At 44.8% G+C, this 72,089-nt stretch overlaps 1 protein-coding gene across 2 annotated transcripts; it reads left to right on the top strand.

Annotated features, from left to right (window-relative positions):
- The first annotated feature begins 23,086 nt into the window (after positions 1-23,086).
- ARHGEF37 (Rho guanine nucleotide exchange factor 37) lies at positions 23,087-60,369 on the top strand. Of its 2 annotated transcripts, XM_066614164.1 has the most exons (13): positions 23,087-23,429; positions 38,059-38,269; positions 39,718-39,844; positions 41,787-41,934; positions 43,784-43,983; positions 44,619-44,749; positions 46,340-46,444; positions 51,801-51,911; positions 52,980-53,309; positions 55,150-55,278; positions 55,512-55,707; positions 56,970-57,149; positions 58,086-60,369. In XM_066614164.1, the coding sequence occupies exons 2-13, from the start codon at positions 38,066-38,068 to the stop codon at positions 58,313-58,315; spliced, it is 2,091 nt and encodes a 696-aa protein (XP_066470261.1). In that variant the 5' UTR covers positions 23,087-23,429; positions 38,059-38,065; the 3' UTR covers positions 58,316-60,369. The 2 variants fall into 2 exon arrangements, with proteins under 2 accessions (XP_066470261.1, XP_066470262.1); XM_066614165.1 differs by lacking the exon at positions 23,087-23,429 and having other exon boundaries at positions 38,203-38,269; positions 39,758-39,844.
- Positions 60,370-72,089: the final 11,720 nt, after the last annotated feature.

The following is a 72,089-nucleotide window of genomic DNA, read 5'->3' as shown; positions in this document are numbered from 1 at the left end:
TTCACACAAGGACAGAGCCCCTGCTAATAGCCTCCATGTGGCACAGTCTGAAGCAGATCTGTAGGGAACTGTAGCTTTCCCATGACCTTGGCTGGCGCATTAGTACAGGAGACAGAAGGTTGTTTATTAGATTACTTTTAGAACTGCCTGTCATGAGTGAGGCTGCAGATGAAGAGAAGCCTTTGTGCTGTTAGAAATCAAATTGCTGCATGCTGAAGATCAGGAACAGGATCAGATGATGCTGAGTTGCAAAGGATGAAGGAAGGCCTTGCCCACTAGATGAGGCCTTCCTTCAACTTTTGCAGTTCAGAGCCTTCTGATGTTGTCACTGCACTTCAATAGGCTATCAGAACCAATCAATCCCATTGTTTAGTCTCACTAACAATGTCTTTAAAAAGCAAAGAATCCTTCATCCCCTGTTCATTATAAGTAGTATGTGTTCTATTCAGCAAATGAAATAGAAACATTTGACACCAAAACTTTTAAGATTGTGTTTCCCAAACTCCCAGGCAGTGGCGCCACTAGGGTTTGTGTCACCCGGTACAGGAGGCCAGCACATCACCCCATGATGCGCTTCCTCCCATGCAGTGGGTGGGGCAATGCCTTGGGTGGTGGGTGTGGCGATGTACCACGACCTGGCCCCCACTGGTTTTTTGGGCTATAGCTTTTGATAGAATAGAGATATTTCACCATGGTTTGTTTCAGAGCATTCTGCATGAAATTATGTATCAATTAATATATAACATAATATTATTCAAAAATACCAAGATTTAAAATTTTTTAACTGGTAGTATTGTCTCTTTCTCACACACACACACACACACACACACACACTGTGCACATTACTCAGTGTAGCCTGCACTCCCTAGTGATGCCACTGCTCCCAAGGCCATTTTATTTGGGGGGGGGGGGTGGATTGGCACTGAAAAACATGCACAGTTTGCGGATAAACAGGAATTATCTTACAAGGTAGCCCAGTTAATATTGTGTCCAGGTACCTCTGTTTTCCTGAGTGCTTTCCGGGCCAGAATGATGTTTCTCAGGTTCCTCCAGGCTTGTCAATGAAGTGCAGGTTGCACCAGAGAATTCCAGTATGGTCGTCTTCTTCTCTTTCTGAAAATAATGTTACTCAGGTATGGTGTTAGACATCAACTAGGTCAGGCCCTGGCCATCCGAGAGCCCACCAGGCCGGACTGTTTCCTAAACTGTCAATATTGGTGGCAGTGATAGCATCTGGTAGCATCTGATTTGCCATCAGGAGATGAATGAGGATTGCAAAGGAGACTCAGTACAGATATTGGCGTGATCCAGCAGGGTTTTAGGATTGTGCCCTAAAGGTTTTTAAGCCCAAGAACAGAGGAAGCTGTTTGTCTGCTGCATGGTTCTGCCATGAAGACCTAATGTACTCTCCAATGTTCACCCATGTACTCTCCAATAAGTACAGGGACCAGGATTCCTTGAGCAAATGTAAATTATTAGGTTAGGGACTGTATCTTCTAGCAAGCCACATTCAGGGAATTTATTTTGCTTTGTCTGCTGACTTTACTCCAAGCCCACCTGTCAACTTCCCTGGGTTTAACATAGCTATGCAAATAGGATGATCCTGTGGACTGTGTTTTTAGTAGCATCCTCGGTCCATCTGCTGGGTGTTAATGGTTACTGCATGCATTTGATCAAACAATTTCTTTCTGCTCCCCCCCCCCCCCCACTCAGTCTTTTTCAATTAACCTTTCTCTACCCACCATTTTTTCTCCTTGTGTAATTCCTTTTCTTTGGACTTTTAAAAAACCAATTACATGTTGACCTTTTCTCTGTCTGGTGTATGTTCACTGGTAATTAAATGGGCATTCACATCTCTTCACCCTGTAGTTGCTACTCTGGGTTTAGTTTTTAATAAGAACCCCTGAAGTTTGTTGTGAGAGGCAGTTTTCCCAGATGCTCCCCTCTGCTTGGTCTCTTTAGCCTGGAATGGTGGCAGCAGATGCAAACTACAAAGATTCTTCCCCATTTAGCTGCTGATCCAATAATGGGAAACCAGGGGGAAAGCACATACATGCTAATCACTCTGCGCTATTCCCCTGGGTCAGCCTGCTGTCTCCCAGGAGTCTCTTCCCTGGCACATTTATTATTATTATTATTATTATTATTATTATTATTATTATTATTATTATTATTAATGTATACCCCGCCTTTTTGCCCAACGGGCACACAAGGCAGCTTACAACACTTTAAAAAATACAACATTAAAAACAATCATTAACAACAATTTACAATAATTAAAAAATCTAAAAACAAACAAACCCCGTGGATTTTCATATAAAAGCAACAACGCCAGCCAGCCTGTCAACAATTAAAAGCTTTTTGAAATAAAAAGGTCTTCAGTCCACGCTGAAACGTTAGCAACGAGGGAGCAGTTCTCAGTTCTAAGGGGAGGGTATTCCACAGTTCAGGGGCCACCACCGAGAAGGCCCTCTTCCTGGCCGCCGCCCCTCTCACATCTCTTAGTGGCGTCACAGTCAAAAGGGCCCCCCAGATGATCTAAGAGCACGGGCAGGATTGTAGGGAAGGAGGCCGTCCCTCAAATACCCCGGACCCGAGCCGTAAAGGGCTTTAAAAGTCAAAACTAGCACCTTGAATTGGGCCCGGAACAGAACCAGCAGCCAGTGTAGCCGCCGGAGCAACGGCTCGACAGAGTCAAACCGACGTGCCCCAGCAACCACACGAGCAGCCGCGTTCTGTACTAGTTGTAATTTCCAGACCATCTTCAAAGGCAGCCCCACGTAGAGCGCATTGCAATAATCTAATCTAGATGTCACTAGGGCATGGGTTACTGTGGCCAGGTCCGCGCAGCTCAGGTACGGTCGCAGCTGGCAAATCAGCCGAAGCTGAGCAAAGGCTCCCCTGGCCACCGCCGCCACCTGGGACTCCATATACGTATATATTGTACACAATGTTTTGCATGTGTTTTTCATGACTCATATGGACTTGAGTCACGCATGTCAAAAACTTGGGCACTGACTCAGGACTTGGGGTTTTTACCCTAAAAATGAAAAGACCCAAACAGATTCAAGTCAAGGCTTGCTTTTGGGTGTGCCTGTAACTCTGTTTTGCATGTGTGCTTGCTTTTTTTGTTGCTCCCGCAGCTTGACTTGCTTTTCAAAATACTCGGACTCGAGTCAAAATGACTCAAAAAATGGCTCTGGACAAGTTGTGATAACCACCATTATGAGCAACTCGAGTCAGGGGGGTGGAGACTCAGGACTTGAGACTTGGTGCTGTGGCTGGGGCATATCCTTGGAGATAAGTGTGCATCAATGTAATGTACATTGATAAAAGAAGCAGAAAAGTTCAATAAAATGACTACAGTTTTGTTTGTGATGTATAGGAGAAATTCAGGGTCAGTCTGAGAATACTGAGGGCCAAATCCTATCCAATTTTCCAACCCTGGTGTAGCTGTGCTAATGGGGTGTATGCTGCATCCTGTGGTGGGAGGGTAGTTATGGAGGCCTCCTCAATGTAAGGGAACGTTTGTTCCCTTACCTCCGGGCTGCATTGCAGTTGCACTGGTGCTGGAAAGTGGATTGAACCCTGAGTCATTCTCAATGAAAAAAGCTGCATCTAGTGAAAGAAGACTCAGCAAAATGGAGATAGAACATCAAAGAAAGAAATTGGCCTGTAGATGTATCCAGTTGATGAAGCAGCACAGGTATGCTTCTGATCTCTTTGGCTAAGAAGTTCTGCAAACCATTGTCTTTAATGTGCAAAGACCTAGCTTGAAAGGTAGGCTGCATAGCATACAATCTGTCTGAAGAGAAATCAACTACATTCAGCTCCTTCAAGAGGGCCAAGACAGATGGCTCTATCTGTCTACTTGATTATTGCCAAGCAGCAAGATGGCGAGGTTCATGAGCTCATCAATATGGAACTGGACAGAAAATTCAGATGGTTTTCAGTGATGTTCAAAAACTCCAGGTGGCCTCAGAGCATGAAAATATGTTTTTAATGCCTTATAAGACATAGGGAGGCCCAGGGAGGCCCTCCAGGAGCATGCCTTTATACTGATGAGTTGGTCTAAGTTGTGGGAGAATACAGGAAAATCATTGGTTAATGTATTAACAGAACACTTTTGTAAACTGCAGTATTGCTGGTACTTGACACCTACAAGGTTAAAACAGACCTACAAATTATATATTGCAATTGTGGGATATGTGGCTCTGTCTTTTGGAATTGCCCTGTTTTAGTAGCACTATGAAAAGCTACAATGGAGGTAATCACTGGCATTTTAGGTTATAATCTAATTTTTGATGTCAAGACTATGTTATTGGGATATTCAAAGGGTTTTGTGTAACCAGATAACTAGGAAATGACTTTGGTGTTACTAACAGTAGCATGAATAGTTACAGTTGCTTTTTAGAAGGAATAGGATTTACCATCTGTAAAAGATTGGTTGAAAAAAATGTGGGATGTCATCCAAATGATCAAACTTACCTGTTACAAGTTGTCAGATAAAGATGGTTCAGCAGACAAATTCAAGGAGAAATTGGTCCTATTTGTGAATTGTTGGAATAATAATTATCAGGACAATATTCTTATTTCAGTTATTTACAATATACTTTTTCAGTTATTATCTCTGGAGAGACAAGGAGTCTGTTTTGTTTTGTGTTTTATGTTGCTGTGGTTGTTGTTAAGGGTTTGCCTGAGTCATGATTTCCATTTTCCATTTGTCTCGTGTATTTGGTCTTGCATAATCATAATCATAATCATAATCATAATCATAATAATAAATAAATAAATTTTATTTTTTAAAAATCTGCACATGTATTTTGAAATGTTGAACTTCCTCTAAGATTTTGTTAGAATAGATGTTGATTCCAAGTTGATCCCTGAAGGCGGATCAAGCCTGGGAAGTGGGTCAGGGAACAGCTAAGAGAGTAGCAACATATTGGCAGCTGGAATGTAAGTTATACTGAACCATCTTACTCAGTGCGATCAGCACTGGTTGGCAATGGCTATCAAAGGTTTCAGACCAGAAGTTTTTCCTCTACCCTTTTTTGAGATGCTGGGAATTGAACCTGGGATTTTTTTAGCCCAATCTTTTGCAGGTCTACTCAGAAGTAAGTCCCATTATAGTCAATGGGACTTACTGGCAGGAAAGTGTGAATACAATTGCAGCCTTTGATTGTAAAGCAGGTGCTTGCCCACTGACCTATGCTCATCTCAAAGTTTTGATTTTTGAAATGAGCCAGACTAGTAGACAGAGGCATTACTTTGTTGCTGACCGCCAGGTTTTGTGGTCATCTAAATCAGGGGTGCCCAAACCCCAGCCCGGGGGCCATCTGCAGCCCTCGGGCACTCCCAGTCAGGCCCTCAGGGAGCCCCCAGTCTCCAATAAGGCTCTGGCCCTCTGGAAACTTGCTGGAGCCCATGCTGGCCCAATGCAACTGCTCTCAGTGTGATGGTGACTGTTCAACCTCTCACGTGAGCTGTGGGATGAGGGCTCCCTACACTACTTGCTGTTTCACATCTGCGATGCAGCAGCAGCAGTGAAGGAAAGGCCAGCCTTGCTTTGTGCAAGGCCTTTTAGAGGCCTTGAGCTACTGCAAGACCTTCATTCATTCAAATAAGTTCCATCTCTAATATATTCATTTATGTAAATTTATTCAAATTTTAAATGTAAAGTAATTCCTTTTTTCCCAGCCCCCGACACAGTGTCGGAGAGATGATGTGGCCCTCCTGCCAAAAAGTTTGGACACCCCTGATCTAAATTATGTGAGGTTTAGCCACATATTGTGTGTGTGTGTTTAAAATGTCAGTACTGAACTGTCTCCTGAGTTGCCATAAGTACAGTATGATATACAGTACTAGTAGTCCAGCTAAGTTGGGACCTAAGTGTCTACGTGCTTTTATATAAGTAGTGGTGTAATGCAGTAGTGATGCGTGTGAGCAAGTGCCAGAAAGCGCAACTTAACTGGCAATATTGACAGGCAGTCCACTATTGAGTGGCAGGTGGGGGTCCCACTGTTTCCAGAGGGTATTGCTTGGTGAAGGTAGGTGGCAACCAAAGGGAGACCATAGCAGCTCTGGGCTTCACAATGCAATTGCCCTGCCTGAAGAATAGCTATTAGTGGCTAGTAGGCCCAACCTTCGTTACTGGGCACTGCTGGCATGGGCACTGTGCACCCCTAACCCACTCCATACCTTTACTGCCATCAAGTGATGCCCTCCAGGAATTGCAGGGCCCATCTCCTCCCCTTGTCTCATTCACCACTAAGTGGCTGTGATCAAATAGGGCTTTTGACTATCTTTTTCTGTAGCTCCCGCCACTGGTGCAACAGATAGTGGTGGACTATCCCTGGTGGACTTGAGCCGGGGTGCCCAAACTCTGGCCCTGGGGCCACTTGCGGCCCTCAAGGACTCCCAATCCGACCCACAGGGAGCCCCCAGGCTCCAATGAGCCTCTGGCCCTCCGGAGACTTGCTGGAGCCTGTGCTGGTCTGATGCAACTGCTCTCAGCGTGAGGGTAACTGTTTGACCTTTCACGTGAGCTGTGGAACGAGGGCTTCCTCCACTACTTGCTGTTTCATGTCTGTGATGCAGCAGTGGTAGGGAAGGGAAGGCCGGACTTGCTTTGTACAAGGCCTTTTATAGGCCTTGAGCTATTGCAAGACCTTCATTCACTCATATAAGTGCCATCTCTAATATATTCATTTATGTAAATTTATTCAAATTTGAAATGTAAATTAATTCTATTTTTCCCGGCCCCTGACACAGTGTCAGAGAGATGATGATGATGATAATAATAATACAGGTATTTCTATACCGCCTTTCTTGGTCCTCAGATTTCTCCTTGGTCTAGAGTGTATCAATTCCCCAGCTTCAGCTCCACTTCTGCTCAATGTTAAGGGCCTCCCTCACAGCATTACTGTACCACTGCAAGAAGGATTGTAAGGCCATTTCTTTTCTAAGCATGCAGTATAAATTATTAGCCTCTCCAGAGAGTTAACAATTGCTTTTATTGGTAATAGTACCAAGTGCATTAATTCACAGTTCATCTTTCACATTCCAAGAACAGTTTCAATTTGAAATGTGTCTTTTTCTGCTTTGTTAAGTATCAGGAAACAAAACCATCAAAAATTTCATTTTGTCAGCATACGGATACAAAAAGTGATTTACGGTAATAACGAGAGAAGTGGTACAGCCAATCAGAAGCTTTGCTTACAGCCAGAGGGGGCCCATCCTAATCCAAGAGTAAGACTTAGCATTGCTATAGCATTCTGAGTGTGCAAAGCACTTCATATGTATAGTCTTCATACTGTCCTTATAACACACCTGTAAGGTACGGAAGTATTTTTATCCCCTGTTGCAGCTGCGGCTGAGAGGAAGTGGCCTGCCTGCATCCACCTAGTGAGAATTCATGACAGAAGGGAGATTTGAACTAGGGAAGTTCTGATTCACCGCCTTGTTGCTGCATTACAGGCCTAAAAGGAGATGCTATTGTTATAACTGGTTCAGGGTACCTTCTCCCCTCCCCCAGAGAAGGCTTTTGGGGCAGGGGACTGCTGTGAGGGGGAAGAGACTCCCTGACATGAATGTCCTTCCTCAGATAGTGCTTAGGTTATCCCCCTGTATAACCAAGGAAGGAAAACCAAGTCTTATGAAATGAGTCGGACATGGATGGATTTTTGATGCAGAATCATGACCTCTCATGCTTTTTCTCATCCAGTCTTTAGGAGAGGGTGAGCACACCTGTTGCTTTTGATATGCCCAGGCAACCTTTATATCAGAAAGGAGGCCAAGAAGAAGATCTTTAGATGTAGAATAAGGGGCAAATGTAGGAGGGGCCGTGTGGGTCACAACGGCTGCTGTTTGGGAGCATCCTGAACAGTGTCACTTTGGTTCAAAATGCATTCATTAAAAAAATCTTTGTTCATTACTAGAATGAGAAGTTTCAAGAAAAAAATTACCTCATGTTTACTTCTGCTTTGAAAGTAAATATAATTGGGAATAAAAGGTCTTTAGGATGATCTGTTTCTAAAAATCAAAGATGAACCAGCTTGGAACCAACTTCAACATTTTCCCAGATTGAGCCAGGGAGATAATTTAGGAAACACAGAGATGCTATTTTTGATAGTTTGTATATAAAAGCTATTATGTTACCAAAATTCCAGCTTTGGTTACAAAGAAGATTTTTTTTTTCTTGTGATAGAAATAATATGCATCCTCTTTATTATTATTTTATATGCTTTATCTTTTTCTTTTTTGGGGTGCAATCTTGAGCGCCCCTTCAGCAGACACAAGTCTCTTGCGTCAGCCAAACAGTGTCGTGAAAGTGCCATAGAGCACTTTCATGCCACTTTTCAGGGAGATAGGTTGGTGCACTGATGTTTGCCGGGCTCCCCATGCCAACATGAGCCCCAGGCCCAGTAAGTTTGCAACAGCCAAGCTTGGCTGGTGCAGGTGTCGGGAAGGGGGCATGGGGAGGACAGGGAGGAGGTGGAAGGGAGGCATTTCGTGGCAGGGGGAGGGTGGAAGGTGGGTGTTCCCGGGGTGGGTGGGCAGGCAGGGAGTTGGAGGCGGAACAAGGATCCGGCACTTATGCCGGATCCTAACTCCGTTCCTGGCTTTCCCGGGACAGTCCTGGGCTGCTCAGATTTGCATCACCTCATCAGGTGGCACAGATCCGAGTAGACCCATTGGGGCTGCTGCGGCTCTCCCCAGAGTAAGGGGAAAGGTTTCCCCTTGCCTCAGACCAAGCCTCAGAAAGCCCGAAACTTGCACTGAATACAGTGCAGGTTCACCAGCCTGTCTGTTCTAGTGCAAGTTAGGATTGTGCTGTTGGTCTCCTATTTTTAGAGACCAATTATGTTACCACCTTTTTTGTTTCCTTTCTGGATTTACTAGGCTTATAAATACTGGCTTTCCTAGGCTTATGGCCCAATCCTGTATGTTGACAGTGCCAGCGGAGCATGCACTCCGCCACTGCTAGCCATCACAAAAGTGCCATAAATCACTTTGTGATGGGGGACCTAGAGGCAATGTCTGCAGGAAGGCCTGAGCTTTCCTACCAGTGCTAGCAGACAGAGCTGTGCCTGCCAGAGCAGGTAGATGTGGTGCAGGGGGCAGATCAGGGCAGGGGGAGAGAACGAGTGTAACAGATCAGGGGGAGGGTGGTATTGAAGGCAGGGGTGGGCAGATCATGCCCAGGAGGGCAATGTACCTGTATCAGCAGCACTTGATACAGGTACAGCAGAGATGCATGCTCTTGGTCAACAAGTCAACATATCTCAAATTGCATCAGCACAGGTGATAATGTTGCTCATACAGCCAGTACTCCAACAGGCTTAGCAACCTTTTTTTTCTTCCTTCTCAACCTTCCATTCCAGACTTTTCAAACAATGAGTGGACTGAAAGTAACTCCAAGAGGCTGGGGCACATTTGATGTATAACACTGAGTGGTTAGAAAGTGAATGTACCATCTGGGTTATCAGGATTGCCTAGAAGATATTGGAAAGAAGAAGCACAGTGTGGGTAAGCACCTGTACTCATGTTTTCAGAGCTTCAGCTATAAATAAAATTCACCTGAATTGTGACACGTCCCAGTGAGAAAGGATGCATGGAAACATGACATAGGCTCTGGCATATCTTTTGTAGCAGCACTAATTCAGATTGGGGGGGGGGGGAGAATAATGCCAGGATCTCAGTTTCAAAAAACAGAACGTGGTGTTGATCGTCTTTTGAAAAGCTTGACTAGATCATAAGCTGAAGCTTGTTCAATCATGTTCTAGCATTTGTGAAACAGTCCTTTCAACAACAGCAGTGTATTTTGTTCAGAAGTAATGGACTTCTGACAAACAAAGGAGGAGTAACAAAGTAACAAAGGAGGAGGAGAGGGGAACCTATCTTTGTTGCGCTGGGGCAGTGTTGATGCTCACTGATTTTTTTTTATGGGTAGAGAAAGAGATGTTTCAGTGCTGGAGTGTTTCAGTCTTCCCCCAAATCCTGACATAAAAACAAGGAATAAACAGTGCCTGAAACAGTGCCCAAGGGGGAAGAGTTGCCTTTCTAGTGTTCACAACTCTTTTGTTTTTAATATGCTACATGTGTATTCACAGCTTTAGGTTGCACAGCTGTGGGGGGAGCAATTCCCCTCTAAAGGATTTTAAATTGAGAACAGTGGCAGGCAGAATACTAATTTATGTCACTTGTTTCTGCTGATGTCACAATCATTGTCAAACAGGTGCCCCACACACTGCCCCAACTGCATTCCACATAGCACAAACTATCACAAGGTGTGCATTAACTGAGGGTGGGAGTGGGGAGAAAATCATATTTAACTAGGGCTAAGAACTTGCAGTTTGAATGCTGGGAAAATGTGATACTCCTGCAACCTTCAAGAAAGATTTAATTTTAGACGTGTATGTATACAATAAACATCAGTTTCTCTCACAACAAATGCGTAAGAACAGCGCATTTATGGCACTATAAACTGGTCAGAAATGGTCATAGTTTTATGTTTGTTTTGTGCTGCCTCTCAATCCTGTTCATGCATTACCTATATTTATGAGCTCCCTGCAATATAAACACTAGAAAGATGGGCTTTCCCTCAGGTAGCCTCACCATTTTGAGAGCATTGTTTTCACCATTTATTGGAAGGCATATGGGGTCATATTTTCTGTTGTTTTCATTTGTTTTGAAATCAACCGCTATAGCCACTGCTGTACGAACGCAGCCCTTGAGGAGGCAGAAGGGCAACAGAAAGGGCATTTGAGACCTGACTGAGTGCTATGGCTTGATTGTGCACAGTCTTAAATCCAAGAAAGAACAAAATATCATTGCATAGATATGTAGAAAATCAGTATGAGCTCAGCATTGATCTATAGAATGAATTGATGGCATACAATGGTTTCTATTGGTGAATGTAAGCTGGTCTTAATTTTTAAGCTGCCTGGGTGGGAGAAGACTTGAGAACCATATTTAAGCCAATCTAAGCATTTCAGAAGAAAAACAGAGAAGAGCAAAAGTCATGGGCTGCCTGTGCTAGCGCTGGGTGGATGCAATGATTGGCTCTGCTGACATAACACTGATGATGCACAGACATTGTGCCAACAGTATGCCAATGTCAGGATGCTCCTCTGCCATCATAGTCTGCCAGAGTTTCCATGGAGGCTGTCGGCACCACTTGGAAGGCTGTGCCAGTGTTACTGGACGTTCTGTGCCAGCATTACTGAGGGGGTTGCACTGGCATGATATTGCCTAGATATGATGGATGTCATGCTGGTGTCCGTGTGATACCCAAATTGGACCAGGCCATTAGTACCTTAATGAGATACCAACTTTCTCACAAAGGAATATGGACATGGACTATGAATCAGAGGCGAGACTTGTGATAAAGCATAGGCTGCATTACCAATTCACTGAGCTTTATGCATGTCTCATGGAATAATGGTCCATGCAACCATACTAGAAGAATCAGTGATAGGAAAAAAGAAGTGTGTAGGTGCAGCATAGCAGAGAGATAGATAAAGGAATGAATGTAAATCAATTTGTGGAAGGCAGCAGCAACACAAAACATCTGGCAGGACGTTGGTATATGTAAGTGTTTACGTCCCCCAAATAGTTTTGCCTGCATCTGCCACCCTCTCTTGTGCCTACAGAATGTCAGAATGATTTATGCGAGATATTATCTCTCCCTATTTACTTACAGGCTAGTGTTCTGTAAATAAGCCAAGCATCTGGGGTTTGCTCCCATGTTTACAGTAAATTTGTTTTGTCCAACATATCCAAAGAACTTGTGCAACACAAATTAACAGGCCTGAAATAGCACACACTATGTAAAGCCTGGATTCCACCTTCCCAACAGACACCCACTATGGAATCTGAACCTTCTGATCCTCTGAGTAATGATGGCAGTGTTGTGCTGGTAGCAATTAAAGAGTCATTCTTTCCAGCAATGGTGAGAGGCATGTAGTCACATAGGTGTGGTTGTCAGGCTTTATGAGGGTGACACAGACACCCAATAGTGTACATGGTTTACTTTCGTTCATTAGTTTCTCAGATTCACTTCAGCAATCTTCTCCTTCATGTAAAGTTTTGCAGTGCATTCAAAGGAAGAAAATATCTTTGGTGCATAAAATAAGACATTAGTAACACTGGAGGATACAGAGGGTGGAGTACATGGGATGTCACGGCGGACTCTGTGAAGCCCAAATCCTCATAGGAAGATAATTTATGAAATAGACAAGAACCAAATACATTTTTAGATGCCTGCTGGTGGAGTGATATGTGGATCATTGTACATATCTACCATTCTGCTTTCTAGAAACAAACAAAAAAATCATTATTATTAATATAATTATAATTAATAATATTTATTTCAACAAAGAGTAGTTAACAAAGTGGCTTACATAGCAAAATAAAATGAATAAAAGATGCTCTGTCCCCAAAGGGTTCACAATCTAAAGAAAAGATGCAGAAGTGACACCAGCCACAGCTACTGGAAAAGATTCTATGCTGGGGTGTATCTGTGGGGGGTATCTGTATCACATACCAAGATCCAGGTCTACAGAGCTTGTGTCCTGAGTACACTTCTGTACTGCAGCGAGTCATGGACTCTCCGCTCACAACAGGAGAGGAAACTGAACGCTTTCCACATGCGCTGCCTCCGACGCATCCTCGGCATCACCTGGCAGGACAAAGTTCCAAACAACACAGTCCTGGAACGTGCTGGAATCCCTAGCATGTATGCACTGCTGAAACAGAGACGCCTGCGTTGGCTTGGTCATGTCGTGAGAATGGATGATGGCCGGATCCCAAAGGATCTCCTCTATGGAGAACTCGTGCAAGGAAAGCGCCCTACAGGTAGCCCACAGCTGCGATACAAGGACATCTGCAAGAGGGATCTGAAGGCCTTAGGGATGGACCTCAACAAGTGGGAAACCCTGGCCTCTGAGCGGCCTGCTTGGAGGCAGGCTGTGCAGCATGGCCTTTCCCAGTTTGAAGAGACACTTGGCCAACAGTCTAAGAGGCAAAGAAGGAAGGCCCATAGCCAGGGAGACAGACCAGGGACAGACTGCACTTGCTCCCAGTGTGGAAGGGATTGTCACTCCCAAATTGACCTTTTCAGCCACACTAGACGCTGTTCCAGAACCACCTTTCAGAGCGCGATACCATAGACTTTCGAGACTGAAGGTTGCCAATACAATGCTTACAGTTTAGCAAAGGGGGACTGCATTTTCGGAGCCCCTAGTGGAGGAGAGTTACAGACTTAAAACTGGTTTCCCCATCAACATTGTGAATATGTACTCTCTCTTGCAATATTTATATTGTAATGTACTGGATAAGTTCAGGATAGAATTGAGGGCCCAATTTTATTCCACTTTCCAGCACCAGTGCAGCCACAATACAGCCCAAGGTAAGGGAACAAACATTCCCTTCCCTTGAGGAGGTCTCCATGACTGCCCCTCACCACCACTGGATGCTGCATACTCCCATTGGCACAGCTGCATCAGTGCTGGAAAATTGGATAGGATTGGGCCCTGAGTGTATATTTTTTGTTGAGCTCTATTTAAAACAAATTGGGAAACATGCACATCAGATCCCATCCCTCTCCTTTCAGCCCATGCTGCCTCCTTAATCTGCCCATGCTGCCTCCTGCCAGCTATAGAACTGTTGTAGGTTCAAGGAGACCCATAGGCCATTAGAAACCTGCCCAGAGGTAAGGGAACAAGAAGGCCTCGTGATCTCTCCCACCACCATTAGATGCAGTGCGCACATCCATGGCGCAGCTGCATCAGTGCCAATGGCGCAATAGGATTGGGGCATTAAAGTAGTATGAAGCCAGTATACATTTCCAATGTAGGTATGTCCAAATTTTCCTGTGGCATATCAAATACTAAAATTGGTTGTTGTGGCACAGACTTTGATAAGGAAGACATGAAACATATATCATGATACATATATACATATGCACATGTACTGAGGTAGCGAGGAGAGCAAACCAAGTGAACATGATGAGGCTTCCAGAAATACAAGGAACACAACCTGCTAGCTGGGATGCACTCCATAATCTAAACATAATGAACAGCAAATTAAAATTTCTGCTCTTGCATCTGACAGCATTGCTGAAATCTTTTGGAAGGACTCCATCACGTTGACAGCAAAAAGATGCCAGAAGCCCTCTAGCAAGGCCCTTTTGCTCTTATCTGCACTCCACTTTTCACGCCTGAGTCATCAGACACAAAAATATCAAATCATAAATAAAGCCATTAACTGGCTGAGAAAACACCTATGAAAAAAATTGTTACCCCCTCCCCCCTTCCTGCATCATAAGAACATAAGAACAGCCCCACTGGATCAGGCCATAGGCCCATCTAGTCCAACTTCCTGTATCTCACAGCGGCCCACCAAATGCCCCGGGGAGCACACCAGATAACAAGAGACCTGCATTCTGGTGCCCTCCCTCGCATCTGACATAGCCCATTTCTAAAATCAGGAGGTTGCACATACACATCATGGCTTGCAACCCGTAATGGATTTTTCCTCCAGAAACTTGTCCAATCCCCTTTTAAAGGCATCCAGGCCAGATGCCGTCACCACATCCTGTGGCAAGGAGTTCCACAGACCAACCACATGCTGAGTAAAGAAATCTTTTCTTTTGTCTGTCCTAACTCTCCCAACACTCAATTTGAGTGGATGTCCCATGGTTCTGGTGTTATGTGAGAGTGTAATGACTTGGCCAACAGTCTAAGAGGCAAAGAAGGAAGGCCCACAGCCAGGGAGACAGACCAGGGACAGACTGCACTTGCTCCCGGTGTGGAAGGGATTGTCACTCCCGGACTGGCCTTTTCAGCCACACTAGACGCTGTGCCAGAACCACCTTTCAGAGCGCGATACCATAGTCTTTCGAGACTGAAGGTTGCCAATACTGGGGTGAAGAGAGACCCATGTTAAATATAACAGCACAATCTTATACTCACCTTTTGCTGGTATAGTCCGTGATTTAGAAATGAAATCATGTGGATGCTTCATAAAATGTGAGTGAGAAACTAGCAATTTCAGAGAACAGGAATAGTGTGGAAGCACTCCTGGAACTGGATCTGGAGCCTGCTTACGGTGTTGATAACGCTTATGCACTGAGCATGAGTATCTACTACTTCTAGTTAGCCATCTGTAGTGGGGTGGCAATAGAAGCAATTAACATGTAGAATATGGGGCAGCCCAATCCTAACTTGCGCAGGAACAGGCCGACCAGCGGACCTGTGCTGTATTCTTCAGCGCAAGGCAGCCAGAGGCAAGGGGAAACTTTTCCTCTTACCCTGGGGAGAGCCACTGCAATTCCAATGGGGCTACTCGGATCTGCACCACCTCAGGCCCCCTGTCATGGGCTGCCTGGGAACAGGGTTAGGATCCGGCATAACTGCCAGATCCTGGCACTGCTTCCCACTCCCCACTTGCCCCAGGAACATTCGCCAACCGCCTTCTACCTGCCCCAAATTGCCTCTCTCCCACCTCCTCTCCACCCTCCCCATGCCCCCTACACCCTGCACCGGCCAAGCTTGGCCGATGCAAACTCACCATCCCCAGAGCTTGCATCAGCACAGGAAGGCCAGCACACCTCTGTTCACTGGCCTTTTCCCCCCCAAAGTGGTGCAAGAGTTCTTAACAGCACTTTTGTGACACTCCCAGGCCAATGCAAGGCACTTGCATCAGCCCAGGACACAGTTTGGATTGCGCCCTAAGTCTCACATATAATAAGAACACTTCACAAACCAGTGGCACAAAGATGGAAGCCTCTACTTTTTTTTTATTATTACTGCATCAAATTGTCCTGTCTACACTTTTCTTTTTGCCTTGTGTATAATTTCAGATAATGTCAAAATATGAAAGTACTTGTTAAGAAGGAAGTCATTTAACAAAAAAGCAGACACCTGCATCCTTTGCACTAAGAGAGGAAGAAAGATGGATAAATAGCATTTCATTGTTTAGCATCATTTAAAAATGTGATTGACAGGATGCAGAGAGCTCAGCGGAAGTTCTCCTAAAGGCTAGAATTCTTGTTTCAAAAATGTACAGTGAGAGAAAAGCCAAGTTTTCAAAACAAAGAGGAAGAAGTGGGGAAAAGTTTGATTTATGTCTGGAACAGCCATAGTTTTACTCACTATTAAACTCGGTTTGGTTCTAATTTAAGAATACAAGAAAATTCCTGCTGAATCAAGCCAAAGACCATCTAGTTCAGCGTTCTGTTTCCCACAATGGCCCACCAGCTTCCTCCAGAAAGCTCACAGGGGAAAAAGGCACACCTGTCCTGCCTTAGCTTTCTGGCAACTGGCACTCAAAGGCTTACTGCCTCTGAATCTGTAGTGCATAGTTCATCACAACTAGTAACTATTGATAGATCGGTCCTCCATTAGTTTGTCCAAACCCCTTTTAAAGCAATCCAATCTAGTGGCCACCCCCACATCTAATGGCAATGAATTCCACAGAATAATAATGGATTGTGTGAAGAACCACTTCCTTTTGCCTGTCGTAGATCTCCCTCCAATTAGTTTCACTGCATGACCCTGGTGAGAGAGGGAGAAACACTTCTCTCTGTCCATTCTTTCTATATTTATGATTTTATAAGTCAGGCAGTCCAGTCCTACCTAACTCCCCTACACTGATGCTGCCATGTCAACAGGGCACATGCTTTATCCTGTGGGGGACAGTCCTCGAGATAAGGGAATGTTCATTCCCTTACCATGGGGTAAGCCTCTGTTTCCCTGCTTGGACCTGCAACAGCTCTTTTGCTGGTGCAACTCCAAGTGGACCCAGGGAGGTGGATTGAGACCAGGAAGGGGGTAGGATATTGGCAGAGCTGCTACTGCCAGTAACTTTCCCTTCCTACCCTCAGCACACCCCCAGCCCTGCCCTGTTCCTTCCACTCCCTACCCACTCTCCCATCCCAACTTACTGGTGCTGGGGTATTGTAATGGGCTGCTGTTGCTCAGCCACTGTTACTCACCTGGCAGTAGCCAGTTGTACATAACAGCAAGTCACTATTGATTGATTTCAATTGTTTAATGCCGCCTTTCTTGTAGACTTGAACCACATACAATTAAGGCGGTTTACATACAATTTGTGGCACCAGAAAGGTCTCTGCCACCAAAATGCAAGTTCTAGGCCCTTTAACACGTCTCTCCATAACCATCTTTCTTTTTCACGCAAGAAAGCCTCATAGGCTCACCTCATAAAGAAGGTGTCCAGCACTCTGATCATTTGGGTTGCCCTCTTTTGCACTTTTTCCAGCTCTGCAATATCTTTCTTGAGATGTGGTTACCAGTATTCCAAATGTGACTGGACTATAGATTTGCATAGGGGCAATAAAATATTTTCTTATTCTTGATCCCTTTCCTGATGCCGCCCATACACTGGGCCAGCATTTTTATTGCACTATCCACCATGATCCCAACATCTCTTTACTGGTTCATCACTGAGAGTTCAGATACCATCAGTGTATATGTGAAGTAGGGAATTTTTTACCCCAGGGTGTTATCCCTTTACACTGAACTGTTAAGAATGGGTTCTTCGTACAGTCTTCCTACTTACTAGTCTATGGAACAGGCTGGTCTTTATGAATGGAATAGCCCTTCCTTCCTCCATTCCTTGGCCCTGCACCTGTCAAAAGGGCTGTTTGTAGGCTATATTCAGGTTGACAGAAGATTCAAGCCCCTCTCTACTGCAGATGTCAGTTGCTGTCCTCCTAACCTTGGGCTCCTCACAGCACCAAAGTGTTGGGGGCTCTTCCTGGGAGTATATTTATGCATTGTGCATAAGAGGAGGTGTGTGGAATGGCTTCCATGATGCCCTCAAGGCACACCTGCCAACACCATATATTGATTGATGCCTTCCTTGCTTGGAGACCATGTGGATTCATCAATGCACAGTTGTGATAGTGGAATTGCCAAGGTCCATGGGAGCTGCTGTCAGTTTTGCTATATTTTAGTATTATTGTATTTTCTATCAAGCTGCATAGGATTGGCCACCATGTTTTTTCTCACCCATCTAGAAGTGGGACTTCCTAAGATGATTTTGGAAAAATGTGGAGGAAGAAACATGACAGAGGAAAATAGTGAATTGGGAAAGGAAGCTAATGGAATGCAAAGAAGTTGCTTTATGTTGGAAGCAACAGTTCATACCAATCACTGATGACATGAAGATATGGATTCCTATCATCCTAATTAGCTGAATTTAAACAGTCCCGTTGACCCATGAAAGGTTTGAGGGAAGAAGGTTAACAGCAGCCATTTGTGCCCTGGGAGAGTTTTCAGAAGGATTTTTCCATTCTTTTAGAAAGTTCAAATGGCAGAGGAGAGAGTGAGGGACTCAGAATCTATTTGACTAGATCAAATTGCATCAGTGATGATGAAATTAGAGGGAAAGTTGCTTAAAGCTCTGAAAGATAATGTTCTGCTGAGGGCAGGTCTGATCCCTGAAGAGACCTTTATGCTCTACTTAATGGGCAGGCATCAGAACAGCCAAGTCTATTACAGGCTTCCAGCCCATAAATATACCTCTTGGAACTAAGATGCTGACATTTAATATGCTCTACTTTCCACAGATCCCCTGCACTAATATTCATTTACTTTTTTTACTTTTCTCTCTTGCTTTCATCCTGCTGATGGCCCACACCATCACAGTAGTTATGAAGAAACAGACTTGTCTCCATCACAGAAACAGACTTGTCTCACTTTCTCACTACAGGTGTGCCCCACTATTTACCAGGGTTCCATTCTGGAACACCTCATGATTACGTGAAACCGCAGATACCAGGGAACGCTTCCCACCCTTCCTCCAGGGGGTCGTCTGAGCCCAGCAGAGGCTATGCGCATCTGTCCATGGCATCTGCCAGGCTCACACTGAGCCTTAGAGCAAAAAAAAAAAAAAGTCAGCTCCTGTTTTAAAACAAAAAACAAAAAACTGGAAGTGACTTTTTAATGCCTTATAAGGCATGAGCTGTAAAAAGTCATTTCTGGTTTCTCTGTGAAACCAGAAGTGATATTTTTAATGCCTTATAAGGCATTGGGACAACCAGGAAAACCCTCTGGGGCCTCTGCTGGGCTCAGAGGACCCTTCAGAGATGAGGGAAGTGGAGACCCCCCCTCGACTCAGAGTGGGCACGCACAGGAGGCACATGTGGGGGGAGGGTCCCTGAGGACCTGATCTGCAGATAACGGAATCCATGGATACGGGATCTGCAGCTACAGGGCCCCCGCCCTGTATAGGATAGAAAGTGGTGATGATTATAGTGATCAGGGCCAGCCCATTCATTAAGCCAAGTGAAGTGGTTGCTTTGGGATATGGATTGGTGGGGAGCACCCATCTTTGTCCGTCTAGGGCGCAATCCTAACCCCTTATGTCAGTGCTTTCCTTTGAGAAGCACTCTGTGCTTCTCTTACTTTGAGAAGGCCTTACTTTGAGGATGCAGCACATGTCCCATCAACACCACTAAGCTGATTGCGCCCTACATGCCTCCACTACTCCTTCTCATTCCACTCCCTGGATTGAAAAGGAAAGAGGGGAACAGAGAAGAGAAGATGTGGAGGGGAGAAGAGTGCAGAGTCATAACATTGGAGGCAGGAGAAGCAGATGTTGCACATTGTTGGGAAAGGCAGTGGCATTTGGCAAGCTGCCTCAGGAGGTCTTTGGCCAGCCCTGATAGTGATGATTAAAGAGGCAAGGAGTAACTCCAGCTGAACTGCAGGAAAAATTGACAGTGAAAGATTAGGCTGCAGAGTCACCTTCAAAGGTATGGTAGCTGGACAGATGCACTCAGGGCCCAGCACCTAGCAAATGGCCTCCACTTCCATCTCATCTCATCCTGGGATGGTAGATGGCTGCCATCACCCAAGGAGGAACACCTCCCTCTCAGAAGAAAGGAGAGCCTCCCAGTCTTTGGAGGGAGTCCTTAAAAGCTGGACAGGAGTGAAGGCTGGGGCTCTAGGAAAATGGGGCAACCCACTCCTTCCCACACTGCTGAAAGGGCAGCCTGCATGATAACTGGGCTCTCCCATATCTTGCAAATATGATCAAGATTTACATATTTTCTCTTCTGTAATTTGCCACTAATGAGTTCCTATTTGAGAACAAAGTGTTTATTTCTGCTTAATGACATCACGTCCTGCTTAATGATGTCACTCCAGCCCACCAGCAGGCTCTATGGATGCTATTTGGTCCATTGTATGGAATGAATTCAACACGCCAGGCCTAAAGGACTGTGTCCACTGATTTTTGACAGCATTCCTTCCCAATATTTGTTGGATAAAAACAGATACACTTGAAACTTGAATAGAAATTCAAGGATTAAATTCTTGAGTTCTCCAGATCACCTATGTCCTCTTATCTCAACACCCTTTATTTGGTCAATTTTTAATTAATACGATATTCCTTCCCCTTTGGTTCCAATATTATAAGAAAGAGTAAGGTTTTGCTGATTCAGGGCCCAATCCTATCCAACTTTCTAGCACCGGTGCAGCTGCAATGCAGCCCCAAGGCAAGGGAACAAATGTTCCCATGTCTTGAGGAGGTCTCTGTGAGTGCCTATCCACCACAGGATGCAGTGCATGCCTCATTGGCACAGTTGCACCAACACTGCAAAGTTGGATAGGGTTGGGCCCTCAGTTTTCTAAATTGTTCATCAGACAGAAGTGCCTGTGATCCACTGGTTGGTCTCACCCTTCTGGGAATTTCTGGCATAGATTACAGAGATGTTCAGCAGAGGCAGAAGTGGGCCCAAAGCAAAATATTAGATAAGACCAGCCCCAAGCGCCAAGGAGAACAAATCCCCTAAAACAGACACTGACAATATCACCTGCAACATGTCAGAAGATCCTCCTTCTCCGCCAGTTCCTCCCTGAGCCTTGTATTCTGCCAACAGTGTTCCGGAATATCTTCCCCTGGGCCTGTTTTGGGATTACTTTGCACAGCACTGCTGATGAACCTCTCTCTCAGTCTTCAGTACTCCAGTCTCACTGCTTCAGTGTGCACCTGGCATGAGAGCTTTTAGAAAAAGCCAATCTATTAAACTATTAATAGAAAACAATTTTATTATTAATAGAAAACTGTTAATAGAAATCTACATTCAAAGTCACTTGTAAAAATTATAAGATGAACAGAAATAACAATACAATTAAAAGCCAACAGTCTAAAACATGAAACTATAGGTCCAAACTTGTTATACACGGATTTTTTTCTACATGGATGGCCACTGCAAATGGGAAGGAATGTGCTGATCCCTGGAGAAGGGGAAAAATGCATTCCTTTAAAACCACAGTTTAAAAAGCTGCTTTTCTTATTGTTGTAGAGAGACAGTCATGCAAGTGATCATTCCATTCTTCAGCTGAGCCAGGCAAAGGCAGGGAATCCTTTGCATTTCTAATTGCTGACTGCCTCTCTACAACAGTAAGAAAAGCAGCTTTTTAAACCACAGTTGTAAAGGGACACACTTTTTAACCTTTTAAATCTGCTTTTATAAACACATTTTATGGTATCAGCAGGGAATCCCAGAATCAAACCCCTGCGTATGTCAAGGTACAACCATTAGGAGCAATGGAGGGGCAAGAAACCTGGAAGTGGGTCTTTAAATAAATCTATTTTTCCACTTTTTTTATCCACAGGTTTTTTAATCCACTAGGGGTTCTGGAATGGAACCCCAGTAGATAACAACCTGTATAAACATAACTGAATTGGACAGAAGCCCCTACAAATAAAGGGCAATGCCAAGCTACCAAATCATACCACTTAAAAAGTGGTGTGCCCTAGAAGTGCTACCAGAGAGGGGGGAAAAATCATGTGCATCAGATAGGAGAAAACAGAATGAAGAACTGAAAACAGAATGAGGAATATATTGTCAGGCTAATTCAGCACAAAGTAAATGTGCTGAGACAGGTGTGAAACAAAACTATCTACTATGACAGGGGTATCAAACATAAGGCCCATTGGCCAGATGCAGCCCCTGGAAACAATTTATTGGCCCCTGTTATACTTGGGCTCCCCAGCTTGATAATTGGACTCTCTCATATCTTGAAATTATGAACAATGCTTGCATATTTTCTCTTCTGTCATTTGCAACTAATGAGTTTCTATGTGAGAACAAAGCATTTATTCTGGCCATTGTCTGCTTAATTATGTCACTTCCTTCTTAAGCCTTTTCTGCCCAACATGGCATATATGCAACAGGGACCAAATTCTGCACACCTGTGGGCTGGGCAGAAATAGGTTCATGATGCCACTTCTGGTCCCATAAATGCTAACTTTGGTCCTCTCTATGAAATGAGTTTCTGTACAGTGATATAGCTGAAATGCTCTGCAGTACACAGAGGCCATTGGTGATGGAACTGTAGAATGTGCAGCTTTGCTAGTCCTACTTAATCACCCTGTATCACCTTGAGCATACCTAGAAGAACAGCCAGGCACACTCCCATAAAGAAAGCTACTGAGAGAACTAGGCCATGATAAAGCTGTGTTGTCAAGTCTGAGAAGCTTGGCTGGCTGCTGTTGTGTGTGTTTTTTTTGGAGTCATTCCTCCCTGAGTGTGATGATCAAGATGTGAAAATTTAATAAACATGAATTAAACATTCGACCTACCTCATCTACCGGTACAATTTGTGCGCCTTCCCAATCAAATCTGTTTTGATTTGGGGCTGTTACGGTGCAAAAATGTGTAATTACTGAATGCTCAGGAATCAGTCCCAGGGGAGAACTTATGTGCCCACCTGTCAGGCCTGGCAATCTGAGGACAGGCCATTTGTTTGCTCATGGCTGTCATAATGCCAGAGACCATGCTTGTTAATAAAAACAAATGAAGCTGCCCAGGGATGTTGTCACTGGATCATGCGGAGCAGTTGCCGTTTAGTGTAAACAGGCATTGAAAATGCCCTGGACTTAAATGTGGCAAACGTGTCACATTTGGTCAGCTGAGCCATGATTTCTGGCCTGTGCTATCTGCCCCTCCCCTCGTATTTTCCCACTTTGTGAAGGTGTTTTGTTTTTTCCTGCAGCTTGCCTCCCTGTCAGCCCTGGTTACTGGGTTCCCCAGGCAGTTTGCATTCTGCTTTCATCCAGCACTCTCCACAGCTGGCCTGCTGCCACGGCATTTGTTGCTTTGGCTGTGTTTTGCGGCACAGGGAGTGCTGAGCGCAGGCACACTCATCTCCTTTGGACGCTGCTGCAATAAACAGCCCCGCGGAGAGAACGGCAGTGGCAGAGCAGAGCTGGGCCTGACTCACAAACACACACACGCAGCTGAGTGGGCCGGTCCTTTCTGCCCACACAGGTTGTGTCAATGAAACTGGAACAGCATGGGTTTATCATTAACTCCCTTAAAGGCCGCAGCAGCAGCAGCAGCAGCAGCAGCGACAACCTGAACAGCCTTGAAGTCTCTGGCTAATTAGCAGGTAAGAATTAATAGGCAAGGAATAGAAGAATTTGAGAGCAACTGCTCTGCTGACAGTGGAGTTCTTCTTCAACAGGGGCCAAGCCCTTGGAAATGTGTGTGGTTAGCAAAATCTACGGAGCAGCCATTAATCAGGGACTGCTGTCTTGCTTCTTGCATGGATGAGTGGAAAGGTTACATAACCACATTCCAGATTGTGCAGATTCCACAGACTTGGGGGTGGGGGAGAAGGAGCAGGTGCCTCTCGCAGAAGGAGACTCCCTTGTTGTTGGCAACCTTCAGTCTCGAAAGACTATGGTATCGCACTCTGAATAGACTCCCTATTACAAAGGAAATCTATCATGCCCATGATTCTCATAAAGTTTGCCAGCTTTAACTTTCTGGCAAGCTCTTGCGCATTTAGCAGCTTCACAACATACAGGCATTCAGCAGATACAGTTGAGTCATGGAGCTGCAGTGATAGGGACAGTGTCACCTGTTGAATTTCTGCCTATCACTTCACTATTAACAACAGAGGAGCCATGCCAAGAAAAAAGTGGCAACTCGAGTTCTGAGACGGGACTCCATCAGGAGGTACTGATGGTAACTATGCATTGTCTAGGCTCCTTCCTGGTTTCTGTGAGGTGTTTTACATTTACAGGCGTTTTACTGTTCTGACAAGCAGGTATTCTTGTTCTTTTGGGATTTTAACACTTCAGAATGTAGGTAGGAGAACATATGTTTGTATGATCCCCTCCCCACATTAAAACTCCTGTAAGAAAGAATACAACAATCCTACCTGACATGCTAGGTTTCTGCAGGCAGGGTGTGTGTGTGTGCGTGTGTGTGTTTTGTTTTTGTGATGTAGGAGAGAGTACTCCATCATGACATCTGCCATGGTGAAGTGGTACCATGGGAAGTCTCCACTATGTGCTTTTGCTGAACATGTAGCTAGGTCTTGGATGTTCTTTCCTTGAACTTAAAGAAATTAGGGCCCAATCCTATCCAAATTTTCAGTGCCTATGCAGCCATACTAATGGGCATGCACTGCATTCTGCAGGGAGGGTAGTCACAGAAGCATTTTCAGGATAAGGGAATGTTTGTTCCCTTACCTTGGAGCTGCATTGCGACTGCATTGGCTCAGGAAAGTTGGATAGGATTGGATCTTCCTTCCTTTTTTTCTGCTATATGTTGACTGAATTTGCTAGAGGCCTAATAATAGCAAGTTGGCTCACAGGTATACAGATGACAAGTGACTTGTCCAAATTTACAGTGCACTTCAGTAAGACAGGTACTACCTTGCCTTATGTATCTTGATTGACCAGCACCTCTCTGTCGCAAGATCAAGGGTATGGTCTGTCCTATCAGATTTTCCCTATCCTGCTGACTACGCCAATATGTCCTATCCTAATTTTCCAACTCCCTTCACCTGCTTTTTGGCTAATTAACACATCCTTATCTCTAGAAACAACAGCTGTGGTGTGTGAAGGAATGAACACAGAACTCCTTATCTATAGCAATTAACCAAATTTATTGCTACATTTATTAGGGAATTTATTATTTATTAGGGAATTTATTTATTAGGGAATAAACACTTATTCCCTGCAAGTCCTCTTGTCCAGAGGCTTTCCCTCCCCAAAACTCCACTTAACTTAGTGGGTAAAGGTCCAAAGCCTCCAGTCCAAGTCCAATCAAGTCTCCAAAGCACAGTCCAGTCTTCTGCAGTTCAATCCTTCCCGAAGCAGGTCCACTGCAGCAGAGTCCCTTCCTCTGTAGCAGAGTCCTCCAGCAGAGTCCTGGTAGTCCCCTTCTCTTGTGGGTCCTGGTCCGTCCGCGTCCTGTAGGTCGGGGTCAGGGTGTCTCTTGGTCAGGTCCCTCTGGTCAGGCCTTTGCTCCTTCTGAAGCTACCTTTTATCCTGCAGCCCCTTGTTAAGTCCAAATTAGGCTCGGGTGAGCCATCTCTTCAGTCCATGTCCATTCAAAGTCCCATCAAGGTCACATGAATCTCAGGTGTCCATCCAGGTCTCCATTGGCCTTGATTGATTACAGCTGTGGAGCCAGCCCTGCCCTTCCCAGAGCTGTCAGCCAGCTGTCAAAACATGGAATCACTGTCACCACCACTTCATCCACCTGATGATCTTCTGATCTTCCATTACACAGTCCTGCCACAATTATTCACTTCAAGTCTTGCTCTTGGGCTGCCACCAAAGAATTGACAAGTTAATTTGAATCAATATGTGAAATTTAGTGCTGGTTGTACATCTCTTGCCCTTGTTGCCCCTGTAAGATTGCTAGGTCACAATGCCCAGTGAGAGTCAAAGCCACAAGTGGAAGAATTTCTAATTGTTCCCAGAATGCAACAATGGTGCAGATGCTCTGTCAGCCTAGACTCTAGATCTGTGAAATTTCTTAGCCATTATACTATGCAGTTGTTGGCATCCTTCAGTCTCGGAAGACTATGGTGTCACGCTCTGAATGATGGTTCTGGAACAGAGTGTCCTCTCCAGTGCGCGAAGCCTGGGTAAAGTAAGTATGGAGGATAGGCTGTTACCCATGCAGCAAATCCCCCCTCTCCACATCGCTGAAATGGTCCAATGGAAAGGCAGAGGCCAATACGATTGGTTCCAGCGGCGTCGTAGGAGTTGCCAGAACGTGACTGTGTTCAGCCATGAACTGCCTCAGGGACTCCGGCTCCGGATTTTGCCTCAAGGTTGACTCCTGAAGCCTTTTCCATAACTGGATGTAGCCACAAGGCAGTGGAAGTTTGGGATCAGAGTTTTCCTTCTCTCAGATGAGCTGCCTTCCCAGGCTGACGAGTTCCATCTACCCAGTGGCTGTTTAGTCGCCTCTTACGACAAGTACAGCCAAACTGAGAACCTATTCTTATCCCCAGCCCCCAGGGGATATATACCAGGGGTATACCCCCAGGGGTATACTATGCAGGTATAACCTAATTATCCACAAATTTTTCACCTGCAGTTTTATCTCAATGCAATGAGGACCCTTTAAATTAAAGAAAAAAAAGTCATTTAACAGTAGCCTTATTAATGTGGGAGAGAGCAGCCAGCAGATAATCCATCAATCATTCTCTCTCCAGGCACTTAGAACAGCTTCACTCCGATACAAGTGACCACTTCCTTCCCCCTGAGCACATGAAAGAATGTAAGTGATTTTCACCTCCTATTTGCATTCTTTCCCCATGCTGTGCTCCCAGTGAAAGGAGGAGCCACAGCCTCAGAGTGAAGCTTTTCTAAGCATCTGGAGAAAGACTAATTGTCTGCCTGATGCCTCCATCCTGCATTATAAAGGTCAGTAAGGCTGTTTTTAAATTGTGTAGCAAAGGGTCATTGTTTTTTAAATGGATTTCCTTTAACATGATTTTTGGTATCCACATGGGTTCTAGGAATGGAACCCTCATGGATACCAAGACTCAACCTGTACCTCCTCTCTCCGACCTTCCACCTTCTGTGGTAGGATATTCACCTACAAACATCACCCCAGATTTCTCCAAAATAGGAAGGCTTCAGAGTAGCCACAGTCCTCCTAGGAGATCATCAAAATGATTTCTATCAGGCATGCAACATATGAATAAACTTCAGTTCAGTCATTTACAGCACAGCACAGTGTGTTTACTCAGAGGTAAGTCTTATTGTGTCAGGTGGGTCTCACTCCCAAGAAACTGTGTACAGTATAGGATCATAGACTTTGTTTGCCCTAATTCCACAACGTTGCTGAAAATTGCTGCAACAGATGTTTCCATTTCACATTCCCATCCAGCCTAGACAGTCTGCTCTGCCCAAATGTTTTCCTTCACTTTCTTACTGTTTTACAGTGTCACGATGTTTATTGGCATGTTTTTAGTGAGTCACCTTGGATATAATTTGGAAATAATTTTTCATAATGGAAAGGCAAGGTACAAATATCTATCATGAGTGCTAGCAGCAAGCCCATGGCCAGATTCAGTTGGGACAGGCCCACTCAATACCACAGAATATCAGGTAGCTGTAGTGGCATCTGCCATATTCTAATGCAATGCCCTGCTGGTGCATCACTGGATATGGTGACAGGGATGGGAGCATTGTACTATGAGTATAGGTAAACAAGGGTGGCAGATGCCATTTCAGTTGCCAGAAGGAGCTTCAGACTATGTCTGCCACTACGGTAAGCCCCCATGAGGGTTTAGAGAAGGCTTTCCTTGATGGTGTGTGGTAGTGACTTGGAGCAGTTCTCAGTGGGCACCCTCTTTCTTGCTGGGGGCTTGGGGTTGATTGTGGGCCTTGGATGGCCTTGGACCCTTGGCCAGTGTCCCAGTTGGCTGACCCCTGATGCCAGCTGTGTCTCTAATATAATACAATAATGTGCATACATTCAGTGGCGGGCCTGGGGCGAGGGGCAAAAGCCCAGGCACTGCGCCCATGGGCTTTGTGGAACAGCAATGCTGCACCCACTGTGCTGCCGCCACCTCCACCTGCCCTCTAGAGCCGTTCCGGGGGCAAGTGAATCCCTGTGCAGCATTTGGGACCGCTTGAAAAACCTTCTTAAGCTTCCAACATGGACTTAAGCTGTACTGGAAGTACTGTTTAAGACTATGTCGGAAGCCTCAGAAAGTGATACTGAACGCTGCGCAAGGCTCCATGCAGCTTGGTATGTATCCAGGCGGGGGGGGTAGTGTGATGCGCAGGTGGGGCAGCACTGCGGACTTGCACCCCAGGACGTCACGGGTCCAGGGCCATAACTGCATACATTACTAAGTATGATTCCTGTGGCCTTTATAGATTCAGTCCTTGACAGGTGCTTCAAAATCAACAGCATTTCATATGGTAGATGAGAGCCAGTGCCAAGTTAGCAGTTTACCTTTAAGACTTTCTTTCAAGCATTTTGCCCTGATGATGCAACTCCGGGGGAAGCATTTTGCCTGTGTTTCTCCTGCTTTTATTCTGAAATGAGCATTGAAGAGAACCCCCAATAGAAAGTATGAGCTGGCTTCCTTTCTATCAGAAATCAGCATTCTGCCTGCAGGAGGGGAACACGACAATAGAGGCTCTCTTTGTTCTGAAAAATGAGGTTGAAATAGTAAGCATTATTATTCTCAGATTTGGGACACTGTAATTAATCCCCCTGCCTCAACTGAGTACCTTAGGGCACTATCCTAACCCCTTATGTCTGTGTTTTCCAGCACTGACATAAGGGCCATGCAGCTCTGAGGTAAGGGAACAAACATTCCCTTACTTTGAGGAGGCCTCCGTGAGTGACACCCAACTGCAGGATGCAGCACACGTCCCATTGGCACTGCTATGCCAGTGCTGGAAAGCAGTTACATAAGGGGTTAGGATTGTGCCGTTATTTGATCACAATAACCATGATGACAAAGGCATAAACAAGTATAAGGGGCAGTCACACTTGAAATATGCTGTGCAGTTCTGGTCTCAACAGGGCAGGGCCAGTCCAAAACCTCCTGACACCTCAGCTGGCATGCCAAATGCTGCCCCTGATGCAATGATGCATGTCTGTTCCTCCCACTCTCCAATGCTCTAGCTCAGCATTCTCCTCCCTTCTGCATTTCCCCTTCCTCTCCTTTTCCAGTTTAGGGAGTGGAAAGAGGAGGAGGAACAGAGGAGGCAGGTAAGCATACAGAAATGGGTGGACCCTCTTATCCAACTACTGCATGAAGTGACTGCTTCCATTGGCTTCATGGATGGGCCAGCCCTGCATATATTGGAGCTGGAAAAGATGCAGTAAAGGACACCCAAAGCAATCAGGAGCCTGGAGCACATTCCCAGTGAGGAAAGGCTAGCACATTTCAGGCTTTTTGACTGAGTGAAAGCGTGACTAACAGGGTGTGGGGAAGAGATGCGATAAGGTTTTATAAAATAATGCATGGTATGAGGAGTGGAGAGAGAGAACCTCTCCCTTAATACTAGAAGCCAGAGTCATCCCATGTAATTGCTTGGCAGGAGATTTGATACAGACAAAACAAAGAAGTATTCCTTCATGTTTCTTTTCTGGAATCCACTGCCACAAGATGTGATGTGATGGCGAGAATGAGTCTCAATGTCTTTTAAAGGGGATTAGACGTACTCATGGAGAGCACGTCTATCACAGGTTACTAGTCATTATGGTTATTTGCTACCTTCTGGTTCAATTCACTATGCCTCTGAATACTATTTGCTGGGGAACAACAGAAAGTGAGGGCTATTTATCTACCTGTTCTGCTTTTGAATTCTCCAGAGGCATGTCATGGGCCACTGTAGGAAGCAGGATCATGGACCTTGATAAAGATCATGGACGTGATCACTGGATCATGGGCATGGATTCTGTAGAGCTTTTTTTGTGTTCTGGAATCAAGCAGAGAAGCAGCAGCAGTATCATCATTTAGATGTTTCCTGATTACTGGACTAGTTTTAGACACATACACTTACTAGTTCCCGAGCCTCATTGTGTTCCCCAACAATGCAAATGTGTCATCCCTCCAACTATAGCTACCAGTCTGGATCAACCAGAAGGGAAAGTGGTTCAAATCTGGGGAAGAAATCAAGGGACTGACATAAAGCAACAACAGTGTGCAAGTCCAGGATGATTGTATGGAAAATAAAAAGGGGACTATGCTTTGCCATCTGTCTTCATTACAAAGGGACTGTGTTTGTGGAGTCAAAGGCCAACTTTTGCTGTTGGCAGAGGGAGACAAAGTACAACTGGCACATTATGTTGCTCTTGTGTTACTACAGTGATGAGAGTTGTATTTAGAGTTTTTTACCCCCAGCTATGTTCCTGTGTCCATACAGGCATCTGCCACTTAACAACCTTCCACTTAACATGGCTGGCAACCTTCAGTCTCGGAAGACTATGGTATAAGCCTACAGCACCTGGTATTCCCAGGCGGTCTCCCATCCAAGTACTAACCAGTCCTGACCCTGTTAAGCTTCAGAGATCAGACAAGATCAGGCATGTGCAGGGTAACACACACACTTAACAACGGATCGCATATATGACGGTGGTCAAAGCACAACAAAGAGGCTTTGATGAGGCAGTCAGTAATGAGGCAGTCAGGACTCCCATAGTTTGTAGCAGGGTGTCTGCTTACACAACAAAGAGGCCCTTAATGCAAAGAAGAGGCAATCTATCTCCAGTAGCCTGTACAACCAGCTAGTTTCTGGCAGGGAGTGTCTGTTTACAAAACAAAGGCACTAGATTGGGCTGAATGTTCACTTAACAATCTAATCGCATAGCAACAGGGATAGAAGAACGTTAAGTGGCGCACATCTGTAATAATTGAATGACAGGCAGACATTCAGCAGGTAAAGTTCATCTTCACAATCACTTCACCCCTTGAACTTTTCTCTATAATGCTACTGTTAAAGGCACAGCAACTCGTCAGAAGAAAAAGCAGCAATTCTTGGTATGTGCCAAATAGGGTGACCATGATTTAAAAGGTAGAGTTCCTGTTCCTTTAAGAATCCTATTGCAAGTATTGTTGTTTGGCCTCATTGAAACATTGTGAGGGAAGAAATGGCCTCTGTGCAACTTTTGTCTCCCTCAGAGTCCTTAAAGTTCTCCTTTTTGGAGCTTGGTCACCCTCTGGAATGGGACTCTCAAATTCTGTCATGGTGAGTGTTGTGAATGGACCTGAATGCATTTGAGTCTCTTCAGGCATCCGTACTAGAAGCCATAGATTGAGACTGGAGAACAGTTTGTGGCTGCCAAGAAGGCGCACTTGCTGTGGAGTAGTCAAGAGGCAACAGCTTGAGCATCCTGAAGGATAATGATGTAGTCATAGCATCACACACTTAAGCATTCTGGGGTTTCTGTCTGTATAAAATAGATTGATATCTGAGAAATGGAAAAATTTGTCCTTTTATTGTTTTATTTATATCCTGCCTTTCTTTCACAATGGAACTCAAGGTAGCTTACCTGGGGTTCTCAGGGAGTTACCCATTCAGGGACTGAACGTCTGAGTTTCAGTAAGACAGTTTATCATGTGCTCTTGCAACATGCCCTGATATTGTTCTAATTTGCATTTCCATAAGCATAGTAGGGTGCAACTAAAACAAAACACTCAAAAATATTGCATTTCTTGGGTTAGCTTTGGTGTCCAAATACCAGGGGAGGAGAACAAGGGCTCCAGCTTTCTGTTTGCTGCCTCTCTGTTGCATTAATAAATAGTGTTAAATTATTCAAGTGAAAGGAAACTTCTCTATAGGAGCCATCTGTTTTTCCTCCTTTAGATTCAATGAATTCATGTCTTTTGCCGTAGCCTGCAGTGAACGCAATTGATCAACTACAGCAATTGGATAAGAATAACCCCACATTATGGATGTGCAAAACAAACTGGCACAGAGCTTAGAATATAACATGTATTTAGAGTGAAAATTTGTCATTAGAAAAAATATTTTGCCTGGATAGCACATCCATTTTAACTATGTGTGCCGCTCTGTGCAAAGTGGTTTCTCCATGGCAAACATCAGCAAGCCTACCCTTTCCCCCTGCAACAATTTTGTGAAGATTTACATTTTTAAAAAAAAAAAGGTTTTAAAAACTTATTTGCAAGTTGTGAACTTCTTCTGTCTAGGGTTGAAATACATGTTTACTTTGATTTTTTTTGTTTTAATTAAAAAAACAAAACCAGCAACCTTAATCCCTGTTCAGGTCATCTTTCCCTTTCTGTGGGGAACTGATGATTTTTTTCTTCTTGAAATATTCTTTTGTGACATTCTTGAACAAGAATACAATGGGTCTCCTTTTCTTATGTAGTAAAGCTCTGTATACATAGACGTGTTTTGCACAGAACTGTTAAAAGTAAAATATTTTTCTCCCTGTAATAAATTCTAAAGGCATTTTTTTGTTTGGGGTGGTGCTATGGCCTTTTAGTTATCATCCTTTTTATGTTTGTTTTTGAGAAGTTGTTGACCCTTGTGGAAAGGGAGAGCAGAATGAAAAAGAGAAAGGAGACGAAAGGAGACCAAAAATAAACAGAAAGCAAGAAAGCATTGAAGAATTAAAGGAACAATTTTTTCGAGACTGAGTTTTCCTTACTGTGCCCCCTTGCCTGAAACAACACAGAAAAGTTAGCAACTTGTGCAACACTTCTCCTAAAGGAGTTTAAATGACAGTTGCTCTATTTTAGGGACTGCTGAAGTTCTCAGATCCTGTGTATTTGGCCCTTAGAAGATACATATGTGTTGAAGTAGATGGCAATTTAGAAGAGGCATTTCTTCTTGTGTGTGAGAAAGGGGAGTCTGCCGGTTCTAAAACGGCACTAGCTAATTGCAGGTTTTATTAGTTAATTATTAATAATAATTTTAACAGGATGTGCTGCCCAATTAATTGTGGGATTTTTGCTAGGAGATTAGGAGCCTAGTCCTAAGAGCTCAAGCGCTGGTGGTACAAGCACACCAACGCCGCTGGGTGTCGCAAATGTGCCATAAAGGATGTTTGTAGGCACCTGGGGAGAAGGGAACTGGGCCTCAGTACCATGAGGATGCCCATGAAAAGCTGCCAGGGGTAAGTAGAAGCAGTGGTGCAGCTTTTGGGGATGGGGAGGGAAGTGTTCCATGCTGGGGGGAAGGTGGAATGGGGGGAGGGAATGGCCCAGGAGGGGGTGGGACTGGAATCCTGTGCCCTATGTGGGGCTACAAAGCCCATCACGGGGCTTCTCTAGTCTGCACTGGCAAAATAGCTGGTGCAGACTCAAGCAGACCCGTTGCAGGGCCTGGGGTTTTCTCCTTCCTCCAAGGAGAACTTGGCGGTCTCCCTGGCCCTGTGGATACAGTGGTAGCCATTTGGCACTGCTGTAACCAGTGATGCCAGGGAGGATAGGATTAGGCCAGTGGTTCCCAAACCTTTTTGACTCACAGCTCCCTTGACCTACTGGACCATTGGCCACTGCTCACCATTAGGGCAACAATCCTATACATTGTATAGGGAGGCTGGTTTTCACAAGGATTCTGTGGCTCACCTGGGTAGTTTCCATGGCTCCCCAGAGAGCCACAGCTCATAGTTTGTTAACCACTGGATTAGGCTGTAATACATTTTAATCAATTAGTTACTCTGATTCATTAATTGATTAAATATTGTCATCCTAGTATGTCATACTTTCAGAGTGTAAGCTAGGTTTACTAGTAGTAATATAAACAAATGAGAGTTGGACAAAGATGAGGAATAAGGACTGGTTAAAATCTCCACTGTAGATTACCTTGGAGATTCAGGGCCCAACCCTATCTTTCGAGCACCGGTGCAGCAGCAATGCAGTCCTGAGGTAAGGGAACACATGTTCCCATACCTTGAGGAGGCTTCTGTGACTGCCTCCTCACCACAGGCCCTGGAAAACTGGATCGGATTTGGCTCTCATTTTCTCCCAGTCTAGCCTACTATATAGGGTTGTTGTGAGAATAAAATGGGTTGCGAGAGAATTTATGTTGCTCCAAGTTTGTTGGAGAAACTACAGGATTAAATAACGGTAATCAAAGATATAACAAGCAGCGCCAAAAATCACAGGAATGTGATGAAATTAAATTCTTAATGGTTAGAATCTAAAAGGGAAATAGACTTTAAAATTGTGTTGCTACATTAAAATATAATAATGTGTAAGAACACAGAGTCACATTCACAGGCAGTAACTTTTGATGAACATTGTGGGGGGGGGGGGAATTACACAAACTCCTGTGGTTTAGATATTCAAAACAAAAATCAAAACAACAAAAAAATGAAGGCTAATTATATTTTAAGATAGGCATTGTTAACTTGGTCCAAGTCATTGTTTTTGGTTTTAGATACAGAATTTAAGATGGGGAGCCTGTGTAATTTAATTGCAAACTGGTCAGCCCTCTTGGAGAGATCAGATTACATTACACCCTCTCTCAGAATAAGACAGGAAAAAAGATGGTAGCAAATGCTATTTAGTGAGCTGTAGACTGCAGAGCCATTTGCAGAACTGAGGAGTTTGTTAATTTGAACATTTCTAGTTATCAATATTCTTGGCTGCTGGAACTCTTATCTGCTGAAAGGGAAATGGGCTTGTTCTGCTATCTAAAATGCCAGAGCTTGTGTCCTCAAAATGAAGCATCTCAGAATGTATAGAGTGACTACAGAGTGGCTGATGTGAAAAATAAAATAAAACGAACTGTTGAACATTATCTCACTACCCCAGGCAAGCAACAAAATCTTCTCTATGTTGATTTCTAAAATATACGCAGTATTGTAGCATTTCATTCAAGGGTGACATTTTGAATGATACAGCCCAAACTGCTCCATGGGCATCTTGGGGAAATGTTTTGTGTTAATCAGCCATGCCCTGGTGTCCAATATTTTCGTGTCAGTTTTATGCAAATACATATTTGAAGGGAGAAAACCATGCCAGTTAACTATATCAATCAGTTTTGCGTCAGACCTCTGCATGAGCTGTCTAATAGTAGTACAGTAATGATTAGCAAGTATACAATGCTCTTCTAGAGTGTTCACAGTTCTTCACAGAGCCAAGTCACATGCAACATGCAGTCATGTATAAAACTTTCCACTGATTTGTTTTAGTGGAAAAAGATACTGCATGAAGTTGGATTCTTAGAGTACTATGGTGGAGCTCATAGATCTTTTCTCCTTGGCCTGTTTTTCAACTCAGAATCATTCCCCAGCTGTTTTTTCCAATACACTGTTCCAAATCTTTTTCCCTTAGAGGGAAACAAAGGGGCAATTTTGAACAGGAACGTGGGCTGATGAGAAACTGTTAAATAGCACTTAACCACCCCATGAGATTCCAGCTTCCCTTAGCTACTTTTCAGTTTGAAAAGAAGTCAGTGTGTATGTGTGACTGTGTATAATCTGTGCTCAACTTGGAAGTGGTGCACACCTCTCTGGCCTGATTCCTGGCAAGAGAAAACAGACGTTTGACTTTCCTGGTATTGCCTTTTCTTGCATGGTCAGATCTGTAGACAACTGGAACTCTTCCTTCCTTAGGCCTCATCACTGAGTTGGGTTATTGTATAGGACAGTGGTTCCCAACCTTTTTAGCACCCGGAGCCACTTTTTAAAATGACACTGACGCAAACCCACCTAGGTTTACCAGACTTTTTAAAAAAGGAGATCTAAAAAGAAATGTTTTATTTATTTATGTATTTACAAGTAATTATAACCAGAAAAAGACCCTCAGACATTTATCTCCCTAAATTTACACGTGCTTGCAAACTGCAGGAGCTCAGCTCCTTGCAGGTCAGTTAGCAGCTATCTGATTTTTGATCAGCTTCAGGGCTTGAGGCAGTTAGTTACGTGATATTTCCATCAAACTTACAAGACCCATCAAAAATCAGGTCATGACCCACCAGTGGGTCCTGACCCACAGTTTGGGAACCACTAGGACAGGGGTGCTCAATAGGTGGATCGCGATCTACCGGTAGATTGCGAGGCAAAATGAGTAGATCGCAGAGTGCCGACCCCCCCTTCAGGTGTCTCTGGGAGGAAACACCGGGAGTAAGGCCCATTGTACTCAATGGGGCTTACTCCCAGGTAAGTGTGGCTAGGATTGCAGCCTCACATCCTAATCCTAGGCATGTCTACTCAGGAGTAAGTCCTGTTATACTCAGTGGGGCTCAAGGTACACCAACATACATTGTACACATAAATGTTATATGTTATGATGGTGCGAACATTGTAAAAAAAACTCTGGTAGATCTTCGGGCCTTGCTGGGTTTCAAAGTAGTTCTCGAGCCAAAAAAGTGTGAGCACCCCTGCACTAGGATGTTAAGAGGTTCAGGAGGCTTGAGACTGTTCTCCATGTCTTCAGGCTTGTTCTGAAGAAAGCAGAGTTCATCCACTGTCAATTTATTTAAGACTTAAGAGAAGGATTTGGTGCAAGTTAGACTTTCAGCAAAAGATTTGTTAAACTGAGAGCTGTCTAGAAAGTGTTATGTTAATCATGTTATAAAGTGAAGGAGGAATGTGCTCTCTCCCATCCTTCAACAATGAATGCATTGTGAAGACCCAGTGGTCATTGTGTGTATGTACTTAGGCGCATGAGTCTGCAGTCTCAGAGCTCTTAAGAGGGAAGTGTGAAGAAGGGAGGGGAAAAACAGAAATTCTATCCTCCTTTTCTGTCCTTCCTCCCATCCTGCCCTTGTGACTTCCTCATTGGTCCTTACAAGTTATCCTTATATTTTGAATGGGGTCAAGCTCAGAGAAAGAAGCTTGTCTCAGGATTTCACTGAGTATTGTTTAGCTAAGGTCACCTAGTTCACCCAGGGCACAGGCACAATGGGAATAAGGAACTTCCTGGTTCACTGCTCAAACTTGTAGTCAATACCAGTGCCAGGTTGTTGGGAGTCCTTGGGCAAAGGCTGCACTGGCCCTCCATAGCACCCACCATCCACCCTTTACTCTTCATGACTACTGCTCTCACCACTACCAAGAGTTCAATGGGTGATATCGCCAAGTTCTTAACCTGGGCTTCAGGGGGTTCATAAACTGAGTGCAAACATTTTGTGTGTGTATGTGTTTATGTGCATTTTTTTTTTTTTTTGGCAGGGGGTGGTGGTGGTCCATAGCTTTCATCAGACTCTTGGAGGTGTCCATGACCCAAGAAATATTAAGCACCAGTGTTCTAAGAGATACGGGCCTTGGCCAGTCCCACTGCCTGATGCTACCTCTGCTTCTAACATCTATGCTATAATGGACATCTAGGCTAACCTAATTGTTTGGGCAACTATCTTATCTTTGTGAATTAGATGAGTATACACAATAGCAATCATCTCACGTCAAAGATAAGTGGAGACAATGCCCCACAGAATTGTAGGGCTGGAATGTATTTATTTAATACATTTATACCCCACCTTTCCCCCACACTGTGGTCACCCAAGGTGGTTAACTAAATATACAATCACCATAAACTATAAAAATGAACATTAAAACAGCCTCCAACACATAAAAACAGCAAACAACCGTAAAAGCCATCAAAAGCAGCAGTAAACAGTGAGAAGCAGAAGGCAATAGAGCAGCGATAAAATAAAATGACAAAAGGCGGCAATAAATAGTAAAACAGTAAATGCAGCAGTGAAAGACTCAAAACAGATGTCATTAATAAAAGGTGGCCATAAGCAGTGGTAAAAGCAATAAAGCACCCAATTACTGTACAATAAACCTCCCAATTACAGCGTAAATGCCAACTGAAACAAACATGTTTTTACTTCGCATCAGAGCACCTCAAAGGAGGAGGCAGTTCTTAAGTCCCACAAGGGGGGGGGGGAGTTTCACAGCTGCAGTGCCACCACAGAGAAGGCCCTATTTTTTGCTGCCGCCACCCTTACTTCCAACTGGGCGGTGCATGCAGAAAGACCCTCTCTGAAGATCTCAGGGAGCAACCTGGCATATATGGTGGGAGGAAGTCCCTGAAGTAGCCTGGTCCTAAGGCACAAAGGGCTTTAAAGCTCATAAGCAGAACCTTGAATTGGTTCTGGAAGCACACCATCAGCCAGCACAACCACTGAAGGACTGGTCCAATAGAATCAAACTGCTGAACTCCAGTAACTACAATGGCTTCTACATCCTGCACCAATTGCTGTTGCCAGACCATGTTCAGGGGCCTCTTCATATAGAGCATGTTACAGAATGTTATTTTCTGCTTACGTGCAGAACTGGTTGAAGCCCACATCTGTCTCCCTCTCTCTTAACAGTTCTGCCATGGCAGATGACAGCACAGAAGACGTGCTGGACAAGGAGACACCAGAGACTGAAGACCCCATATATGAAGACGTTAAATGGCTCAACAAAGATGAGTACAAGCGACAACTAGCTGTGGATGAGCTCATCAACACAGAGACTTCTTACGTGCATAATCTCCAGCTGTGCATATCAGACATCCATAACCATCTTCAGAAAAAGCAGGTGAGAGAGAGAGAGACCCTGACCTTAAGAACAGTTACATGTTGAAATGAGGAATGTGAATTGTGCACCAAAAGTTTACCATCCACCACACGGAACCCCAAATTGCATGAACAACATGCATCAGGGGAATTAAGAAAGCTTGTAATTAAATTCAGAGCTTGGGGCAGAGTAAAGGATTCTGTGATGGTTATCAGTCTGTAGTGAGAGGCATGTTGCAGTAGAATATCAGGTCTTAGCAGGGACTTTACCAGATGGATAAGGGGAAGTTCTTTCATGGGATGGACAGGGGTGGACATTCTTTCCCCTCTTGTGCAACATCAGAACCAAGGGACATCCACTAAAATTGACTGGTAGGAGAGATAGAACAGACTAAGGGCCCAGTCCTATCCAACTTTCCAGCACCAGTTTAGCCGCAATGTAACCCTGAGGTAAGGGAATAAATGTTCCCATACCTTGAGGAGGCCTCTGTGACTGTCTCCCCACTACAGGATAGAGCACATGTCCCATTGGCACAGCTGCACTGGCACTGGAAAATTGGATAGAATTTGGCCCTAAGGGCACACTCCAGACCTGGCCCAAGAGTATCTCAAAAGTGCCATAAAGCACTTTTGTGCCACTCAGAACAGAATTAGGCTGGCACCCAAACATGCACTGGCTTCCCCATGCCACTGTGGGCCCCAAAGGATGGGTGAGTTGTGTTGGCTGAGCTCAGCTGACACAGGGGTCTGGGGGAGTATGGGGAGGCTGGGGAGGAGGTGAGAGGGAGGCATTTTGGGGGGTAGGGCGTGCGGTGGGCATTCCCGGGGGCAGGTGGGAAGTGGGAGATGGGGCCAGGATCCGGCAGTTATGCTGGATCTTAACCCTGTTCCTGGGCAGCCCGGGGCAGTCCTGGGCTGCTCGGATTTGCACTACTTCTTGAGGTGGTGCAGATCCGAGTAGCCGTATTGGGGCTGCTGTGGCTTTACCTGGGGTAAAGGGAAGAAATTCCCCTAGCCTTGGGCTGAGCCACTTTCAGCCCCAATCCTGGCCTGCCTGCTCCGGGGTAGGTTAGGATTGGGCTGTAAAGGAAGTGCCAGTGTCTGATTTGATCAGCCTCCAATTTAGATCCTTAGGTAGAAAAGACAAAATGAGGTTGAGATTTCTTCCGCAATGCTAAGGAGGGGAATGATGTGTTTCTCACTCAGGTGAGCAGGATGCCGATCATTGCAGCTTGCATCACAGCGGATTGGAGGGAGGTAGTGGTAGTGGTGGCAGTGGCGCACTTAGGGTGAAAGGCACCCTGAATTCGCCAACCCCCTGCAATCTGCCGCTGATGCAGCCTTCATCAGCTGACCTCATAGATGGGCCAGCCCTGGTTCAAAGGGCAATCACTTACTTGCTCTTGGAAAGTATGAGCATGTGCTAAGCCCAGTGAAGGAATTGGAGCATGAACCTATTGTGCCTTTCAGCTGCCTGAAATTGACCTGGAAGGCCTGTTCTCTGGTATAGATGATGTCCTGAGCGTTTCCAGACGTGTCCTGAAAGGACTTGAAGCTACGGTGAACCAGGAGCACCAGGAGCAGCTCTTTAACATCAGTGAGTAGGCACTGGGAATGTTACATGGTCCTCTTATATATGGTCTTTGGGGGCAGATGTTATTAAATTGGTGGTATGCATCAAGTACTATATTAAGTCCAGTTTATTTCTAGCACTGATACTAATTGCTGTGATGCATTGGAGAACTCTTTTATCTTAAAGGGAAAACAAAAACAGCCTGTTGAAAAATCATACTTGGTAACCATTAACAAAGTCAACAGATTTAATGTTATTTGCCTCTGGTGTTAACTCATAATTCCTGTAACTTCCAAACTGGCAACTGTAGAAGCAGAAAATAATTACTTTTGAAAAGTTTGCATGGCCGAGAACAAACTTTTATAATTTGAGGCAAGGTTAATTTAATACCTCAAAGCATCCTCAACAGGAAAGCCATTGCAGGATTTCACCTGCTACACCATTGTGCCAGGCTGCAAAGACGTTTGCATATGCTGAATGAAAGGAGCTGCTGAATAGAAAGGGATGAGCTAGGAAGGCAAAGACTTCATCAGGACTACACCCAGTTCATAGTACATAAGGAGGAGTCACTCACACAGCTACTGCGCAAGAGCAATTCATTCATTTCCAGGCTGGAAGCCTTCCTGATCCTTTACCTTAGGCTACGGCTTTGTGTGGGGAAAATGTAGGTGCATTATAAATGTTCTCCCAGTGACATGAAACCAGCTGATCCAGGAACAGCTCCCACATGTCTGGGAGAACATTTCAATGATCCAGCTATGTGGGTGATATCACTTTGCCTGGATCTTTTCTAGTCATTTGGCACTATGCCAGGTTAGGGTGCTAATTTGGGGGAGCTGAGGTGTTGAATCATAAATGGTCTCTTAGCTGCACAGGAACTGCTTATGGATAAGTGCTTTCCACAGATGGCTAAGGGACACCACAGTCAGCATGGATTAGTCCCCTGAGTTTGATCATATAAGGATGTTCACATGGTAGCTTATTCCTCCTTTTCCAATCCAATAACCTGTCACTGATTCTTGACTGGGAAGGAGATGTTAAGGGGCACTGTGACACACACACATGCACATGCAAGTTCTATCATCTATCCTTTCTCCTTTGGCGAGAGAACTGCCAAGGAATTCACACCCCGTTCTTTGGCTTGATCTTATTCCGTGCGCATGACCTGCAGTGGCTATTGATCCTAATTCTTGACAGTATGTAACCACATGAACATGTTCTACAGAAATATGGTGACAGATGGTGACAGATGTCAAAATAAAGATGTCATAGAGTGACAGACTCCAGAGGCCTCTCTCTATGCTCTTCTTCTGAAAGCTGCTTTTTGTGTTTACAGCAAAAGATGAGTTCCTATTGTTTGATCTATGGTTCAGCTTCTGTTTTGTTTGTTGTAGTTTTGTAGGAATTTGATGTGGCTCCTCAGTGTATTTTCTATGTTTTCAAACACAAACATGCCTAAAAATAAAATCAAGGGTGAATAAAATCTGTGTTGGAAACACAAGGACATATCCTTGTATTTGTGGCAATGAAACCTCTGACACTGATTGGCTAAGCTGCTGTGATGGCTTGGAATGTTTCACTGTTTAGGGAATTGCTAAACAGTTTGCAGTCCAACATTTGTGAGAGAAAGCTGCCAGTTTGGCTGGGATTAAAACCTCACATTGGGGCAGGTGGAAGACTAGGAAAGGATTCTGGGAGATAGGAAAGGAACAAAGAGCCAAAAGAAAGGGAGACTGAAGGGAGAGTGTAGAGTGAGCAGTGATTAGATAACCTGAAAGAAGGCGTGTGGAGAATAAGACAAAAGAGACAGGGAATTGGGACAAGAAAGAGCTACTCAGAGAGGAATACTCTGAAGTAACTTAACTCCATGTGTTTCCATTGGTGCTCCTCCTAGAAATCTGAATAACTTTGTATAAATACAATAATTTATACAATATGAAGAAATTTTGTAACTTTGCTATGGCAGGCGCTTTATTTCAAGAGCTCAAAGAGGAGATGGAAAATGCCTATAAAATTTATTGTGCTAACTATGATCAAGCTCTTCTACTACTGGAGATTTACAGGAAGAGCCCAAGACTGCAGAAAGAGATTTTGGATACCTTGACTGCTACAGTGTAAGTAAATGTTTCTTGTTCACTGGATGGTAGCAGCCTTGTCATGTGAACTTCTTTGGTGTAAAATTTGTATGTTAAACTACTATGAACGGTTTTAACTGTTGATTCAACATTATTTTTAATTAGAAACTTAAGCTGACCTACCTTCTTTTAAACCTATAGAACACAGAACAAGTGGATTTTCAAAAAATGAAGGGGAAACCGGAAATGATGTTTTCAGGCCCTCCAGAGGCCTTAGAAGGCCTTCTGAGGGTTGGGGAGGCTTCATGTGGCCTCTCCAGCCCTCAGAAGGCTTCCAGAAGGAAAGACATCAGGCAGAGGCAGCCCTAGGGGCAGCATGGCTGAGGTGATGGTGGCGCCTCCCCAGTCTGCCCCCCAGGGTTACTTGTAAGCATGGACCCTCCCTAGGTACGCCACTGACTCGCGCCTCTCCTTTGGGGAAGGCTTGGGTTACTGCTGGTTGTTGGTCCAAATGCCTGTGAATTGCTTGAATGTGGGAAGTTCAGCCTATCCTCCAGTTTATTTCTGGGTGTGGCTCAAAGAAATGCTAGTCCTGCTGGGGAGTTTGTTGCAGGCACCTACTCTCTGCCTATATTCTTCCCTCCATCTGTTATGGAAAAATCAATCCCAGAGTGAGTTTCTAGCTAAACAAACACAACACTGTGTGTCGCGAGGCAAGGATATCAGTCAGTGGCTGGCAGCGCCTGTGTCCTTTTGGGTCACTTGATCACATTGCTGGCTGAGACAGTTATCTGAGTGACTGAACACGGCTGCGAGAGGTGCCAGTTCTTCTCTCCAAACGAGCAAGACAAGGTCCACAAACCAGAATGTATAAATCATCAAGGTCCACGCAAGTCAATGGGACAGAGTGTATGCCAGTTAACACCAGCTAGTATCAAGCCTCTGAATTCAGAGAAGTTTTATTAACAATGAATCCTGGGCAATAGCAGAATGTGAACTGCATGTGCAAATATGAACTATATTATGCCTTCCCAGTCTGGTTTCATTCATTTCCCATAGTCCCCACCATCCATGATGCATGTGTGAAAGCATTCAGGGCTTCATTGCCATGAAACGAACTCTCCCAGCCACTGTCCTGTTCTTCATATAACACATTTAATTTACAGAATTAAATGCTACATTGCTACAAAATATAGTCTTGACTTTAGCTTTGATGGCTTTAAAATCTAGGAAGGTTAGGTCTGTTAATGGCTGTTAGTTATAATGGGTGCTAAATAGAATTTCCATCTGGAAGGGCAATATTGCATCTGGATGCTTGAAAGTGGGTGCCGGACTAGACGGGCCTTGGACTGATGCAGCAGGGCTCTTCTTATGTCTTCTCCGTCCTCCACACCCATACAGCAAGTAAGCGGAGAGCAGTAACAATATCAGTGCTGTATCAGTAACCAAAGTCTCCAGGTATAATGTCACAGCCATGCACCAGGGCCTGTTGTTGATTCAGATCCATTTCAATTGGACCAAAAGCTTAAGCTTAAGGTCTAGGCCAAAATGTATCTTTCAGGTGGAATTCCCTATCTGGTTCAAAATCAGGGTTTGGTAAAGTTTGCTGCTCTCTGTTGTAGCTTCAGGACACTGTTCCACTAACTTCAGGGTACTTGGCATCCAATGGCTTGGAGTATTCTATGAAGTGAGGTTATTTGCTTGGGATCCTTCTGGGTCCGGTACCAGTTTTTTTTTGAAGGCTCCAAGCAAATAACCAAAAAACAAACATAGGGTAGACCTTCTCTTTGCTTGTTGCAGGAATGTAGAGGAGGGGGAAAGTTGGGGGAAGACCTAACAGTTCAAGCCTCATTAGTAGTATTGATATTAGTCTGTTTCTCTTGAGCAGGCCTCACACTGGTGCTTCAGACCTGAGCTTCTTCTTAGTGATGCCAGTGCAACGGGTCACCAAATACCCACTGCTGCTGCAAAAGATCTTGGAAAACACACCAGAGACTGACAGTGCCCACAGGGCCCTCCATGCTGCAGCCAACGCTATGGTTGACGTCAACGCCCATATCAATGAGTACAAAGCACACAAGGAAGTAGGTGAGGTATACAGGTGCTCTTTGGGCACTTTCTGGTCCAGAATGTTGGTAGCCCTGTAGTGTGTCTTATTTCAACTACCTGAAACTATGTCCCCTGTTGGCAACACTGTGTGTGTCTGTGGGACATTGTGGTCACCATTGTGTGGATGGCTGAGTGTGGTTAGTCCTGTCTTTTGTCAGGAGATTGGACTGGCTAGGTTCTCAGCCCCTTCCAACTCTGCGATCCTGCAACATTATGGAAAGCCTCTAATGTTTTTGGCTTCACCACTTCCCTGCAGTTTGCCCCTTACACTGTTAACTCTCCTCAGTATGCACAGCACCTTACTAAGTTTCCTATTTAGCAGGTGCAGATCTGAGTTGCCCCAATGTGCAGGCTGGGGCTTTACCAGGGGTAACCTCGCAGAGACCCCCAGCCAGCTCAGTTCATGCTTAGGATGCAGCACAGCTGCGCTGCCCCTGCTGCAATTGCACAAGTTAGGATTGGGCTGCAAGTGTATCAAAAGAGATCAAAAAAGGGATATCCTTCATAGCCATGCCTCCTTGTACTCTCATCACAAAATGTTCAGGGCTTTCTTTCCTGGCTTGTATAATGTGTTCTTTCACTTTCTCACCTTCTAATCTGTTGACTGAGAGCAGCAGACAAATACAACAAGGCTGGGTATCTGACTCTGCGGGAGCGCCTGGCTCGGCTCAACACCCACTCCATTGCCAAGAAGACCTCACGGCTGAGCCGCCTCTTTATGCATGAGACTGGGATTGTGTCTAAGGTGAGTGCCGGAGCCAACTTATATCCTTCTCTCAATAACCATGTGGAACGTTGGGCAACATCTGGGATTGGTCAAATAGGGCAAAGGAACAGACTGCGCTTGGAGGACAGCTCTTCAGGTGTCTGCATGCCACCGATAGCTTCTATTTCATCAGACTGAACTCAGTGATACTTCAAGCTGCTTCACAGATAGCAATAAGCTCTCCTGTTATGACCTCTATGAGCTCATATGATCAGTTTGAGGATCATGACATCTCCACTGAGGATATCACATAACAGTGACCTGGCCAGGGAAGCTTCTTTCAAATGTAATGGCAACACTAGTGATTTACACAGTGCTGTAGGCATGCAGAGTATATTTCTGTCCTCCTCTAACCTCTGTTGGGGTATCAAACTCCACATGGTTCCTGTTTTCCAGAAATCAAAACATTATGACTGCTGAAGATCAGCCTATTGCTCTCATGGTTGAATTAAGTCTCAAAGGCAGTTGTTGGCCGCAAGTCTTGTTGTGCTGGTGCTTTGAGTGGTTGCTGTGGTGGTTTGCGTTGAAATAACAATCTTTTACTCCCAGGCAGAAGAAGAAAGAGCAGTGTCAGGTAGGCAATGTAGCAACATCTATGTGACTCTTGCAGTGTGGAAGCAAATGGAAGGAACTCTAATCAGACCAAAACAAATCCAATAAACAAACAAATCTGATCTGAAACAAATCCAATGAGCTGAGCCCTTCCTACTGAACACAGTGAATTCTTCCTTTAATTCCTGCCCTCATTGTTCATGCAGTAGGTGTTGCCAGGTTGGTGTCAAGTTGCTTCATAGCTAAAGATTGCATTGTAAGCTCTGTGTGAAATATCCAGTTTCCTGTTGAACTAAAGTATGCTATATGTCAGTAATCATGTTTAATTTCCTGAAAGCTGTCCGAGGAAGCAGGTTGTGTTTTGCGTAATGAGTTATTGCTAATAAATAAATACAGATAATTTGCAGGGTTTTTAAAGCAATGATTCTCATGCCTAGGCACCACTATTCATGCAAGTATATTCAGCGTTCCTGCTGTCCTGTAGAGCCAGGCTAACCATTTACTGTCCTTGGGACAATTTATTTAACATATTTGTATCCTGTCTTTCCTGACAATGTCACCACAAGGCAGCTTCCCAAACCTGAAACCCAAAAAGCAACAACTGCACAGGCCGTAGAGCATGAATAGATTTTCAATTTCTGTTTGCAAACAGGCAAAGAGGGACCCAAGTGAACCATATGGGGGGGGGGGATTCCAGATCCATAGAGGGCAAAGAGGGAACCAAGTGAACCATCCAGGGGGGTTCCAGATCCCATCACTGAGAAAGCCCTGCCATTGGTGCCCACCAGACATTCAATGGCAGGGCCATGAGCAGGGCTCCCATGACTGATCTTGGGGCTGAAGCAGGTTTATATAGGAGTAGATGATCTCTGAGACACCCTGGCTGATATAGCAGTGATGATCAAACACACCATGATCATCTGCCTGCCATTCTGCTTAAGAAGATTAAATAAAACACATGCAATATTTCTGTCTCCTAAGAAACATGTGGTGTAACTTCCTCCCTCTGATCTTTAGACCGAGGACAAGGATTTTGATGAACTGGAAGAAAAGTTCCAGTGGTTGGCATCCTGTGTAGCTGTTCTGAAGGAAAACGTGGTCGCTTTCCTGACCAACACAGAGGTAATATTCATTTTCTTTTCCCCTCCTACTTGAAGCTAACTCACAGGATGCATCTGCGCATTCAGAGTGGAAGACTGAGATGGTATCTCATGGTATAATCTCACCATATTTTCTGAAAAAGCTTTCAGCAGCTGCTCAGAAAAACCTTGGCGAATCATGACTAAGCAAGTGTCTACTCATATTAGGGTTTAACTTTTTGAGGCAGAATTCTGGCTCATCACACAACTGCATCTAGCCATACTAGTCTGTATGACAAGAGGCAGGTGGCACTGTCTCTTTGGAAAAATACATCACACAACACAAGGTAACATGGTTTCTTTTATCCTTGGTTTGCCTTCCTGCATTTCAGTCCTTTTTTTACACTCCCTGACACATTCCATGGAGGTGACTCTTAGGTGTGTTTATGACAATCATGTTTGGCAGCATTGTGCATTATTTTGCTCAGAGATACTCAGTTTTCAACCAGGGAGATTTTGACAAATTGCAGTGAGTTTAGAAAGGGAGAAGAGAAATGACTAGAGGGCTGGTGAGATTCAGCTGGGGGGAGGAGAGAAAGCCTCTAAAACGGCTTAGATATTTTAAAGATTTTCTCTGAAAAACTGAGATGGATTTACACTCCAAGATAGGGATGGGGATTGATTTAGCATAGAGAGTCTTTAAGTGCATACTGGACATATGCCTGAGATCTCTGTGACATGAACTGTACGCAAACACATGCCACTAACAATCTGCATCCTTTCCCCTCATGTTTTGCAGTAACATCTAGTTGAAGCAGACACCTGACAGGACATCATTGTGTTCAGAATTCCCCCCCCCCACACACACACACCTCCTTTGCACATCAGTGAAGTGGCACTAGGGGCTTGGAAATGAAAGCTGTTCAGACATCACATCATGTGTCTCTTTCAACTTGACATTTCTGGGAGATGTGGGAAGAGACATAGTTCTTGCACATTTCAAGTAGTCTAGCAACAGTCAGGAGCAAGAAACTTTAAGAGATTTATGTTGATCAAATATCTGTGTGCCTCAACATCCCTCAACAATTACTCAGGTTTCCTGTAGTTTACCAGTACCACTTCAGGCCCTGATTCAGATATTGTGATGCACAGGTGCACACAGCCACTGAGAAATCTGTCTCCATGCCCACATGATGTAGTACAAATAGGAGCCACACTGAATGTCTTCCATCTAAAAGTGAGTCTGCAGCTGATCTGTACATGTTGTTTAGGATCCAGCAGGGAAATTCATGCAGTGAAGCTGCTTCTGTGCATGGGTATCCCTTGCTAGACTAGTGCACGTGACGTTACTTTTGCTTCAGCTGTTGCACAGTGGCACATACCCACTAATGTGTATTTTACAACATGCCTCCTCTGCAAGGATGATTTGCATTAAAGATGCTGAAGTCAGTATTTTTGTATGAATGGTGCTCACCTCTACATAAGGGCTTGCGTCTAAAGTGGCTGTTTGTAGTAACACACACATACACAATAGGTATCTCTGTGCCCTGTGACCCCATTGGGCTTGTAGACTTATGCATAGTATTCTAGAGCAAAACAGTAAGTACTGCAGACACCACAATGCACTGTGTAAGTCAGTGGTTTTCAACCTCTTTTTTGGCTCATAGCACACTGACAAGGGACTAAAATTGTCAAGGCACATCATCAGTTTTTTGACAATGGACAAGGCACACCATACTGACATCCACTAAAATTGAGTGTTGGGAGAGTTAGAACAGACAAAAGAAAATATTTCTTTACTCAGCATGTGGTTGGTCTGTGGAACGCCTTGCCACAGGTTGCCACAGGATGTGGTGAAGGCATCTGGCCTGGACGCCTTTAAAAGGGGATTGGACAAGTTTCTGGAGGAAAAATCCATTATGGGGTACAAGCCATGATGTGTATGTGCAACCTCCTGATTTTAGAAATGGGTTATGTCAGAATGCCAGATGCAAGGGAGGGCACCAGGATGAGGTCTCTTGTTATCTGGTGTGCTCCCTGGGGCATTTGGTGGGCCGCTGTGAGGTACAGGAAGCTGGACTAGATGGGCCTATGGCCTGATCCAGTGGGGCTGTTCTTATGTTCTTATGGTGGGGGGCCCACATCCCCCAAAGGCCCTATTAATAAATGACCCTGCCCCACACTCCTGCGGCACACCTGCAGACCGTTCACGGCACACCAGTGTGCCACAGCACTGTAGTTGAAAATGGCTGGTGTAAGCAGTCCATCCCACTCTCCATCGGAGCTATTTGAGGTGATGACAGCAGTGCGCAGGAGATAGCACTTGGTACAGCAAACACCTGCGCAGTGGCGTAGCTAAGGAGGTGCAGGGAATAGCAGTTGCACTAAAATTGTGAAAATTGTGAAAATCTTCGTATGTATGAATAATACCATCATGTTATACACCATTGGAAAGGTAATTTAATGCAGAATGCAATGAAATAAACAGCATTGGAATATCTTTATTCTAGCAAAAGTTATGACCAATTAACCAGAAAATGAAAACACAACTGTCTTGTGGAACAAAAAGTGGATTTGCTTAACTCCAAACTGACCTATGAGAATGATTGTTCTGAGTGCCAATGGGATGTTATTATGATATAGCATGGAATTAATAACTTTTTTATTTCTTTACTTAATTAAATTTGATTTTATAATGCAGGGGCTCTACAAAATTTTATTTGACCCCGGGTAGCAGATAGATGCCTTAGCTACGCCACTGACTGGAGGGAGGCAGCAGAGCAAGTGGGTGGTGAGCTGCTGGGTGGGGGAGGAGGTGGTTTCCTCCTAATTTTCACTTTTTAAAAAGCCCAGGCATGATAACACTTCCAGTTGTGACATCACTTCTGGGGCAACATTATGAGCTTGGCACTGGGCTACACAATCATTAGCTATGCCACTGCACCTGCGCATTGCTGTTGCTGCCCGGAATGACTCCAACAGGGGGTAGGAGGAGCAGCTTACACGGCACACTGTGGCACCTATAGTACTTCGCATTCCCCCCCTCCCCAGTTATGCTACTGCATTCTAAAGGTGGGCTTTAGCATGTTGTCTCATACTCAGGCCATTTCCTTCCTCTTGTTACATTTCTTTCCTCTTGTTTTGAAAGCAGGTGTAGGAAAATGCCCACCAGAAAATGGCTGCTGATGCACATCTTTGTAATGTGGGCATTTTCAGATGTCAGCCTGATATAAACATCTGGCCAAGCATTTAGCTTCCGGGGCCCTCCTTTCCATGCGCATATTTCAGGCACACCTCTGCTGTTCACCCACATTTGATCTGGGGTATTCACAACAGAAAGGAAGGCAATAGCTAATCCTGTGATCGAGAAGCAGTAGATCTTCCTGCAGGTGCTGAGGCAGTCCTCCCACCTATGGGGATTTTTAAAGCAGATAAGACCAAACCGCAGAAAGTGCATTGCATTAATGTACCCTGTCCCACCCCTGAGTGATGGTCGGTGTATTTCCAGTCCCTTTGTTATCTCCTTGTACTCAAAGCCATGGAAACCAGCCAAGAGACATCAGGAAAAACAGTCTGCTCTGTGGTCTGGCTGGCAATAAATGGAATCAAAGAATGTCCTCCTCAGAGCTGTTAACATTACTCATCATGCACTGGAATGTCCTACCCTTGATATTTAGCATGCTGAACATGCTCCAGTTCCATACCTAGGAAAATATTGTTGGAGGTATGAATGAACTCCTGGGATGCTATACCAAGGGTGGAAATGACCTGACTTCCTAATGCATTGTTTGGCAGACTGGCAACAGCTTTTTCATCTCTCTCCCCTGATCCTCCTCATATCCTGGTCTGCACATGTCTGCCATCTGCAAAGAGCCCAAACTCTATTATCCACAAGTGACAGAGGAAGCAGTCTTCCAAAATGGTTCCCTCTTGAGAGCTAATGTGAGTGACCAAAAATCTTCCCACCTTTCTTAGTCACTCATTATTTTTCTATCCAGCAAGGTCATATTTCTTGTCAGCGTGGGATATGCAGTCCCACATCCCACTCTCCCAGAACTATAGTACAGTGAGACTCCACAGCTTATCTAATAAGTACAATTTCTATTGAGAAATTGTACAAATGGTACAAACGGCTCTGTGAAATCTTATACAATTCTGGGTATTTTGCTAATTTTTGACAGCTCAATCCTATCTGGGCCTTGTGTTGCCAGAACTCATGCTCTGGCCGTGCAGTGGCACAAAAGCTGGGACACCATCACATACTTCTGAACTGCTGCCACAAATGTCCAGAGGTGTGGTCTGTGTGCCAGCAGCTCGAAAAGGCCCTACCAATGTGAGTGAGTTGGCGGCAGCGAGGGGAAGGTTTAGCGGAATTCAAGGGTGGAAGGGGGACAAGGGGCTGGAAGGAGTGGATCTCGAAGAAAAACATGAACACTGGATGCTGTCCCCTATTTTTCAGCCCACCCTGCCCTCTTTTTCTCCTCAAACATATGCTGGCTGCATAGAGGGCATGGGTCCAAGGAGACCCCAGGCAGTCAGGATCCCTATCCAGAGGTACGTAAAAAACTTTTTTGCTTACCTCTGTTTGACCATCTCATCACCACCACCACCCCCAATGTATGCAGTTCTATCAGCACAGCTGCATCATCTTTAATGGTGGGTGATAGGATTAGGCTGTGAGCGGGATAGGCTTTTGAAGTACAGCAGAACCCAGCTGAAACAGAAAGGGAACAGTACTATGGCTGTATGGGCAGAGTATTGATCGATGAACACCACTCATTGCTTTCCAGATTCCATGGATCTAAGTTCAACAGTAGGTTGTGGAAAACTTTTATTGACAGACAATCAGGCTGAGAACAATGAACAATGAGGCAAGTTTGACAGGAGCAGAGAAAAGAGAATAACTTGCAGGTGGGGCCACTCAGTGGTATTCTGAACAACATTCCGTCATGGGTATCCCTCTTGTAAGAAGCATAGGAACCACTGTCATAACTGCCTGTTTCCTTATCATGATATGTTGTTAGTCATTTCATTCAATTAGCTTCCCTGGGCTTTGAAGGGGCAAGTTCCAAACTGGTTAATTGGTTAAAGATCAATTGCCCACTGTCTTTCCTTTTTTCTTCTTCCCCTCCCACTGTTTTTGTTTTGCCTGACTTAAATGTTCTGTTTTCATCAGCAGTTTGTTAAAGAAATCTTGACAGATGTTGTGTAGATTATGTATCATAATAAGTGATAATGGTGCATTTTTGAATTTCGCTCTTTTGTCACATAATTTCTAGTCAGCTTTTCTGAGTGCCCCAAAAGTGTCCCATCTCTGTCTTGGGCTTTGGGTATGTTTCTGATAAAAAATATTCCTGTCTCACTTTTGATGCCAGCAGGTTCATTTCTTTGTCTTGTAGGCATTCTTGAGCTTCAAACCACATGAGAATGAACTGGAAACAGATGGAGGGACTACTCAACAGTATTGCCAACTTGCAAGAAAACTTCACCGTACCATCTTTCCTGAGTTTGTAAGTTCTGCTTTGTTTCTAATGTTAACTCTGGTTGGAGAGAACCACAAGAGAGAAAACACTGCCACTGATGAGCTTTGCCTCAAAGAGGCTGCACTCCAGAGTGTGCCTCAGTTCCTTAACAACTCCTCTTAGCACATTTGGTGACTACCTGTCCTAATCAGAACTCATTTACCCCTTCATACATTTCTAAACCTTGATATCTCCTTAACTCAACACAGAAGTTTTGCTTTGACTGTGTTCTGACTCACTATTCACATTACTGCAAAAAAGCACTGTAAATCATATGAAAATAAGGAGAGCCCTTCTGGATCAGGCCAAAGACTCATCGAGTCCGCAAACTGTCTCTCACAGTGGCCAACCAGATGCCATTAGGAAGTCCACAAGTAGGAGATGAAGGCATACACTTCTCCCACCTTGGCTTATTCAGAGACATACTACCTCTGAACCTGGAGGCAGCCTACATCACTAATAGTCACTGATAGATCTGTCCTCCATGAATTTGTCCAATCCCTTTTTAAAGCTAGTGGCCATCACCACATCTTGTGGCAATGCGTTTCACTGATCAATTGTGTGCTGTGTGAAGACATACCTCCTTTGAGTATCTCCTTTGAGGTATGAAGACATACCACCCTGAATCTTGATTCTAATACGAGAGAGAAAGAAAAACTTCTCTCGGAGCACTTTCTCTGCAACATGCATACTTTTATAAACCTCAGTCATATCTGTCCATCTTCCCTTGGTTGCCTTTTTTCTAAACTAAAAAACTCCATTGTAAGGAACAAATCACATGATTCCTCAGTCCGGGCTGTTCATGTTATTTAATGATCAGGTTTCTGAGAAGCAGAGTTTGATGACTGAGATGCTGGATAGACCTGAATCAAGTTCTTCCTGAGCTTTTTAAGCAGATGCTCCTTTGACTCTAGTCTTTTTCTCTAATTTTGAAGCACAGAGTCATGGAGAAGAAATCAGTGTGCCTAAACTTCAAAGGCTTCTCATTGGCTGTACTCCATAGGGCTAGCAGGATGCCAGGATTTCAGAAGTGTCTCAGAATTTGCTCCTTTACAGAAAAAACGGTTGGAGCACCTGGTGTACCTGCCATTGTGCAACTTGGCAGAGACTCTGCAGGGACCTCAAAAACTGATCAGGAAGCGCTTGGACAAGCTGCTGGACTACGAGGAGCTTGAGGAGAAGAGGAGTGAAACAGGCAGTGTGAACTATGAAGAGAAAGCTGCTATGGATACCTACGTCACAATCAACTCCCTGTTAATATCTGAGCTTCCTGTGTTCAACCGTGTGGCCCTGCAGTGGCTCAGGCACATTCTACGTTCTTTTGTAGTCCTTCAGCGGGATCTCGCCAAAGAAGTTCTCCAGGAGGCAGAAGGGGAGATGGCCCAGGTAAAGGACTAGAACTAGAAGGCACATTTAAGGTCCTGGAGCCAGGAGCCAGCAGCTAGCTATGTCAACATACAGGCTTTGGGGGTCCCACAACCATTCAAAAAAGCAGATTTATACCCTACTTTTCTCATAGCAACTGTTGGGCATTTTGCGAATATCTCCCAAGACATATTCTTCTTTTTTTAAAAATCTATGAAGCCATATGACTTTCCTTTGGAGAGCTTGTTCTGTTCCTCTTCCCTGATCAGAAATATATGCCTCTGTGCTTTTAGAATTTCACTGAAGCAGGGAGTCACCTGACTGGGATATTTGATTTGTTCAAGTTTACCTTCAGAGTTTAAGGTCCTCATAGGATCCTTTCTTCCCAGCATCAATCCTTTCAGTGTCTTTTACCTGTTATGTCAGGATCAGCACTTGTCCCAATTTCTTTTACAATTTTTCAGTGCCAGTGCAGCTGTGCCAATGTGGTATGCACTGCATCTTGTGGTGGGGCAGCAGTCATAGAGGCGTCCTTAAGATATGGGAACATTTGTTCTCTGACATTGGGGCTGCATTGCAGTTGCACTGGTGCTGGAAAATTGGATTGGATCAGGCCCTTAGGCCCAAATCCTAACCAAATTTCCAGCACTGGCATAGCCAATGGGATGTGTGCCGCATCCTGTAGTTGGGTGACACTCACGGAGGCCTCCTCAAAGTAAGGGAATGTTTGTTCCCTTACCTCGGAGCTGCATTGCCCTTATATCGGTGCTGGAAAGTGGGTTAGGATTGTGCCCTGAATCAATCCATTTCTCTAGCCTTTCCAATCCTCCCCACAACTTATCCTCAGAGGTATATTTTGCCAAACCATGGAAATTGGTTTGGCAAAATGGCAAAACTGTAGCCATTTTGGCTAGTGGTTGTAGATAAATGCATTGTCTGTGGATTTCTTCCTGGGCAAAAAGGCACTTTTTCAAACACTTTTTCCTCTTATGTTTAGCAGAGAGAGAGAGAGAGAGAGAGAGAGAGAGAGAGAGAGAGAGAGAGAGAGAGAGTAACTGTTCCTCTTCACCCCTGCACTGTGCTTTACTAGTGGCTGTTTCTTGGTGGTTCTGCATTTTTTCAATTTTGTGAGCCCTTTTGGGACAGGGAGCCATTTAATTTTGTCTGTAACCTGCTTTGTGAACTTTTTTTAAAAAAGTGGTATATTATTATTATTATTATTATTATTATTATTATTATTATTATTATTATTATTAATAATAATAATAATAATAATAATAATAATAATAATAATAATAATAATAATAATAATAATTTCCCTTCTGAAGCCCTCTAAGCCAGCAGGCATTGCAATATCCCCTGGCAGTGAATGTCAAAAATTAATTATACATTGTGTGAAGAAATAATTTGTTGTGTCTGTTCAGAATGTACTGCCAATTAATTTCATTAGATGTCCCTGAGTTCTAGCAGTAGAGGGGGGATCTCTCTATCTACTGTCTCCACACTACGCATAATTTTATATACCTCTGTGAATAGCACTCAGAGAGACTGTTATTTGGAAACTCAGAAACAATGGAGGGGAGTCTTATTTTTTTCCCTACAGTTCATGTCCCTATTTTAGCAACTAAAAGCTAAGCAAGAGAAGGGAAAAATCTAGGTAAGTGGCAGTTTGAAGTTTCAGTAGTATACTGAACACCTGCAGGAAGCTCTGCCTTTGCAGTGGAAAACCTGTTGCAAAGTTTTGATTGCACATACAATCCTTTTGCTATTAGTTCCCAATTTTTTATCTTCTAGTAACTATTTTTGTTCTCTGCTTTTGAAAAAGAAACAAAAAATCTAATTCCAGAGTTTCTCTTTACAGCTCCCACACAAATACCTCCCTGCAGCTGATTTCTGGAAGATGGTGATGGATACTCTAAGCCAGTCTGAAGATCAGCTTCGTTCCTTCTGCAAGAAATTTGAGACTCTTCCACCTAGCCCTGTTGTGCAGGTAGTGTGATACAAGGAAAAGGTGCAGGGTATCATCTCTCCCCTCCCCTCCCAGCTGTATGATGCTGGGTGGGCATGGATGTTTCATGGGCATGGGAGGAATGTGTAACTTTTCCCCCATATAATGTTATGGACACTAATCAATAGGTTCCCATGACTCTTGTGTACCTATATCCTTCAAAACATTTAGAATAGACAAGCAAGCTTGAGGCAATCATTGTGCTTTTCCAACAGCCTCTTAACTCTGCGGAGGAGAGGAAGGTTCTTTCGCTTGCAAATAAACATGGAGCAGACAAGCTATACCAAGTGACCAGCAATATCAGTGGCAGCAAAGATATGGACTTGACACTGCAGAGGGGGCAGATTGTGGCTCTCCTTCATAGCATGGACACCAAAGGCAACACCAACCGATGGCTAGTGGATTCTGGAGGTACTGCAAGATATATATAACCACCCACATGCATTTCCTTTGATATGGGTACAATCCTAAACACACTTACTAGGAAGTAAGCTTCACTGAAGATAGCTGGATTTACTTCCAAGTAAATTTGCACAGGATTGTGTGGCACTGGGTCTATGTTTATATCTAGAGGAGCATGGATTTTATCCTAGGACTAATGTTGTATATATAAAGACACACCTGAAGTGCATTAATCCAGAGATGTCTGATTACATATTATGCTACTAAAAGAGTAACTGTAGCTCCTCTTTTAGCAGATGTCTTTGCACGTGTGGTGCTATCAGTGCACATATTTTTAAACGCCATAGCTATGGAAATTATAAGTCCTGGGTCATGCTTCTAACTTAACCCTTAGGAGTAAATGGGAGACCCAACAGTACAACATATCTAAGAATGAAATGAAACACAACATGAAAGTTCCATGACTAGAGCTCTCAACGCCTTTTGCTTTCATAAAAATGTACCAGAGTGTGGGGGAAATTTGCATTAGGGCTGTGGAATGGGGGAGATAATTCTAATTGCCATGGACACTCTTAGTGGACTTTGTGTATATGACATAATACTGGCCTAACTGGAAACAGTGCACCTCCTGGCCAAATTGTTGCAGAAGGCAGGCAGACAAAAGAAGCAGGCAAAGGGCTGCCTGGCTGCAGTTGCTAACATCACATTGACCCCGAAAAAGGATGACCAGTTGACCAGGATTGTCCTATGCAGGTAAGACGAACGCACCAGTCCCCAGGACTGAACAGGTGGTTGGCTAATCAGTGGACTACCTGCCCTTGTTTATGCCTTAGTCAGTGCAAATCCTTTGCTTTTTCCTCCTCTCTCTTTCTTTTTTGCTTTGTAACCTTCTCTGAGTCCAACTCCTCTCTCTGACCCTTCTTCCTTTCTTTGACTGTACATGTTTTTCTATTCCTCCATTCTTCTTTCTTTCTTTCTTTCTCCTTTCCAATTTAAACTCTTTTTTCCATGTATTTCTTCCTTCCTATGTTCCTTCCAACAACTTGCTTCAAGTCCCTCTTTGCTCTCCCTACATTTATTGCTTCTACCTCCTCACCTTCCTTCATTTCTTCCTTCCTAAATTATTACACTTCTCCTCCTGAATCTGTTTTTTTCCAGTCCTTCACCACTCTGTTGTTTTTTCCTTCCATGGTACAACAGGAGGTAGTTAACATGCTTCGTTGGAGGAAGCTGATGCACCTGTCAAATGTAGCTGTCTTTGTGTCATGCAGGCCCACGAGGCTATGTCCCCCCTGGGAAACTCCAGCCGTATCATCTAGGCCAACACCAAAAGCCCAGGATGCAGGTGCTGACCCCAGACAATGGGGCTCAGAAGGCCCACCATTCTTCTTACAGCTTGCCCCCAACTCTTAGCCCAGCAGTACCTTTTAGCACTTCAGCTTTCCAGGTAGGTAGATGAAATCCCCCACCAACACCTTTTCTCTCCCCCCCCCCCATTTTCCCTGGCACAGTGCAGAACATGCACATGCAGTGAGTTCGTGGGTGGAGAGTGGAATGCGGTGGTTTCCATGCCGTTGTGTGAATTCAAAGCATGAACTTTATTTCCTTGTTTATTGTGAGGCAAACTTGGGCACATCTCCCAAGTGACGTTTTGCATGTGTTGTAAGAAGGATGATCTTGGCAAGTTCGATATCAACCCTGCCAACATAACCATGGAACACCCCAGTTACCTTGGCATAGTCCCGAAGCATGCATGCTCATGCACAAACACCCAGCCCATGGTTAGAGCCAGAGTGGAGTTCTCTCCTCAATCTGCATGTTATTCCTAAAGTTGGTCCAAGTTCTTCTTCTTTTTTGACTATATAGCAGAATTTACATGCTGCCTGTTCCTCTTGTTACTTGTGTACCATGCAGCGCATTTAATGATCAAGAATGGACTGATGGCCAAGTAACATGTTTGTCTAAATGTATTTTTAAGAAGTCTGCTTAAAGCAGAAGTGCTTCCTCTTTCACAAAAAGTAGCCATGGGGGCATGAACTTTCCCATGAGTAGCCATAAGTGGACTTTCCCTGTGTACCTTTTTTCTACTGAAGACAAACTCCTCCCACCAAGCTCCCATTTGCCCCTGAAATGGCTCTTTGTGGTGCACAATTCCTTTGGGGGCAAATAGCTCCTATGAAATTAAAAGGTTTTCAAGTCTCCTGGAATGCCAGGGATATCAACCCAAGCATGTCTGCAGGCTGCGGCACTCTGTCTGAGCTATGTATGTAGCTGAAGCAGGTGTCCCTGCATGTTTGACACCCTAGGCAAATGCCTACTTGCCTCTGTGTTTTGGCTGGCCCGGCTTATTCCTTTCTCTTGGGTTCCCTCCTGTTTTCCTCAGGTAGTGGCTGCATATTCATTTGCAGCCAGGAGCAATCATGAGGTCAGCTTGTGGGCAGGCCAGCCTGTGACTGTGCTAGAACCCCACGATAAGAAGGGAAGCAAAGAGTGGAGTCTGGTGGAGGTGAATGGACAGAAGGGCTATGTGCCTTCCAGCTACCTGCTGATGATGCCTACCCCAGAACCACCTGGATGGAGCTCACCTACTTGGACATTTTCGGCTCAGCAAACATAATTGCAAGGAATGCAGTTCAAAGTCAAATCATTGGAATGCACTTCAAAAGTCAATCATTCTTTCTGTTCCCTGCCCTCTCCGCTTCCATCAAACAGAGTGTCTTGCAATGAACAAAGAAGGAGATGGTGGGGCCAGGAGGCTTGTGAATTGGTATGAGTGCCAAAGAATGGATTCATCTTGTGTACTTTTTGAAAAGAACATGGATGTGAAGTTGCTTTGATTGTGTTTTCTTGACCTAACACTTTAAATAAGATTCTTCTACAAGTTCTGAGTGGGGGGGGGGGGACGGGACATTCCAGGATGAGACCTGAGATTGTTGGATAAATGGATGCTCACCAACCAAAGATTCCCATGAAATGTGTCAAGTACATTAGCAGATTCATTAGCTGATGTCTTCGTTATTCCAGAATAACCACCTCAGTCAGCATCAGTCTACCTTCTCAACAAAAAGATCAAGAGTAGGTAGATGACAACAGAAATGCCATTCTGCACTTATGGAGTGATGCTCTCTTTTTGGCTGTATATTAGTGTGAAAACAGAGAAATCTGCTAAAGGTTGACCAGTGATGTACATGGTCCAACTCCCAAGACACAAAGGGCCACGCTACATGTTACATTAAGCATCTCATTGATTGGCCTTGTATGCTTTTGTTTCCTAAACAGCAGACATAGGAGGGGGGCAATTAAGAGTAGAGAGAAGAGGCTATTTTAACCCTTTGTCCCTGACGTTGTCCCGCACACACATGTCCTCACCAACAACTAATACTTGCTCTGGGAGGGAGTTATTATTGGTGCAAATGGCAGCTTTCCTCCTGGGGCAAACAGCAGCTATGTGTGGCAGTCTGGATAAGGACCATGACAAGGGGAAAGGCTTAAATTCCTGATTTCCTCACATCATTTTGATATTGATTAGGATCCACTGCTGCTTTAATTAAGCACACCAATTACCAAGCACACAAGGGCCAATGATGAACTGAATGTCAAGTGCAGTTTAGCCCTAAATTATTTATTATTTATTTATTTGATGGATTTTTTTACCCTGGCTTTCTCCTGGTATGGCAGTCAAGGTGGCTTAAATCAAGTCCTTTTCTCTAGTAACAAACCAATGTTAGCATGCTGGTCAAAACTGGTGCAGCATATGCTACCTGTAAACAGAAGTGTGCAGCATAAAATAACAGAAGTGTAGACAGATAACAAAGACACTCCCATGGCCCTGATAAATTTACCTGCAAAACAGTTGTCTGTGTGAAAATGGGAACCACCAGTTTACTACTGGGATTGTAGGGAAGGTGAAATGCAAACATTTGAGGCCTGTTTCACACAGAATAAATACTCTCAAGATAATCTTAGTAGATTCTGGCAACTGCATAGAAAACCAGTGTCTCCATTTCCCCAAAGGACTGAGATCATGTGAAAGACTTGGCTGTACTAATGCTTCTGTGTGTGGCTCATAATGCAGCTTTCACTGGTTAAAAATTTAGCAGGAGCTCCACAGGTGCTGCTCTTGAAAATGCATGCGCTTGCTCTTTGATGTTGAACGTTTTACGTGAGCTGGAGAACAAAGAAGTGGTATCATCATGTTGCAGTGGACTTAGCAGAAGAGCGTCTCGCAGCATGTCCTTGTGTGCAGGCTCTCCACTTTGTGATAGGAAGGTGGGCTGGGAATCAAGAGCTGATCTTGCTGTCCTAAGCTGCTCCTTAGATTTTTAGCCACCAAACAGCTACTGCTCTGTGTTTGTGTGAACGTTGCCAGATCACTTGGTGGAGTCACAACTCCTTATGTCAGCACCTAGGAGCTATCCTGATTGTGTGAATTGAGCACAAAATGTTTGAGTCTTATGTGTGCCTGTGAAGGGACATTACAAGCGTACTGCAGTCTGTAGTACTCCTATAAAGCTGCTAAATTGATTTGATGCTAAGAAACCACTGCTGCCTTGCTGTGGTTCCTGGATGGCTGGTGTATCCCCTACTAAAATTGTGCTTCAGTTTGTATTTATAATTGCTGCTTCAATGCATTAATTGTGAGAAGTAAACAGTATTGATCTTCTCCACCAAGATGACTTTGAAATTTTTGTTAAAGTGAATTCATAAGAGTTGCTTGTGGTATTGGAACACCTGCTATTTTCTATTTTCCTATCTGCACATTCCCAGCTTCACCACTAGATGGCTCAACTACTTCACTGGTCAAATGAATACCTGATCTTGATGAAACTAGGGCAGATTTTGAGAGGGAATGGGAGCAAATTTACAATCTTATATTCTCCAAAGTTAGGTTTGGGTTGCTTCTTGGTAGTTTCTTCTAGTGATTTGCTAATGCCTCTTACAGCATAGGAGTGAATTTGCCACTACATGACAGTAAAATGTGAACATTTAATTGCATAGTGTGTTCCTGCTGATTCATGCAAGCTGTAGGTAACAGATGTACCTGTTACAGAAAGGCCTTTTACTCCATATGGCATTGAATTTTGGAAGCTGTAAGGGAGAAGGAGGTGGGGATTACCCACTAGTAGTTGGCACCATCACTGGATTTTCATTGCATCCCTTTTCCTCTACCGTGTCCTCTGTATTGCTAGGGCAGGATAGTACATGGTACAAAGTTATTCCAAGAGTAACAGTGGATCAGACTGGGCCAGACATACAAAAGGGAAAGAGATGGACCCCAAAGGAGCCTCTAGAGCAGGAGGAAAAACCTGGTGTTCAGGATTTTCCACATAAGCAAAGGGTGATAAGGGAAAGTCATCATCTATTCTGATCTCCTTCTAGATGCAGGCTGTCAGGCTAGGATATTTATGCTGCAGAAAACTGCAATTGGGATCTCTGACTGCCTCAGGTAGATCACTGGTGCTCATCGTCAGCCTGGGAAGGCAGCTCATCTGAGAGAAGGAAAACTCTGATCCCAAACCTCCACTGCCTTGTGGCTACATCCAGTTATGGAAAAGGCTTCAGGAGTCAACCTCGAGGCAAAATCCGGAGCCGGAGTCCCTGAGGCAGTTCATGGCTGAACACAGTCACGTTCTGGCAACTCCTGCGACGCCGCTGGAACCAACCGTATTGGCCTCTGCCTTTCCACTGGACCATTTCAGCGACGTGGAGGGGGGGGATTTGCTGCATGGGTAACAGCCTATCCTCCATACCTACTTTACCCAGGCTTCGCGCACTGGAGAGGACACTGTTCCAGAACCACCATTCAGAGTGTGACACCATAGTCTTCTGAGACTGAAGGATGCCAACTCCAATGTCATATTGTTACTTGAACTCTGACATAAGCCTATGACAAACAAGACAAAGGCTGCCAGATTGTTAATGATGCAGTCATCTTAAGTTTGTCTCGGGCATATACCAAGTATCTTATGGGGCTGGGGCTGCATAGCAAGTGTAGGATTTGAGTCATTGTGTCCATTTGGTGTGATGCGGCACCACCTATACACACAGCTTTCTCTCCCTCAGCCCAATCCTAACTAGCACTGGTGCAGTGGGGCTGCATGACCTCAGTTGTTTTAGGATCAAAATGGATCAGGATAAGGCTGGAGGATAAGGCTGGAGGTCTCCTTGGGCTATTTTCCCTTTGCCCTGAATAATGTCCCAGCTGCCAACAGGAATGTTTGGATCTGTGCCAGCTAATTCGCTGGCACAAATCCGGGCAGCCCTGTGTAAGGCTGCCAGGCCCTGGAAAGGAGTTAGGATATGGCAGAGGCTCCTCTGCTAATCCTGCCCCCCCCCATTCTGCCCCCACCAGAAAACTAGCTCCTATTCCTCCCAAGGAAAGAAAGGCAAGAGGCTGAATTGCAGCTCTTTAGGTGGTGGGGCTTAATTGGAACTGAAAGTAACCAGGACTTGGTCTCAGAACCTATTTTCAGTACAAGCAGAGCTAATCCTTTAATATGATAGAGTGTTTCTGGAGCTGTGCAGAGTACATTTAGGTGTGTGTGACAATCTGAGCTCCAGCACTTCTCACAGTACAAATCAGTCATATAACAGATTTGTGTGTGTGTTTCTGTATCTGTATACATGCAACACTGGGCAAAAATTCTCTGGTCCTCTTAGGCGTAAGTATAATGATTACCCAGGACTTATGTTCTCAATAGTAAGATGGCACTATAACCCTGGCAGCAAACCCTCCAACATTTCACAGGTGAAAATAAAGAAATTCTTGCAATGCCTGTCCTAGAGACCGTGGCGAGGGAGCTGAACCCCAAAGAATGACAACTAGAGCAACTCCAATGAATGACATTTTGACAAGGCATTCCTCAAAGGCAGAAATAGGAACAGTGATGTACAAGAACAGCCACCAGCAAATCAGTGCAAATAAAGACAACTGGTGGCTGGGGGGGTGGTGGCAGAAAAGGAGCAGGTGAAGATTGGAACTTTTGCAGATCTCTCCCTGTGTGGTCAGCTCCTCCTGCCTTCTTGGAAGTGGGTACAGGGCTCAGGCTTCTTCCAGCCAATACATCTGGAGGAATAAAGGGCAGCATGCAACACATGCCTTTAAATAGCCTGGCAAGGACCTGGCCTTTCATCAGGAATGCTCTGATGGGATGACTGGAACGTGTTAAGTTTGTATTTTGGAGGGCACTGGATGGTGCAAGTGGCCATGGAGGGCTGGGAGAGAGCCTGACACAGCTGGTGAGTTCAACTCTTAACCAATCAGGACAAGGTGAAGACTTTCTTGCTTCACAATTAGCAGCATATGTTGCGGATTCCATGAAAGGGTACCTTCCCAGGCCAGTGTGCAAGGTCAGAACAAGGATGGAGAAGCACTGCTTTCTACCTTCTATCAATCCAGAGAATCTATCAATCTTCAGAGACGCCAACAACCCCTGCTGTCTGTCAGCTTGGCTTTTTTGCCTTGATCGAGAGGACAAGCAGAGTAGTCATCCTATCTTTATTCCAGCTGAGGGATGGCACCTAAGGCCTCACAAAGAGAATACCTAGGAGATTTCCATGGGTAAAGGGACACAACTACCAGGGTCCCTATACAAAAAAGACAGTGTATGCGGAAGGTGGCATGGCATTTGGTTGTCCTTGGTCAAAGAACACTATAGACGAGAGTGCTGTAAATCAAATTCAAGGAAGGGAGGGCATAGGCTGAGGATGATGCCTCAAGGTTGAATGGGGTAGATTCTGAAGCCTCTCCCAGCCATGTGAATTCTACAGGTAGATGGTGCCAGGGCTAGAAAGAACTTGCATTGCATATGGGGGCTTTTGCAAGCTTTGTTCTCATGTTATGGCTCACAGTACTGTACAATGTTCTGTGGTGCCTATGTATGGATGTATCGGTATTTGGTAAAAGCCATAGGGAAAGCTTTCACTCTGTGATCCTTAGACACACATTACATGTTCTCCTTTATTTTATCACTTGTTTAGATCCACATCTGTAGTTCAGTAAACAGGCACAAGAGGGAGTGAAGCCAAGGAAAAACAAAGCCTTAGCTGCAAGGAGTTAGCAGTAATCAACAGCACTCAGAGGATAAAAAGTACTTTGGCACCTTTGTGACCAATTAGTTTATTGTTGCAAAGAACAACTAGTAGTTTGTGCATTGTGGGAGCTAAGCCAATGGCATATGCTATTGTTTCTGACCCTACAGTCAGTGAGTATGTGGCAATCGTATTGTATCTAATTCTCACACTACCGTTTGTATGCACCTTGTCCATTTCATTTTTTGGAATCGTGAGATTCATTGATGGCATCAACGGTCTGCTTTCTGTCCCCTGAGTTCTTCATGTATGTGTTTCTCTGAGTGTCAGGTGAGATCTCAGCAAGACAAGAAAAGCCACAAACAAGACAGGATGAAGTGGAGGAAGCCAGGCCGGTCTGACAGGCAATGAGGAGCAGCCCTGTGGCTTCCCTTGGTGACCTGTTGCTCAGACTGTTTTTCCACTGTAGGCCCAGGGTTTTTTAAAGTACATTTACAAGGAAGCAGCAAGGATTGTTTTCGACTTCACCACAAGAATTATACCCAGCAGTGTGGGCCATACCAGGTGACACACACAAGGGGGGGGTAATACCACTACTGGCCAAAATGTTTAAAATCTTGGTGTTTTCGAATAACACCATCCTGTTACATATCATTTGATTTGTAATTGCATGCAGAATGAACGAAAACAAACCAGACTGAAATATCTGTGTTCTTTGAAAAGTTACAGACAAAAAACCAGTGGGGTTGGGGTGATGGTGCATCACCATGCCCACCACCCAGGGCATTGCCCCACCCACTGCATGGGAAGAGAACCATCCAGTGGCATCACTAGGATTTGCATCAACCAGTGCAGGAGGCCTGCACGTCTCCCCATGCAGTGGGTGGGGTAACACCCCAGGTGGGCGTGGTGATGTACCATTGCCCCACCCTGACCGGTTTTTTGGCTGTACCTTTTGTTATAACACAGATATTTCAATGTGGCTTGTTTCATTGCATTCTGCATGAAATTACGCATTGATTGATATATAACATGATGGTTTTATTCCTCCAAATTCTGATTTTAGTGATTTTGAAAACTTGTAGAGTCTCTCTCTCTCTCTCTCTCTCTCTCTCTCTCTCTCTCTCACACACACACACTAACACCTTATTGCAGCAGTTCTCAAACTTTTAGCACTGGGGCTCACTTTTTAGAATGACAATCTGTCCAGGACCCATTGGAAGTGATGTCATGGCCAGAAGTGGCATCATCAAGCAAATTAAAATAAATAATTATAAATAATAGATAAGGGGGAGCCAGTCCTGTTCCACTAAGTGAATCTACTCTGAAGTAAGTCCCATAGTGGTCAATGGGCCTTACTCTCAGGAAAGTGTGGGTAGGATTGCAGCCTGTGAGCCCAATCCTATGCATGTCTACTCTGAAGTAAGTCCCATAGTGGTCAATGGGTCTTACTCTCAGGAAAGTGTGCGTTGGATTGCAGCCTGTGAGCCCAATCCTATGCATGTCTACTCAGAAGTAAGTTCCATAGTGGTCAATGGAGCTTACTCTGTAGTCTGCCTGCAATAACAACCCCCCAAAAAGAATCAGTGAGCTCTTCAGCCCTCCCAGTGCCCAGTTTAAAGTTCTTCTATATCAGGCACATCAAGATAAAGACCCTCCTGGCTTTGCAAGTGCAAAATAGAAAACTTTCCCCTTACCATTGAAGCCTCTTTTTTGTTCTTTTTAGGGGAGGGGGGGAGGCTGCCTTCTGGAGCAGTGCCATCGGATCAGGACCCTTCTGGTGTCCTCACATTCCCCTTTGCCTGGCCTGACCACCAGCCAAGGCACGTCTGCCTACTCGCGAGTAAATGCGACTGTGAGGCTGCTTTGCTTTCCATAGGGCTCCATAGAATGGGAGGGAGGCAGCTGGGAGGGAGGAACCTCCTTCTCCAGTGTTTTGGGGGGCTGCAGTCATTGGATGAGGACCATTCTGACGTCCTTGGAGCCTCTCAGCCTGCCTGACTAAGGCAAGTCCGCCTGCTCGACCACGTGGCTTCATTTTGGGCTCAGACTTGCAGCTGGGGGGAGCTTCTTGGGTGTTTTTTGGGGGCTGCATTCACTGGATCAGGATCATTCTGGTGTCGTTGGATTCCTCTCAGCCTGCCCTTTCCAACGGACTATGGCAGGTACGCCTACTCGCGAGTAAACGCGCGATACAGCTCACTTTCACTTTTCATAGGGAGCCATTCATTTTTTCTTTCCAGTTTTTTGGCCATAACTTTTGAAGGAAAGGAGCGGTTTCAATTTTGTTTTTTGCACTGCACTCTGATGGCCATTCCGCATCCAACGGTGCATGGTATGACAGGGTAGCTCCTAACTCCGTGAAGTTAGCGCGTCCTCCCCCAGGGCGCGTCACCCCCCCCAGCGTGTCACCTGGTGCGGCCCGCACCCCCCCCCCGCATCCCCCTAGCGACGCCAGTGGATCCATCATGGGGATATCTTCCACCTGCTGATGCAAATCCTAGTGACGCCACTGCTGCTGAGCACTCTCTCTCTGCTGGCTTGAAGCAACTCTTATGTCATCAGCCCTGGCCTCGGTTTTGCATTTGTGCCAGTGATGCTGAATTGGTAACCAATATGGGGCTCTGGAAGGCCATAGCCAAACCAAGACTGGAGAGTGTATACTTCTGGCCAACTCAGGGTCTCTGATGCTAGGGCAGGAGGTCTGGTCTAGAGGGTAGAGCCTCCATTAGCCAGAAGATAACATCAGAAGGTCGCCAGTTTGAGGACACCAGCAGCTCCCTGAAGGGCTGAGAATGGCGAGACCTTGAAGCAGCTGACAAGCTGAGCTGAGTGATTCCACCTGCTCTTGGTGTGAGCAAGAAGCGTCTTGGCTGCCCTCCATGTGAGAGATGGAGCTGCTTGTCAGCCTCCGTGGGGGAACTGGAGGCCAGAAGTGAGACCAAACCACGAAGATCCATTCTGAAATGTTCTTGGTTCTCGAAAAAGAGAACCTCTATGATTGTAAAAATCCCCTTGAGGGATTTAGAAATGCCTGCCTATGTAAACCGCCTTGAATACAGTCAGAGGAGTAATCCAATGACCAGAAAGGCGGTATATAAATACCGAGTTATTATTATTTAGTTATTAGTGGCTTTTACTAGAGGCTGGAACTTGAAGTGCAGCAAAGAGACAATACTGTTATGTTGACCATCCAAAGGTAGAGCCACACAGATGGTCCAGTGAAAACTTTCACCTCCTATGTAAAACACGGATTACACTTTCAGTGATTTTTTTCAGTGCTATTGTGGAGGTGAAAGCATTCACCCATTATGGAGGGTGGTGTTTTCTTGGGGGGGGGGAACACATCTTCATGTTGTCATAGCAACATCAAATACTCTCTCCCATGATGCACAGCAGTAGTTTCTTGCCCACCCCTTTCAGAAACACTGGATCAAGACAAGGAACATCAACTGGTTGTCTTGGTAAAGCAGGGATATGCTTTCTGCCTTGCCAGCAGTGCTGTGTGGGGGAGGGCAATGACAGCCACTGTTCAGCATGGGAAGACAGGGATCACATCCCCCTCACTGTTGATGCTCCCTGATTGCCTGAGATCCTGCATTGGGATAACAACGCTCCAAAATTGTCCATGGAGTCAACATCCATCTCTAGGTGGCTAGTGAAAGCCATCCTAGATATCATAATAGGGCCCTCAGACATTTTCAGCATTACATATTGGGGGGGGGGGATCACCAGGAATAGCTTTGATCAGAGTTTGTAACCTTAACTATGCAACTATGGCTAAAAGATGGAGCTGGGAGAGCAGCAGAGAGGTGCAACACAATGACTGCAAATGACAGTGCATGCAATTGAGTACAAGTGGAGCAATTGCCATAGGGAAGCTATTTTCAGCAGCATTTCCATGGCTGCTATCCTGTGTGCACTTCCCTGCATTTGCATTCATAGCTTTAGAGAAGTTCACAGTGAACTGTGGCCTAAATGCCTATCTCCTGCCAGACAGGGATGCGCCAGGATTTAAAGGTTGAGAAAACATCTGAGTCAGCAAGAAAGAAACCCCCCCCCCCCCAGTTAATGCAATCAGAGTGCTGGACTAGCTCCTCATTCAAATACTAAAAGTTCACCTGCTATCCTATTTGAACATCTGTTGAAAGTTCAGAAACAGGATGGAAATTAGGTTTTATCAAAATCTCATGGTGTAATGAAATTTCACCTTTGGGCAAATTCACAAATGGTTTTAATCTAGTGTACAAGTATATCCCTCTTTGGATCAGTTCAGATGACTGCCTAAACCACCCCCACATGTGGGCACTCATACGATGTGTACATTCTGACCCCTCTTCTCCCTTCCTGGTTAGTTTTAAAAATTATTTGGAGGAAACTTTTTTGTTTGTTTTTAACTGCCTTGCATGTGATTAGAAAAAAAATGTAACATGGAAGAAAGGGAAGGACCCAGGATGTTCGTGCAGCATGAATGCACACATCAGTAATCGTATAGGGCCAGCTCAGGCAGTAAAGTCTCATCTGCCTTGACCCACTGACTCACAGTTGCATGTGTGAACTGCCTCCACTGAAAAGTGCTGGCCTAATCAAAAGAATAGATGTGATCATAATTGTAAATGAATGGGTAACATATAGCCCCAGATGCATTGCGCCATGGGCATCCCCACACCTAAACAGTTTGGTTGTGAAATTGATCATATCCCTTCTCCCCTTTCTTGTTTCTTCTCCTTTCTTCCCTAGCAAGAGTCTAATTTTGCCTCATCACAGGTGGGGAAGGAGGATGTGTGGGGAGATCAGCAGAGAGGCCAGAGACAGGGGCTGTCACTCCATGGTGCTCCCTGGTATTTTAAGGCACGCAAGTCATCCCCAAGTGGGAGCTGGACAACCCCAGTTTCCAGTCTTATCATCAGCCCAGCATGTCTAGGCAGCAAGCAAGTGTGCCTGTGGGCTGGCAGCACAGCTGCAGCAAAGATCATATTAGGATGCAAGGGAAGCACTGCATGCCCGGCACAGACTACAAATGCTGATGCACTGGCCCTTGGCCAGGCAACACATTAGCTCAGCATTGCTGACTGATTTGTAAACCAGAAGTTCCCTTTTCCTCCTTCCTCGGTTTGTGCTTGGATACATGTTCCTGCACATCTAATTCCTCTTGTAATGAAGTTGGGTTCCAAACAGCAAGATGCAGGGCAAATGTGGGCATAGTGGACAGACTGTGGGGCTGGAATGGGCTAAGAACTGGGTACAAATCCCTGCTTAGCAGTGCCAGCCCATGACATCCACTGTCTGAAGCAAAGCACCAAGTGGTGCCCCCCTGCCTTTCCTCTCTTGTGAGAATCACATTTCCAGTTCCTTCATCCTTTCAAATTTCTCCCCCTTTCTTTTCTATTAGGAAGAGAAGAGGAAAAGCAGCATGGCGCATTGTCACCTTCCTTTCCCTGCAGATCATCCATGGGGGAGGGGTCTTGGGAGAGGTTATCAAGCTGAACCTGAAAATTGGTCCATAATCTGTTGCCTGAAGCACCTGCTCCTGCTCGCCCTGCTGCTCAGCTTTGAAGCGCGCTTTAGTGCTTCAGCACATGCATCTGAAGGTGAGATGAAAGTAGGCCATCTATTTTCACCTTCCAGAGTGTAATCATGTAAAACACTGGGAAGGCACAGAATTGCCCAGACTTAAAAGACGATCCGCTTAAGGTTGCTTCAGCTGCTGAAAATTTCCTACATGTATCCCCATTCTAGAAAGAAACAGGCTGATGTCTGCACAGCAAGGGAGCTTCCTAGCTTCCTAGGTGTCTTAGGCGAATTGTAGTCTCTTAACATCACCTACCTCACAGGGTTGTTGCATAGATCAAGAACAGGACAGCTCTGTATATGCCACTCTGAGTTCCTTGGAGAAATTGTGTGTGTGTGTGTGTGTGTGTGTGTGTGTGAGAGAGAGAGAGAGAGAGAGAGAGAGATCCTGCATAGAAAATCCAATGCCAATGCAGCCCCGAGATAAGGGAACAAACATTCTCTTACCTTGTCGAGGCCTCCATGATTACCCCCCTTCAGGATGCAGTGCACACCCAATTGGCACGGCTGCATCAGTGCTGGAAATTTGGTTAGGACTGGGCCCAAATACTCCTTCTGTAGGCCAAGCTCACATTCCAATAGGAAGTCTACTAACTCTTCTGTCCCAAAACAACGGCTACAGCCCGGCACAGAGTTGGGCTTGCTTAGCTTGGTGTTTGATTGTGAGCCTCATGTAGCAATCAATTCAATTTGATTTGAAGGACCACCTGATTTTCATAGGACATTGTTTAAAATCAGGGTATTTGGCTGATACATTAGCTGAAGTTTTTTTACCTCCCAAAAGAATTTTTCTCCACTTCCAATCATTCTGTATACAGCAGCTAGTTTATCAATGGATCCCATTTGGGAGTTCCTACTGATGAATTCTCAAGTGTCCTTTAATGCAGAATTTTAAACGATGCAACATTTCTTTCGTACCTGCCTTAGTCACTGCCTCATATCTTTGCCATTTACACACTACAGGTTATTGCAGAAGCTCTTTGCCTTAGTTCCCCCTCTGATTTCCCCCCAAACTGCACTGACATCTAGAAAGTTATCCCACATGCACACACAGAGGTGGATTTTCCTCCAGGGTCATGTAATTATAGACAAAGAGCTGTGCTTGCTATGAATTCCTGTCGGTGTGGATAAAACTAATTGGTCCCTATTGGGGACCATCTACACTGGCTTGCTAGTAGAAAAGCACTTCAGGGAATATTCAAGGAGTGCTGGATATATAATCATGTCAGAACCAGGAACATTTTCCAAATTGCATGCAGAGTTAAAAGTGCTGGAATGGCCTTTTTTTGGCTTTGTGTTTAAATAAATGCAGCCTGTAGAGAAGAAGGAAGATAAAGTCATGAACACCAACGGGACAAGCCTACCTAAAGGCAGGAAGAGAAAAAAAAGCAAGGATCTTCACTGTCCACAGTATGCTCTGAGGTTTTCCAAGCATGAAAAATCACAGGCAGCTTCACTGGTCAGCAGGATTGTCAATCAATCATTGGAACACCTGGTGAATACATGTCCAATATCCCATCTGTCGTTTGTCACAACTCTGCTAACTCTCTCTTCCCCATGACATGTGACACACTTTATGGATGGTCTTTCATTTATTTTTCCAGTATAATTAACATGTAAGAGAACTGGGCTAGCAGGAATTAGGCAGTAGCTTTACCTCCTTAGGAAGATCCAGCTCAGGCTTCAGAATGCTGGGTCCAGAGAGACTGGCAGAGCTTGAGATGGCAAACAGAAATATAGCAGTGACATTCCAATCAACTTAGCCTCTTGTGTTTCTTCCAGGAGCCAGCTGTCTTCCAAGGTCTATTTAGGGTTAAACTACTTATTACACTAATAGTGCAATCCTATCTTGCGCTGAAACAGGCAGGCCAGGAGGCCTGCGCTGTATGCAGCGCAAGATTGGGGCCAGAAGTGGTTCAGCCGGAGGAAAGGAGAAACTCTTCCCCTTACCTCTGGGTAAGCCACCATGGCCCCAATGGGTCTCCTGGGAATTGCGCCACCCAGGAGGTGGCACAAATCTGAGGAGAATAGAGTGGCTTGAAGCCGCTCTACGCTGCTCGGGGAATGGAGTTGGGATCTGGCATAATAGCCAGGTTCCACCCCTGCTCCCCACCTGCTCACCCCGGGACAGTCTACCGCTCATGTCTACTGTTGTATGTGCTTTAAGTACAATGTATTAATAATAGTTGGTGCATATGCATCAACAATCACATATATGCTGTACATAGATGGTATGCTGTACATATTGTTGGCATCCTTCAGTCTCGGAAGACTATGGTGTCACGCTCTGAATGGTGGTTCTGGAACAGTGTCCTTTCCAGTGCGTGAAGCCTGGGTAAAGTAGGTATGAAGGATAGCTGTTACCCATGCAGCAAATCCCCCCTCTCCACGTCGCTGAAATGGTCCAATGGAAAGGCAGAGGCCAATACGGTTGGTTCCAGCGGCATCGCAGGAGTTGCCAGAACGTGACTGTGTTCAGCCATGAACTGCCTCAGGGACTCCGGCTCTGGATTTTGCCTCGAGATTGACTCCTGAAGCCTTTTCCATAACTGGATGCAGCCACAAGGCAGTGGAGGTTTGGGATCAGAGTTTTCCTTCTCTCAGATGAGCTGCCTTCCCAGGCTGACGAGTCCCATCTACCCGGTGGCTGTTTAGTCGCCTCTTACGACAAGTACAGCCAAACTGAGGGCCTATTCTTATCCCCAGCCCCCAGGGGAAATGCTGTACATAGATGGTATTAAATGTAAGATATGAATTGGGAAGGTATGACGGGAACTTGATATCTGTTT

Source organism: Tiliqua scincoides, chromosome 2 (assembly GCF_035046505.1).
Source record: "Tiliqua scincoides isolate rTilSci1 chromosome 2, rTilSci1.hap2, whole genome shotgun sequence".
In the NCBI taxonomy this organism is placed as follows: domain Eukaryota; kingdom Metazoa; phylum Chordata; class Lepidosauria; order Squamata; family Scincidae; genus Tiliqua; species Tiliqua scincoides.
Note: the sequence above shows the minus strand (reverse complement) of the source record. Positions and strands in the feature narration are given on the sequence as shown.

Bases quoted from the DNA above. Each gene is read 5' to 3' on its own strand.
- ARHGEF37 (XM_066614164.1), top strand. From the start codon at position 38,066: ATGGCAGATGACAGCACAGAAGACGTGCTGGACAAGGAGACACCAGAG. The intron at 43,984-44,618 runs GTGAGGTATACA...GACTGAGAGCAG, and splicing joins CAAAGCACACAAGGAAGTAG to CAGACAAATACAACAAGGCT. The intron at 46,445-51,800 runs GTAATATTCATT...TTTGTCTTGTAG, and splicing joins CTTTCCTGACCAACACAGAG to GCATTCTTGAGCTTCAAACC.